Source organism: Castanea sativa, chromosome 12 (genome assembly GCF_040712315.1).
Source record: "Castanea sativa cultivar Marrone di Chiusa Pesio chromosome 12, ASM4071231v1".
Taxonomy (NCBI): domain Eukaryota; kingdom Viridiplantae; phylum Streptophyta; class Magnoliopsida; order Fagales; family Fagaceae; genus Castanea; species Castanea sativa.
Window position 1 is genome coordinate 27,504,682 of NC_134024.1, and position 70,123 is coordinate 27,574,804.

The 70,123-nt window shown below is 38.5% G+C and overlaps 2 protein-coding genes across 3 annotated transcripts; one reads left to right on the forward strand and one right to left on the reverse strand.

Annotated features, from left to right (window-relative positions):
• Positions 1-19,084: 19,084 nt before the first annotated feature.
• Positions 19,085-23,565, forward strand: LOC142618841 (glutathione S-transferase TCHQD). Its single transcript, XM_075791874.1, has 3 exons — positions 19,085-19,281; positions 21,269-21,591; positions 22,622-23,565. The coding sequence occupies exons 2-3, from the start codon at positions 21,383-21,385 to the stop codon at positions 23,214-23,216; spliced, it is 804 nt and encodes a 267-aa protein (XP_075647989.1). The 5' UTR covers positions 19,085-19,281; positions 21,269-21,382; the 3' UTR covers positions 23,217-23,565.
• Positions 23,566-25,192: 1,627 nt separating this feature from the next.
• LOC142618455 (histone-lysine N-methyltransferase ASHH2) lies at positions 25,193-55,035 on the reverse strand. 2 transcript variants are annotated; one of them, XM_075791394.1, is made up of 19 exons: positions 54,792-55,035; positions 51,376-54,647; positions 50,704-50,911; positions 47,991-48,157; positions 47,756-47,835; positions 45,454-45,585; positions 45,235-45,351; positions 44,444-44,536; positions 40,876-40,953; positions 40,297-40,353; positions 36,958-37,780; positions 36,812-36,867; positions 29,901-29,980; positions 29,467-29,549; positions 29,271-29,350; positions 28,339-28,418; positions 26,916-26,961; positions 25,658-26,759; positions 25,193-25,430 (listed from the first exon to the last, which is right to left on the reverse strand). In XM_075791394.1, exons 2-19 carry the CDS (start codon positions 54,401-54,403, stop codon positions 25,414-25,416), a joined length of 6,327 nt encoding a protein of 2,108 aa, XP_075647509.1. In that variant the 5' UTR covers positions 54,404-54,647; positions 54,792-55,035; the 3' UTR covers positions 25,193-25,413. The 2 variants fall into 2 exon arrangements, with proteins under 2 accessions (XP_075647509.1, XP_075647508.1); XM_075791393.1 differs by lacking the exon at positions 25,193-25,430 and having other exon boundaries at positions 25,432-26,759.
• Between the last annotated feature and the right edge of the window lie 15,088 nt (positions 55,036-70,123).

A 70,123-nucleotide genomic window follows, 5' to 3' on the forward strand; every position in this document is an offset into this window, starting at 1 on the left:
TGCACACAAGAAAAAGAAAAAGTGATAGAATCACTTGGAGCCATTTTCCTTCCACACTTTGGAATAAACCTTCTTTTGAGCAAACCCTTAAACCGGCGGTGAGGGGGAGGAATTGAAACTGCTCAAGTACGAAAGGAACATGAGGGCTTTGATGAGATCTCCAAGAGGAGTAAAAGAGGATGGAAGTTGATTCTGGTTTCCCGATGCGACCATACCATTGCTTTGTTGAGTGGCTAGCCACTTATAGCAATTCGGTCGAGTATGACCAGCTGCGCCACAGTGATGACAAAGATACTGCTTCTTCTCTTTGGACTTTTGAACATTACTCTTCTTAGCCCTAGGATTTTTTGTTTCTTTCTTAGCAAGCTTAGGGGGTGCTCCTAAGATAGATTTATCCTTGTCTAGGTTCTCACTAGCTATCACATTGTTAACATCATTATTCTCAGAATTGATATTGTTAGCAGGAGAAACAAACACAGTAGTACTAGAAGAAGCAATATTAGAAGAAGAAAAACCATACCCTAAATCGATTCGATCGGAGACAGATTTTTGTATGCTGAGCATCGCATCAAGCTTTGCACTTGAGGTCCCCTCCAATTGAGCTCTCACTTGGAATAGTTCTGCCTCAAGCTTCTTGGTCTTTTCAGCTAAGAAATTGTTTTAACCTCAGTGCTCCAATAGTCTGATTAGCTTTATCAAACTTTGTGGAAAGTTGTTCTCGTTCAATCTCCACATCACTAAGCTTCTTGGTGGCCAACCTATACAATTTTTCATAATTTTTCGAGACCTTGTATAACTTTACATAGGCGATGTGGATGTCATCTTGCTCATCTATTTTCTCAAACTTGGACTCCACCAATTCCTCTTCTTCATCCACATCTTCAACAATCCCTTCAGTAAGATTGACTGTAGCAGTGAAGGCATTCAGAATTCTGTCATCCTTATTGTCGGAATCATCCTTAGGTTCAGTGTCGCTCAAAGTAGCAGCAAGTGCCTTGCTTTTCCCAATAGACTTGAGATAAGTGGGGCATTCTTGTTTCATGTGACTGAACCCCTTACATCCAAAGCACTTTGTTCCTAAGGGAACAGTCTACTGACCGCTATCCTTATCATCCTTCTTCCCTTTGTCTTGGCTCTTAAACTGTGAAGAATTTGATTGCCTACGGTCCTTGTTGAAGCCCTTTGCATTGGCATTCTTCATGAACTTCTTGAATTACCGGATGATATAGGACTTCATTTTTTAATCTTCATCATCGAAAAACTCATCAGTATCGCTGCTCTTGGCCTTCAGTGCCATGCTCTTGCTCTTGCTTGACTTCTGAAGCCTAGACAAACCCAACTCAAAGGTCTGCAGATTTCCAACAAGCTCTGTCAAAGGAATTTTATCAATGTCCTTTGATTCCTCAATCGCTGTGATCTTAGCACGGAATCTCTCGGGTAAAGATCTAAGTACTTTTCACACAATCTTGGGTTCTAGAATGGTTTTCCCAAGATTGAAAGCTGAGTTTACTATGTCCTTGAGCTTGGCATAGAACTCATCAAACGACTCATCCTCCTCCATCTTGATTTCTTCAAAGCTAGTAGTGAGCCTCTGAAGCTTTGGATCCTTGACAACCTTGGTTTCTTCATAGGTTATCTGGAGAATGGTCCACGCCTCCTTTGCAGTTTTAGTAAAGGAAATCTTCTTGAACTCACCATTTGTGACCGCACTGAATAAAGCATTCAATACTCAGCTGTTAAAATTATCCGCCTTGATCTTTGCATCATCCCAATCAGCTGGCGCTTCCTTCGGCTTGGTCCAGCCTACTTCCACAGCTTGCCACACCTTCTCATCTAAGGACTGCATGAAAGCTCTCATGCGTACTTTCCAGTATGCATAATTAGTTCTATCAAATAAAGGAGGTACAATAAGAGATTTTCCTTTATCCATGAAAAACAGGGGTCAATGGATCTCACAACAAAGATTAAACCCTAGTCAGAGTGTGTTCACTCTAATACCACTAGATAGGCCAAAAATGTATTGACCCCTTGTGATAAATTAACCAATTAATTAAGTTCAATTACATGCAATGAGCATAGTAGCACAAACAAATCACCAAATAACTAAATGCAACGGAAATTAAATTGACACGGTGATTTGTTTAAGAATGGAACAAACCTACACAACAAAAACCCCACCAAGTGATTTTAAGGTCACTACTCCCGAGAATCCACTATTATCAAAACAAGCGGTTACAAGTAAAGGAATCTCAGTACCTTATACCAACCTACAGTTGAACCCTTACCCCAATACCCAATTGGACTTGTTTTGTAGTGACAATCTCTCCTTGTATTGCACGGCTCCTAGTACGTGACTAACTAATTACGCAGATCCCAATACGCGACTTCAATCACCAACTTGAAAAGGATGTTGGCTGCAAAGTTCTCCTGGTCTTCAATAGATAAAAATTGTGAAGTTTCTTGGTTACAAAACCCTATGGTGTACAAACACAGCAGCTTCTTCAAGAACTAGGGCAAACTAGGTTTCCGGTCACACTTATGGAGTTATGCTCTTGTGCAATTGTGCTCTCAGCTGTGTAACCTGAAACGGCCCTTAAAATAATCCTTATGTATGTTTAGGATTGTAAGAAAAGAAAGCTCAAACAGATAATCACGGATTGGATGAAAAACAGTCCAGAAAAAATAGATTTCATAAACCTCGACAGATACCCTAGTTGTCGAGCTGCTGTCGAGCCACAGGCTTGAACAGCTCTTTAAATCTTGATAGATGTTAGCTGTCGAGCTTTAATGAGCAGCACTTTTCATACTTGAATCTTGGACAGGCTTGCATGGCTTCAATACTTGGACTTGAACTCTTGCTCCTTGAAGTATTAAACACGCCCTAGATCTACCCAATTACAAGTAAAGTACGTTTTGTCAAAGGATTAGCCAATTACATAAAATGTTGACATATGCTCCTAACATCCAGTCACATATATCCTAACACTTATGTTATAAAAATAAATAAATAAAAAAGAAGAAGAAGATGAAGATGAAGATGATATTAGACCTCTCAAATTATTGGTTGACTGGTTAAATATCAGTTGGAAGAAAGTGCTTTAATTTTCAGAACATTAGATACGGGAGGTCCTAGTAGTGAATGTCACCGTGATTTGGTTAGTTATGGATCACAAACTCACAATATCATGTCATAAATTTATTATGTACACCACAACAAGTAGGTACATCTCTGTCTCTATGCATGTGAATTGTACAAATTTTTAGTGAAGTTTGAGGTTTGTTCCTTAAAGATAGGGAAATTTACTTGTATATGGGTTGGATATAATGGATGCCTTACAGACAATGGAGACCATATACATTTGTAGATCCCATATGTTGTGAGATATTTTTACACTTAATCTATGTACCATATACTTCTTGACAGTAAAAATATGTAGGAACAGGTGCCACTTGATACATTTGGAGATCTAAGCTGAAAACTAAAGTCTTTTATATATTTAAATATGACTTCTTAAAAATAATTTAATTATTACTTAAACTAAATTCTTTTGTTTTAGAAAAATTACTAATTAATATGAACAACATTGATTTTTTTTTTACACCATTTATAAACCAAAAAAAAATTGACAAAACTTTTCACACTTATTATTGATGCGACAAATTGATAGTGATAAGTAAAAAAGTGATCATAATATTAATAGTGGACTTAAACGAGAATTAATAAAAGTTTTTCAACTCAACGTTGTTAAAATTTTTATATATTGCTTTTTTTTCTTTTTTTTTTTAGAAGTGCTACATTCACAACATTTTCCCAACAAATCTTTGGTGTTAAGTTATTGTTAGTTCTAATTTAAATCCACCACTGAAATGGATGATCAAAACATAAGAAGAAGAAGACGACAGATCATGTCCAAAGAGGAAGGACTCTCCCTGATGGATGGATTCTAAGTAGACGGATACAAAGTGGACGGGTGGCAAAGCCACGTGGCATCCACATGGCTTAAATGGTCTATAAGAAACTTCAAATGGAAATGTCAAGTGCCCCACAATTAACCCTAATCAACAAAATCTCTATATAGAAAAGATCCCGTAAAATATGTACATTTATAAGGATCTTCCCTACAAAGAAACATCTTCTTTGCCAAGAAACAAAAGTCGATTCTACACTACTATAAAAGCCCAAAACCCTCAGAAATCAAGGTACACATAATTTACCTCAGATCTAGCACTCTAGAGTTGTGAAAGTTCTCTAACTTAACCTTCAGAGGGTATTTGGTCAGTATTACACCGGTACTCTCTGTAGGGTCTTCTTCTTTTTATTGCACGGGTCTTGTTCAAGAAGAGCGTGCAGGGACCGTGTAGCTTACTAACTATTTTCAGCATCATCAGTTGGTACCGTATGTGGGACACAAGTAAGCCATACTCCCGCTTTACAGACAAAGAGTTGCATGATACTAATTCGCTCGATGGCGACCACCAACAATAATCAAGGAGACGAACCATGCACCACCACGCTCGAAAGGCAGGTTCAGACCCTCATCGCAGCTATAGAACACTTCACCAAGCAAAACCATGACCTAGAGGAACAGCTACGCCAAAAGAACGCAAGGCTTAACACTCAAGAAGAGGACTAAGAAGGTACCAGTGCTAGCCTAAAGGCAGCAACGCCCCAAACAGACCAAAGCAACAGGATACAAGCTGTCCATCCACCATGGATACGGCTCTGCCATACATGGTTGTAGAGATGCAGATAATGAAGGAACGGATGGACTTCATGATGAAAGCTTTAAAAGGACAGGTATCGAACGACCTCAATGAACTGGTCCATCGGACGGACTCACCCTTCACCACACCCGTCACTTCATTCCCCCTTCCACCGAAGTTCTATATGCCACAAGTAGAAACCTACAACGAGTCAAGGGATCCTTTGGACCACCTAGAGTCGTTCAAAACCCTTATGCACCTGCAAGGCATGGCGAATGAGATCATGTGCTGGGCCTTTCCCACTACGCTGAAGGGCCTCATAAGGGTATGGTTCAGCAGATTGACGCCAAACTCCTTCAGTACCTTCAAGGAGTTGAGTGCCCAGTTTGCTTCGCACTTTATCGGGGGGCACGAGTATAAGAAGTCTACTACCTGCATAATGAACAAAGAGGCCCTCTCAATTAATGAAGTTGACAACAAGATACTCGTGGCTACATTTACCAATGGATTACAGAAGGGGAAGTTTTTTTTTCCCTTGTACAAAAACGACTTGAAATGATGTCGGATGTACTTTACAGGGCTACTAAGTACATGAATGCAAAAGACGCATTGCTTGCCCTAGAAGAGAAGCCCAAGAAGAGGGAAAGACAAGAAGAAGCACAACAAGACAGAGGACAGTAGACAACAAGGACTGGAGACAAATGGGAGGATAGGCACTCCAAACCCCCCACTGGAAGGTTTTCAAGTTTCACCCCACTAAATGCCCCACTCGATCAAGTCTTGATGCAGATCAAGGATGAAAGAGCCTTGACATTTCCTGGCAAGCTGAAAGGAGACCCGAGCAAGAGGTCCAGAGACAAGCACTGCGGCTTTCACCATGATCACGGTCACGATACATCCGACTGCTACAACTTGAAGTAGTAGATAGAAGCCCTTATTAGACAAGGAAAATTTTAAAGATTCATCAGCAAGGAAATAATGGACCAACCACCACAAGAGCAAGCCGCCTGGAGGGAAAATGAGCGTCCTAGGTCACCCCTAGGAGACATAAGGATGATTGTAGGAGGCACCACAACCTTCGATTCAACCAGGAAGGCACGCAAGACCTACCTTAGGATGGTTTAGAACGTCCAGCTAACGAGTTTAGTCCCAAAGATGGCACGCATTAACAACCCTATAATTGGGTTTACAGAGGAGGATGCTCGACATCTCCACCACACACACAACGATGCGCTTGTAGTTAGCATACGGGTCGGGGACTACAACACTCACCGGGTCCTTGTGGATAATGGGAGCTCTGCTGATATACTCTACTACCCAACGTTCCAGCAGATGAGGATTGAAAGAGAACAGCTGGTTCCAACTAATGCGCCACTCGTTGGATTCGGAGGAATAAGAGTATACCCCTTCAATGCAGTCACTTTGCTTGTAATAATCAGTGACTACCCTCAACAGATCACTAAGGATGTCACATTCCTGGTTGTTGATTTTTCGTCCGCTTACAACGCCATCCTGGGACGTCCTGCCCTTAATTCATTGAAGGTCGTAACTTCAACTTACCACCTGATGATCAAATTTCCCACTGAGTATGGAGTGGGAGAGGTACGAGGAGATCAAGTAGCAGCGCGTGAGTGCTATATTGCCATGCTGGAGATGAACAACCATTTACAAACCATATGCATAGAAGAACAGCGAACAGTGGCAAAGCTCGTGAAGGGGTTGGAAGAGGAGCTCCTTGATGACTTTAGGCCTAAGCGAACAACCAAGATCGGCACTCTCACTAGCCTACCAATCCGTCAGGCACTCACAACATTTCTAAAGGAGAACCAGGACGTCTTCGCCTAGAGCTATGAAGACATGCTCGGAATTGATCCTTCGGTAATAGTCCACAAGTTGAATGTATCACCCTTTTTTTCTCCCATCTGTCAGAAAAAACGGGTGTTCTTGCAAGAGCGGGACAAGGACATAGCAGAAGAGGTTCGCAAATTACAGGAAGCAGAATTCATACGAGAAGTATACTACCCCGACTGGCTGGCTAACGTGGTGATGGTCAAAAAGGCTAACGGGAAGTGGAGGATGTGCATGGACTTCACGGACTTAAACAGGGCATGCCCTAAGGATAGCTACCCACTTCCACGAATTAACATCTTGGTGGATTCGACAGCAAGACACTAGTTGCTAAGCTTCATGGACGCATTTTCTAGTTACAACCAAATCAAGCTAGACAAAGCTGATCAGGAGAAGACTTCATTCGTCACTAGCCAGGGTCTCTTCTGCTACAAAATAATGCCATTCAGACTCAAGAACACTGGCGCCACATATCAAAGGTTGATGAACAAAATGTTCACACATCAGATTGGAAGGAACGTTCAAGTCTACGTGGATGACATGTTGGTAAAAATCCAACGAGAAGATAACCATGTGGATGACCTCAAGGAAACCTTTAATACCCTTTGTTCTTACAACATGAAGTTAAATCCGAACAAATGCGCATTTGGGGTGATGGCCAGAAAATTCTTGGGGTTTATGGTATCCTAGAGAGGTATTGAGGTCAACCCGGACAAGATGCGGGCAATAACGGAGATGACACCGCCGATAAACATCAAGGAAGTACAAAGCCTCAACGGCAAAGTAGCCGCACTAAACAGGTTCATTTCAAGAGCAACGGACAAATGCTTGCCCTTCTTCCACACATTGAAGAAGTCATTTGAGTGGACGGCTGAATGTCAGCGAGCATTTGAAGACCTGAAAGCATACCTATCTTCCCTACCATTACTGAGTCCCTCCAAACCAGAGGAAGAATTATTCCTTTATATAGCTGTCTCCCCAGCGGCTGTTAGCACAGCCTTAGTTAAAGAAGAAGACAGGGTACAAAAGCCTGTATACTACACTAGCCGAGCACTCCAAGGTGCAGAAGAGAGGTACCCCTTGATGGAGAAGCTTGCCTTCATGTTAGTGACTGCGGCTCGGAGGCTCAAGCAATACTTCCAGGCCCACAGTATGGTCGTCCTGACAAACAAGCCTCTACAGAGAGCAATGAGTAGCCCTGAAGCCGCTGGACGGATGGCGCTATGGGCAATTGAGTTGAGTGAATTCGACGTTTAACATCACCCACGTACGGCCATGAAAGGGTAAGTCATCGCTAACTTCATCGCAAAATTCACCAACTGGAAGACCAGGGGGCAAGAGCACAACCTCAATGGAGAATCCACACGGACGGGTCGTCCAACAGACAGACCAACGAAGCTAGGATAGTACTTCATTCCCTAGAAGGGGACAAGATTGAATGCATGATCCGACTCGATTTCCCTACGACCAATAACAAGGCAGAGTATGAAGCCTTGAAAACAGGGCTAGATCTAGCCAAAGCAGCAGGAGCCACAAATGTGGTCATGTATTGTGACTCTTAGGAAGTCACAAGTCAAGTAAACGACGACTACGAGTGCAAGGGCGTACGGATGAAGAAGTATCTGGAGCAATCGAAGAATCGAGTGAATGACCTCCAAGATAAGTTTGTTCAAATCCCAAGGGAGGAGAACGGGCAAGCCAGCCGTCTTGCCAAGGCTGCATCAGCAAAACATATGCCCATCCCTAGTCAGGTACTGTCCTTTGTTCAAAATTCACCATTAATAGACAGCGTCAGTGTGCAAGAGATAGGTTCCAAAAGTAACTAGACTATGCCAATAACCTCCTACTTAAAGAACAGCATGCTGCCGGACAACAATGAGGCCATTAGGAAATTAAAGGTTCAAGCAGCACGGTTCGTGCTAGTGAAAGGCATCTTGTACAAAAGGGGTTTCTCCCGTCCGTACCTGAGGTGTCTTAACTCTGAGGAGGCAGACTATGTCATGAGAGAAATCCACGAAGGAATCTGCAAGAACCATTCAGGATCACGATCTTTAGTGCATAAACTGATTCGGGTGGGATAATATTGGCCTACCATGTAAAAGGATGCCCATGCATACATCAAAGCTTGCGACAAGTGTCAGAGGTTTAGCAACCTCATCAAACAACCAACAAAGGAGGTTACCCCAATGACGGCCCCATGGCCTTTCGCTCAATGGGGGTTGGATATCATGGGCTCGTTCCCAACAGCAGTTAGATAGTTGAATATCCTAATAGTCAGTATAGACTACTTCACCAAGTGGGTAAAAGCCAAAGCCCTAGTCACCATCACGAAGAAAAATGTGCGAAGCTTTGTATGGAGGAACATCATTTACAAGTACGGTATACCTAGAGTACTAGTCTCAGATAATGGGAAGCAATTCGACAAGGATTCGTTCAGGGATTTTTGCTCACAGTTAGGAATCAAGAATCACTACTCATCACCTACCTACCCTTAAGCCAGCGGACAAGTCGAGGTCACGAATCAATCCTTGCTCAAAATCGAAAAGACTCGGCTAGAGAGGGCGAAGGGAATATGGCCGGAAGAATTGCCAAGCGTTTTATGGGGTTATAGGATGATGACAAGGATGCCTACAGAATAGACTCTGTTCCGACTAGCATACAGAAGCGAGGTGGTCATTCCGACCGAGGTCGAACTCACAAGCTACAAAGTTGAAAACCATGATGAGAGTAGGAATGATGAAGTTATGCGCCTTCAGCTTGATTTGGTGGACGAAGTCAGGGCAACGGCTGAGCAGAAATTAGCGCGATACCAGGACCTCATGGCCAAGCACTACAACTCCAAAGTCAGACACATGGACTTCCAAGTTAGAGATCTCGTCTTAAGGAAGGTAACGGGTGCCACAAGAGATCTCACCCAAGGAAAGCTAAGACCTAATTGGGAAGGACCCTACAAGATCGTGTCATGGTAAAGGAAAGGCACTTTCCACCTAGAGACACTAGATGGACAAAAGTTGCATCACCCATGAAACACGGAGCACTTGAAGAAATATTACCAATAGACGACTGCACAAACAACTGCACTCCTCATTTCTAGTTTATTTTATTTTAGTTAATTTTTACTATCTGCAATACTTTTTAAGCCCGAAGGGCAGTTTTTATTCTTTAAGAACAATTTCTACATGCGTATTTATCACAATAAGAGGAGTTATTCAAATATGTCATGTGTATGTCTACAGAGATAATTAAGAAGTCCACAAGTGGATGAGTTCATCTCAGACGATGATTTGAATCTATTAAATCCACAAGTGGACGGGTTCATCCCGAGGGATGATTTAAATCTATAAATTCCATAAGTGGACGGGTTCATCCTAATGGATGATTTAAATCAATAACGTCCACAAGTGGACGGGTTCATCCCACGAGATGATTTAAATCTGTGAAGTCCACAAGTGGACGAGTTCATTCCAAGCGATGATTTGAATCTATTAAGTCCTCAAGTGGACATGTCCATCCTTAGGGATGACTTAAGTTTGTGAAGTCCACAAGTGGACGGGTTCATCCCAATGGATGATTTGAAATTATTTGCATAAGTGAACAGGTGAATTTGCAAACATATATTTTCAAATATATAATCAAAATACAAGCAACGGATATCAAAATATTATAGAGGCCCGTAAAGGACAAATGTCTACATGCAAGGCCTAGAAAACAATAGGCAACGGTTAAATTAACAAAAAATATTGTTCTCCCAAAAGATCTTTACATTCAAAAAAGGAAAATAATAATTAAATCAAAGTAAAAAATCTACTGTTGATCACAGGGTTCTCTTCGTCCATCACTTCTGCCGTCTGGTTCCCCTCAAGTGGACGAGCTTCATCTCCAACGGATTTGGCTTGATCTTCACGAGGAGCAGTCTCCTCGTCACCTTGAGGGTCGACAGTGGTGTCATCAGCAAACAACTCATCGGTGCTTTCGAAGTAGACGAGTTGGACTAGAGTCTAGGCCTGGGCATCAATTGAAATATGGGACAGGTCCAGGTCCAGGTCCGAGAAAGAGGCCTTGACTTGATACAAGCAATCGTCAAAGCCGTCAACAAAAGAGCCACTAAGCTCCTTTAGAAGGGCATTGGAGTCACAATATTCTTTTATAACATCTTCCTTAGTCTGACGGAGTTTATCCTTAGCATCATTGATCTCTCCCTCCTTGTCCTCGAGGACTTTTCTCAGCACCTCCGTCTGCTTCTCCAACTCACCCCAGAGTTGCTTCGAAGCGGCAAGCTTTTTCTCCTGGACCGCCTTCCAGGCCTTCAGCTCCCCTAGCTCCGCCTCCATTGCCTTCCCCTTCGCCCTCACACGGTCCACTAGCGTCTCAATGGGATAGGCAACGATCCATTAGCCCCTTCATAATAAGCATCCCCTGCAAAAATCAGAAACAAGGGTTAGAAAAGTAAGGAGACGACTTGACGGAAAGAAGAAAAGGATAGATGTACATATCTGTGCAATGTTAAAAAGACCTATCTCCCCTATAACCTCGGTTGCATGGTTGCTTAAGTCCTCATAGTCATCATCTTTGATGATGGACGAAAGTTGCTTAAATGCGTACCGATGGGAATATGGTATCTTTCCCTAAAGGTCTCGAAGTGTTTTACCTTGATGCTAGAGTTGATGTCATTTACAGTCCATAACAGGAGAAGGATAAACTCCCTAAGGCCATCAAGACCTATGACAGATTGAATGGGAGGATCAACGAAGTATACGTCTTCATTGTTTGAATCCCCACCTGAACCACCCTCTGATCTGACCACATCCACGTCCTTATCCTCCTCTGCGGAAGGAGAATTGGCAGATGGAACCCTTTCATCATAAGAGGTGCTGGGGTCATCCTGACCTGACTGATATGTCTCATTGTAGCCCGTTTCTTCGCAGACACACGATTGATCACTCAACGCCTCACTAGACATCTATCACCTACACGTGACATCTATCACCTACACGTAACGGATAAACCCCTAAGACTCTACAGGTCTACACAGGCGATGGGCATGCAACATTTAAAGTGAATAGCAAAAAATTTCAGCGTAAGAAGGACACTTATAGTTGAATGATGCAAAGAAAGCAACGGAGAAGGCAAGGCAAACAGTCACACCAAGCAACGAAGAAGACGTAGCTGAAAAAGCAAGTAGACGGTAGCACTCTAGCACTGAAAATTTTTGTGGAAAGTAAAAATGAAAGGGAGAAGCTACATATATATAGAGCGAACGGCACGGAAGACGAAAGGACACTTCGGTCCGAGTGATTAACCACTAAAAACATGCCACGTGCCCTTACTGCATTAATGGCTCTAGGCTAGCCTATCAATTAGAATACATTTTCTAAGGGTTAAGTTAGACCGTCAGTCCACAGGTTTTGTCCGGAAAATAAGGCGACGGACCCATAGAGTGAGGGGGCAATTGAAGAGGATAAAATTAAGGTAGACAAACTCGTTCAATAAAATCTGCCATGGGCTACAGTACCGGAATAATGGATGATCAAAACATAAGAAGAAGAAGACGAATCATGTCCAAGGAGGACGAACTCTCCCTGATGGATGGATTCCAAGTAAACGGATACAAAATGGATAGGTGGCAAAGCTATGTGACATCCACATGGCTTAAGTGGTCTACAAGAAACTTCAAATGAAAATGTCTTGTGCCCCATGATTAACCCTAATCAACAAAATCTCTATATGGAAAAGATCCCATAAAATACGTATATTTATGAGGATCTTCCCTACAAGGAAACATCTTCTTCACCAAGAAACAAAAGTCGGCTCTACACTACTATAAAAACCCAAAACCCTCAGAAATCAAGGTACGCATAATTTACCTTAGCTCTAGCAGTCTAGATTTAGAGTTGTGAAAGTTCTCTAACTTAACCTTCAAAGGGTATTTGGCCAATACCACAACGGTACTCTTTGTATAGTCTTCTTCTTTTTGTTGCGCAGGTCTTGTTCAAGTAGAGTGTACAGGGACCGTGTAGCTTACTGACGATTTTTGGCATCATCAGTGACCACCAATAATAGTCAGTAACAACCTGTCATTTAGGATTTATTATAAAAGAATTATGAAAAATGTTGTGAATGTAGCATTTTTTGCCTTTTTTTTTTTAAATATTATTTTATTTATTAACTAATATTTGTGCTTAATTAATACTATTACAAAGAAAGAAATAATATTATTTGTTAAAATTATGGGTTTTTTTTTACTTAGGGGCTTTAGTCCATTGTCTCTTTCGCTTATACCGTAGAACTGGCTCTCTGTAGGAACCGTTCTTGTGTTTAGGGTATGATTTTATTTATTACGTATAATTCTAATCTTCAGAATAGAACGTCAATGACTTAATATTAAATGGCCTTTTTTAGTTCAAAGGTAGCAATCTAGTGTTAATTATATCTGTCATTGATCAGAGATGACATTTACAGTGTAAGTCAATAACTTGCTCTGTATAAATCCTTAATGAAGTGGATATGAAAGATAATTAAACGAAGATGAAATGCTATCTACTCATCTAAAAGAAAAAACGAAGATGGAAATGGATTCAAATTTTATAACTCGAGAGTAGAGGTGTATGTTTACACATCATTTTGATGGCTTGGGCCTTGTATTTTAATTGGGCAATTGAACAGTTTTGTGGTTTGAGGGATGAAAAATGAGCCTGTTTGAGCTTGATTGTGAATCTATATGTGGGCTTTATATAGTGAGCTTGAAACATTTGTAAAAGCTAAAAGCCCGTGTTCTGGCCTTAAACATAAAAATAAGACCTAGCCTGCTATATTTGTCACAAATCCAGAGTAATTAACCTAAGTTAAGGATTATAATTTGGCTGCATTCAATACGTCCTAACCACATCCCACAAATTTAGTAGGTGCCTTGGGGGTGTTTTCCATTAGCAAGACCCAAAAACATGATAATGGTCAAAGTTCTTAAGTGTTTCGGTCGATATTAATATTTAGTAGATTCTCCTAAAATGTACTAAATAAAATATCAGGTTGTATTATGAAATTTTTGGATATTTCAGTTTTTGTATTGTGTTTTATTATATACACAATGGTTGATTTACATGGGGTTATATATTATGCTTGAATCAAGGATAATTAATATGAATTTACTTAGGATATAATAAGAGGACATAACTAAGGTACCTACATGGTAAAAAAATGAAAGAGCATATAGTATACACATTAACTCATAAAATATGTGCATATACTAGCTTTGAATTTTTCGTTCCCAACAGAAGTTGATGTAAAGATTTGAAACAAAAAGACTTACCAAAAAATAATACTCTATTCCAAGGAGCATAAATTGTAGCTGTCAATTCCTAAGGCAGGGCATGGATCCTTGGATTGTGCTGTTACTGGTGTCATCTCTAAATCAGCAATGGATTTAATTAGCAAGTAAATTTTGCTTGAATGACATGGGTGCATGGATTTAATTAGAAAGTATTTCTACCAGGCTGGTTCCTTGCTGGTAGCTAGGCTGGTAGTGTGTCTATATGAGTTTTTTCTTCGTTAGCTTTCGAAGGACGGATTTCTCCAGGGACGTTGAGTTCAGGGATGAGTTTAGAAAGTGCATGGCTTTTGTATACCTAAAGTAGGTTGCGTCAACATCGTTAAGGTTTTGTAATTTTGATTTAATAATGCTCATCATTTGCAATACTTTTTGTGTTACATTTTATATTCCTCCAATCACAGTTTGTCATGTATTATTGTTATTTTCCTTATAATATAATCAAAGTTTAAAATAAAAAAAGGTCAGACACATGACAACTTATAATTAGTGCAACATAAAGTAAAACACAAAAAATAATATAGATTAGGCCTTGAGATGCATCTTTAATATTCAATCAGAGGTGTGACAGACAAGCGAATAAAAATAAAACTATTCCAACCTACGTGTTACTTGCAAGCACACCACCATTTAGTAGAAGAAATAGGGAGGGCAGGTATAGTTGAATTTTCAACTCAGCCCTTAATTAATCATATGGTTGTGAGACAGTTTAAATGGGTTTGAAGTGGATTTAGCTTCAAATTTTTACATTTGATAAAGTTTGATAATAAAATAACTCTAATGTTAATTTTATTTAGACAAACCATGCATATATAATAAAATTAAGCGTGCATCTCAATCTCTTAGGTACTTTTTAATTTAGTTTAGAAGTATTTACAAATGCTTAAATTAGTCAAATAATATTTTGGCTAACCCGATTTGATCCAACCATACAACTTATGACAGTATAAATATGGATGGGCTTGGAGTGGGTTTCAGTTTTTCAAATATAATTACTAAATAAGATGGATTTAATATGTAATTCCTAAAATCTAATAGGGTTTAGTAAGGGTATGTACGTAAAAGGAAAAGATTTAGATACAGTACTTATATGATGTTTCTTAAGTTCCCCTCTTAAGATTTTGCCATGTAGCTTTTTTTTCATAGAATAGAAGTGTATTAATTAGTTAAGTAACCACATGGCATGAAACCCCAAAGTCATATGCTTGGCACAAAATCTCATCATAATTGGTTTAAAATTTCTATTGAGCTGGACTTTGGGTGTGTTCCAAATACTTTTTGTGAGTCCCACATTAATTAGAAGTGGAGTGGTTTTAGGACCACAATTTATGTCACAACTCACAATTTGTCACTTTCAAATAGATCTATCATTTTTTTCCACTTCTCACAATTTGTCACATTACAGTTATATAGCAAAATTGTGAAAAAAAAAAAAAAAAAAAAAAAAAAAGAGAAGAAGAAGAAGAAGATTATGATGCTAGATTTTGTCTAAGAAGTGTTCTCTTTTTTGGATATGTACAATTTTGTGGGTTCTCTTTAGTATATTTAGTTAGGACCTCGTTTTATGAATGGGTCTTATCTATATAATACCTATGTGCCTTCCCCTGATTTTATCATATTTATTTTTCTTATGGTATAGACCATTTCATTCTTGGGCTATAAGCTTGTTTGGGCCTTATAGCCATTTATTACTAATGCGGCTTTGGAAACTACCTGATTTATAAATTTGTCCAAGTCAGAGGGTAGCTTCGCTTCTCTCTCTCTCTCTCTCTCTCAGATCGTCTTGCTCTTTGAAACAAGAATAAATCTGGTTCCTCTCTTCTTTCTGTTGGCAAGGAAAGGTTGCTTGAACTTTTGTACTTGCAAGTGTAAACACGAAGTTATATGAGATTGTATAATCTTGGGAAATTGATTGGCTAAGTAACCGTTATGCACTAACTAATCACTACGGGTGACACGAAAAAACTTTTAAGGACAAAGAATATGCATGATTCTATAGCTTGATAAGATTGTTCCCAAATAAACAAAATTTGGGATACAATTTCACAAAGTTATAGAATTACGTAAATTCATTGTTTGTAATTAATTATTCTTTGTGGTTTTCAGAATATTTTTTTTCTTTTTTTTCTTTTTTTTTGGGTTAAATTTTTAGATTTATTTTTGTTAAGAAAAAATGTGTTGTCAATTAAAAAAAAAAAGTTCAATTGGACAAATCTTGAGAATTCAATCCTATAGAAACCAGTTCTATGGGGAAATTTGGGGAAAAGTTGAAAACTAAGAATTGAAGTAGGCTTAGAGGCACAAAATGATATTTTTCTTTAAGATAATATTTGCCCAACATTAACACAACCAAGATTGCTAATCAAATCATCTCTAAGACATAATTAAATAAAGATTTTTCAAGACAAGTAGCAGTCTTGGAGAATCCTATACAACTTTCTCCCTCTGGTCGGCAAAAGCTATAAAAATTTGTAAATAACGGATGTCAATTTATAAACAATAAAGAATTATTAATGAGAAGGCACTTTTAAAAGGTCACTTATATTTAGGCAAACACTCTAAACTTTGTATTGTTAGGTACCCAAACAGATTTATACATTCTAATTGTCAAGTTACAAAAAATGTCTTGTTAGTATGAGTATTTATTAATGAACTATTTTAAAAAAAGATTTAATACCATTTTTATTAAAAATATTTATAAAAAAAAAAGTAACTTTTCTTAAACTTTTTCGTTGAAAAAAAATGTGTGACGGTTCATCTCTAATCATTAACTCCTTCAATAATTATAAAATAAAAGCATCACCATATTGGGTTCCACGTCCACCCCTTCTAGCACATACATATATTATAATAAACCCTTTACGTGAGATAGATACATGTTCTGAGCATAATATAAGCCCATCGCACTTTGCTCCACAACTTTTCCACAAGTGGCCAACCATTATTTGATGGTAGCCTCAATTATCTCAGCTGTCATTTGTACTGAACTCCTCCACTTTGTTGTTTAACAAGTTGTGTGTGGTAACTTATTATTTTCAAATAGGAACATCATTTTTATTACTCAACAGCCAACACTCACTGCTCACAACTTACCATCAACATCTTGTTAAATAAATTGTGATTGTGAGTTCCAATTAACTCAACTGATAAAGTCAGTATAAAAGATCTGAGATTCAATCATCGCTTACACCAAAAACTAATTGATGTCTTAGTCTAATAATAAAGAACTATCATCACGAGCGGACGCCATAAGTGAAAAATCTCTCAAAAAAATAAATAAATAAATTGTGATTGAAATTTTCATCATCATATTATTATTATTATCTAAGAATTAAGATGACAAAGGTGGTTTTTTAAAATAAAATAAAATAAAACCATCTCATAGGAAGAGTCAGTGAGTCGAATCTGAATTCATCCATTTGGAGGAGAGTCACTAAAATTAATGAAGAAGCCTTCTCCTCATTGGCTACAATAACGCAAGTTTTTACATTTTATTATTAAGTTAGAGGTGAAAATATTATTTTAGTCCTTACATTCTAGTAACAGTCAGTTTAGTCCCTATTATTTTTAACTTATAGTTAATTTAGTTTTTAACGTTAACTCACTAACGAAAAATACTTACGTGGTAAACAGTTTTCCTTATTGGCACACACATAACTAACATAAAATCAATTAATTAAGTATTAGTTTCTCAAAAAAAAAATTAATTCAGTATTAAAAAAGCCACATAAGCATTTTAATAATAAAAGAAATCCATGTTAGGCACAAAATTTCTTAAAAGATTAATTAAAAGGAAAAAATAAATAAATAAAACGAATTTTTTAAAAGAATCCTCTCTTTCTTTTATTTTCTTTAGAATTCTTGCACTTTCTATTTTCCAAACACAATACCCAACAACACCCAACACCCAGCAACACCACAATATGAAATCAAAGTCATGGTCTAAGGGACCTAGTCCTAGAAGCGGTCTGTGACTGCTGTAATTGGTTGAATTTTATTTTTACTTCAAATCATTATCGGCATTATTTTTTTTATTGAAAAATTTAAGAATACCCTAAAAATATTGGTTTTGTTTTTAGGGAGAGAGAGAGATTCAACTTATGGTATCCGCTCTTGATGATAATTCTTTTAGTGTAGACGGAGATTAAACCCCAGATTTCTTATTCAACCATTAGAAATTTTACCAATTAAGCTAACTGAAACCTATTAAAACATTGGTTTAAGATACACTTTAAGAAACTTTTATTGGAAAATACAAGAATAATTCATTTATTTTACAGCTTTTTATATTTTTCATGAAAATGGTGTTAAAATTTTTTCTGAAATAGTTTATTAACAATTAGTCTAAAACCACTTCTAAACAAGATTTTTTTTAAGAAGGAAAACTTATTACGCATAATTTATTGCACACACATTTACCCATCTAAAATTGCACTTAAAAAAATTGAGGAGAGGTGACTTAAAATTTTAAGTAATAATTAATAAACATTGCTCTTTTCTATATGCCATTAATATATATCCATGGTGTACCAAAAAATATGAAAAATAATTAAAATAATAATTCTCAGTCTAGAAACTTTCTGTTTCGTTATTGAATTTTGAAAATTTATTAGATACTCCACGATAATTTTCTTGAATTTCAAGCAAAGTATAAGCGTAAAAATAGGGAGGGGGCATGCAGATGCGGAGACTGGAAAAAGACGTCCACGTGTCCAGGAAGACAGAGCGCGTACTTGTTACATCGTACCTAATCGAGTAGTAGTCCAACAACGTTTTTTCTTGCTACGTCCACAATATTTTTATAATATTTTTACAACAAATCATAGGTGGTTAGTTGTTATTGGTTCAAATTTGAACCTAACACTAAGATTACTTTTTTGCCCCAACAACAAATTTGAACCTAACACTAAGATTATTTTTTTGCCCCAACAATAACAACCAGTAACATCCTGCCACTTAGGATTTGTTGTAAAAATGTTATGAAAATGTTATGGACATATCATTTCTCATATATATATATATGGAAAATTATTAGTTACTCCCAGATTATTATAAATGTGTATTCTTTCCTCTTACATGAATAGTAAATCTCATCACAAATTTAAATAGTAAGACCCACTATTCATGTGAAAGAAGAAAGTACGCATTTATGGTGCTATTAATCTACCTAATAATTTTCCTATATATGTTAAGATTCTCATTGCACTTGGAAGAAGAATAGTCCCACGCATTCAATTCTCTGTCGTCGATAACCCTTTTTAGTTTATAGCTTTTAGAGTCCTCTCATAAAAGGTCTCTTTCTTTCTTTCTTTCTATATGTGCCCAGTCCACGCAATTTTCCAAAACCGCTAAGGGTGATCTCACCCCCTTTCTACAAGTTTCTAAAGTCTTCTTCTTGTCTACTTGTAAGTCTTTTCACTCTCTTTTACTCATGTCTCTAATTCAAGTTATAGACTTTCATGCTGGTTTATGTAAATTTGCTTGTTTTAGTTGTTGGGTTTCTTTCCTTTTTGTGCTTTGACTCTAGTTTTGTTGTGAACCTTTTATTTCTGGGTCTGTTTTCTTGGTTGCTTTATTGAGGACCTTAAACTGTAAATTCTTCCCAGTGAGTTTTTAAATTGTAATTTCTGGATTGGGTTGTGATTGTTAGAGTTTTCTTCATTGATCAAGCTTCCTTCTTTTTTGTGTAGCTTAACTGCGAAGTTGGAGAAGTTTGAACTGTAATTATTTTGAGTTTTTGTTTTGGTGGAAATTTGCTTCTTGAAATTGAATTGAAATTTAGAAAGCAGAACTTGAACGATTCTTAATCTTATTGCAATTGGGCAATTACTGGTTAATCGTTCCTGATCAATGCAGACTCGTTATCTGCCCCCCAGTCCTTGTTCATTATTAATTTACAGGGTCTTAACTATGTATGTTTTAAGATTCTAAAGCAGCTTTGCAATTATAAGCAAACCATGATAAATGAAAACCTTCATACTCTATAATCTTTTTATTATTATTTTTTTTCTTATTAGCCAATCTGTCCCTCTTTGATATCACAAAAAAGATAGAAGAAAAAAGTCTAATTAGCAAAGCCCTTTTCATTGTTTATTGGTAATTTTTCTATAATTGATATTAGTCATGAAATTGTTTCTTTGAGGCAAGAATGTCAATTTTTCTCTTTCGGGGAAGGGCTTGCTAGTCTCTTAAAGCACAGAAAGGCAGCTCGCAGAATCTTCTGTCACTGTACGGAGATTCTAGCCTTTTGCCCCCTATTGGACAAAATATTTGGCAATATGCCCCTGTTTCAATACGCCCCTATATAGTTTGGAAATAGGGGCATATTGCCAAATATTTTGCCCAATAGGGGCAAAAGGCTAGAATCCCCAATGTTATTGTCCATTTGTTTTATCATCATAACTGATTCTCAGCTTCAAATTTTGTTTAAAGAAGTATTAATATATGCTAAGCATTGATGCTTCCACACTGTCTGGTTCTTTAATAGAAGCATATCCAATGACATTATTAAAAAGTTGTCAATTTAGATGAAGATGATGTGCCCTACTTGTTCTATTTATCCCTCTCATTCCCCTGCCCTTCATTCTCTCTCTCTCTCTCTCTCTCTCTCTCTCTCTCTCATATGCGTGAATGCGCACACACAATATTCTCCACTTCAAATCTAATCTTGTGGGTAGAGCAAAATTTATTAACACTGTTCACTACTTCTGATTCCTCTGTTCTCCCCCCCTCTTTCCTTTTTTTTAGCAATGTATTTTTTTAAAAGAATATATTATTGAAAGGTCTGCTTTAAATGAAAGATGCAGTGAGCAGAACTATATTTAAAAGTCACTCTTAACTTGTCTAAAACAAAGAAAATTAAGGCAGTAGGCTTCTTATTTGTAAGATTTATTTTACTTGAGAATGTAATTCCGCTAAGTTGTTGAATTTCGAAGCACTAGAATTTCTTAGGTTGTTCTTTAAAAGAAAGATACAATGTGCAAATCTTTCTTACAAAAACATTCTTTTGCATAAATTAATGGAAACTGTGGCAGTAGTCTGCTTAAATGTAAACTTTATATTGCGTAGGAATATTGTAGCAATATGTTGTTGAAATTCTTAGGGTTTGACACTGATATGATGCCTTCACTAAAGCATTAAATGTAGAATTAAAAACCAATGGGGTTGTCATTTTTGGTCATCATCTCTGTTGCTACTATGGAGATTTACTCATCACTACATTTTGTATTACAATATTGATTAAACACATACCTATGCACATGAGCGAGTGTGTGTGTGTGTGTGTGTGTGTGTGTGTGTGTGTGGTCATGTATGTGTTGTAACCAATCTTTTATCCACTTTCTTGGAGAAAATAAGACGCTAACTGACCTCCCTGTTACCATTCATTTGCAGACCTTTGCATACCCTTGGTTCTTGAATTCCTGTGTTTGATATCCAAAGTTGACACGAAAGAGCTCAACTTTTCACTCTGCCTATAACATCCTACAAGCTCATGCTTATCAAATAATGCAGCTATATCATCACCCATACTCTCTCGACAGCCAAAAGGTGAGACTTGCTTTGGAAGAGAAAGGCATTGATTACACATCATACCATGTCAATCCTGTAACAGGCAAGAACATGGACTCCTCATTCTTCAGGATGAATCCAAGTGGAAAACTCCCCGTTTTCAAGAATGGTGCTCATATCATTTTCAACACAATAGAGATTATCCAGTATGTCTTTATTCTTCACTCACCATTTTGCGGTCACTTTATATATTGGAAAATACAGGATGTGTTTGGAAGCATTTCAAAATTTGAATCTCATCATAACATTTAAATTTCCTTATACAGAAGAATCTATAATGTTGTTCAAAAGGATAGAAACATTTAGATGAATGGTCACGGGTTTGGATCCTCTCATGTTAGTCCGTAGCATGATGAAGTAGTATTTGTTTTATCACACCACAAAATTAAATTAAGCAAAGCTGTGAATAAAAATGCACCAACAGACCCTCGAACTTAAAAATCATTAGAACAGAGTTTTCTAGAACTTAACAATTGGGTTTGTTTGTAAATGCTGTTTATCATCTCTTCCTGCTCTCTCTCTCTCTCTTGGCAATTCAAAATTGTCTTATTCCTTATCCATTTCTCTCTCTAAAATATATATACCATAAAGCCTCGCCCAGATACTGTCAGGCCATAGAATTCACTCATACTCTCAAAACTGTCCTGCTCTCCTTGTCTCTCCACCTGAACCTGCAGATTGTGTCTTGTTTTATTCTATCTGAGGTTTTGTCTTGGCTTCATTCACTCTCAAAACCCATGGGGATGGTGGTTGCCAAAACTCCATATCCTTGTTACATGTCGTCTTCTTCAACACTTGACAACAGAATAATCCAATAGTCAATTGTCCATCATGGTGGGGTTCCCAGATGAGCCACATTACCAGCTATGTTGACTTCAATTCTGGTGGGGAAATCTTTTTTTCACCCAAAACAATGACATATTTGATCATCTTGAGTGAAACGCTTTGTTGGGAAAATGTTGAACAACTTTTTTTTTTTGCTTAGGATTTATCTTTGCATTTTGGTAATCAACGTGCTTGCTATTACTTTCAAATTTCTCCCTTTCTCCTTCTCTCCCTTGTCTCCCACTCGTCCTATTTTGGGAGTGTGGAAGGCATCCATATTTGAGATTGTCTTGAATTATATCTTTACTGAAGACTATAGGAAAGATAATAATGTGAAATAAAAATTTTCAGGTATTTAGAAAGAATCGCAGCTGTCTCGTCAGGTGGTGACAATATCTCCTTTAGTGGCAGAGAAGTGGTTGCATGGATGCAGAAGATACAAGAGTGGAACCCTAAGTTCTTCACACTTTCCCACATCCCAGATAAGTACCGCTTCTATGTTTCCAAATTCATAAGGCAGGTGCTGATTGCTCGGATGGCTGAATGTCCTGATCTAGCAGGAGCTTACCATCATAAGCTAAGAGAAGCATATGAGACAGAGGAAAAGTTGAAGAACAAGAATGTTTTGCAAGGGAACAGGGAGCATTTAATTAGACTTCTTGACGAAGTTGAAACACAGCTGAATGAAGCACAATATTTAGCAGGGGAAGAGTTTAGCATGGCAGATGTAATGCTCATCCCAGTGCTGGCTCGCTTAGTACTCTTGGATTTGAAAGATGAGTACATAAATAGCAGGCCAAACATTGCTGAGTACTGGGTTTTGGTGCAGCAGAGGCCTAGTTATAAGAAGGTGATTGGGAGGTACTTTGATGGCTGGAGAAGGTACAAAACACTGGTAAAAACTTGGTGCTTCGTTCGTATTAGAAGTGTGCTAAGAAGATATTGATGAAATATATATATACATATATATATATATATATATATAGCTCAGGGTTGACAGAATATTGAGAGAAAAATCTGATTTTTATGTTGTATTCGAGGTTGTTCATTTAATGGGGGAAAATAAGCAATTCTTGTTTTTGGTTTCTTCTTATTTTGGGGGTCACCAGAAAAGAAAAAAAAAAAGGTGGGAGGAACTGGTTGGCTGAAAGATAAACTTTTATTTGGATTATTTGGTTAGATAAGCAAAAAGAGATGCATTTTGAGTTTTGGGTCTTGCTAATGCAGTTTTGATGGCTAACCTTGGACTGTTAAAGAATACTATTATTAATATTGGGTATATGATTTTCACCTTATATTGATTAGCATGGTCATTTGACTCATTTCTCACTAAAGTTATTCAATCAAATCGGCAACATGAAGCAAATATGTGTGATGCAGAGTTTATGAGCATTTGGGACTGTAAACATTATACGAGCATGAGTGCGGAAATAAACAGTGTTGCTAACCCATACTAAAAGGTAGATCTTCAAAAATTATATATATAAATCTCTCCAATCCCTAAGATGAATTAAATTGAAAACAATATAACACAAATCGTATGTACTAATGAAATTATATGTTGAAAAAAATTATAATAATAAACAGTTTGTAGATTATGTATCTTACGCTCCATTTGTTTTGATTTGATGTAAAATATTCTCAGGTTAGACAATTACAAAAGATGTAATTGATTGAAAGTGAACTCTAATGGCTGTCACAGTATCACTATATTTTTAAAATAAATAACTGGGATATTCATGTTTAAGTAATTGAGTCTCATTTGGGTAACAACATTGAGTGATTGGTCATACTCTTATTACTTAAATCAATTTTTTATGTATCAATCATAACATGTTATATCAATAGTTAATGAAAATTATCACTTAAATCAATTTTTTATGTTAATCATAACATGTTACATTAATAGTTAAAGCAAATTATAAAAATTTCATTATTCTCTTTGAACATGTTAAAAGTTTTAAGCTATCACAAAAGAGGTGGTATTATGTGTAACTATTGTATGCGATATCTCTCATGGAATTGGTCCTAAGTTGGTCCTAGACTTGGGGATTCACCTCATGTGAGAGGACATAGCTTGCAACATATTACACAAAATAATAAGCCCTCACACAGAGACTCATAAAATAATAAATTTAATCCTCACCAATCCAAATACCAACACAAACTTCATGATGCTACTTTGGCTGTCAGCTACATTTTGGCCTTCGACATTGGAATCTAATGACTTTGGATGTCCATACATGCATACGCATAAACATTCACGATCACATATAAAATATGCTTAGAATTTACCCCATACTAAAAAACATCTGAAATGGTAGCAACCATATTGCGACTTTAATCTCATTTAGATAGACAAGTACTGTAGTGTATCAAAGAGTATTATAGCATAATGTGAAATTAAGATCCCATCTTGCACTATCCCGTCATTCCCAAATGATCATCATCGCGCATTTTTAGTTTCTGCTTTACATAACAATATCCCATCTGTCATTTTCTATGATTTTGTAGAGGAAAGAAAATCCTAGTTGATACTGCTGAAGTACTGTTTTGCATGAGGTGCTTGTGCCATAAAGTAACTTGCTAGTTGTCTCATTAGACAACAAACTCTTGGAAAAGGAGATCTGCATCACTCTCCTTCCAAAAGTAAGAGAATTGATATTATTATTACCTGATACACAGTTCTAACGGATGGGGCATGTATTCGTGTATCCATGGTTTATGCCTCAAGGGAGACTCCAAAGGGCTTTATATTGGTGAGGTTCCACATTATCAAAAAAGAATAGCATAAATAAATCTGTTAGAAACAAGATATTGAGAGGTGGGAATGTTGGGGAACAATGTCTTCCAAGATAATAGAATGGAAGAATAATTAAAACAATTCCACCTTCAATCATGTACATCAAAATGGGGAAAAAATGAAGAAAAAGCATAACTTAATTGATGGCACCAAAGAATCGATTATATGTCTCTTATTCCACAGATCTTTTAACACATTCATAAGCCTTTTAATTTCTATGAGAATGATACATAGACAAGAATGACTACCTCTTTGAGGCGACTGATGGCTCAATATTTCTTGAGAGCACATTGCCAAATTAGGAGTAACTCTTTCCCCTGAGTATGGTATAAGAACTTGACTAAGAGAACTGGAAATCTGAAATTGAATGAAATTTTCATTAGTTATAATCTGGGAAACAAAGAATGTAGAAGAAATCCAGTAGCTCTTCAGAGTTTGTCCTATAAATCAGTGATGGTCTTGATGCTGGGAATGCTGATAAAAAAAATTTCCAGCTTTTTCCACTCTACAGCCTACATCCTCTGAGAAATATGAATTTTTCGGCTCATTTTCTACATTCTCTATTCCTATGCTGCATGTCTCACCTCTTGAGTTGTCTCCCATGTGTTCCCAACCATTCCTCTTCCGAATCCATGGGGGCCCTAATTTTGTATTATTCCATTTCTGCTGCCTGAAATACTTCCTTCCCAAGTCATATGAGGAATCCCTTGCTCGCTTAAATGTCTGTTGACTATTTGCACATGGAGTGGTTTCATCTGCATAAGAGGCAGGGCAGTTGCTGTCCCTACGTCCTTCTTCCGCAGGTTGATTAATTGTCAAAGGATTAAGAGAATGCAAAGGTGCATGGTCTTTGTGATCCCGGGGAAATTGAGGCAATGGAGGAAAAGGATAGAAAGGCATGCCAGGAGCATTAACCCAACACTCTGCACTTTCTTCCTGGGGTGTGCCAAAGTTCTGTACAATTGACAATGGAATTCCATAAGAGACAGGCAAGCGAGAAATGAATTTCTCCTGTGGCTGCCCAATAATTGCATCATCAGGACACTTGGTATGGCAAACATTTTGTTGATGGAGATCAATAACAGTTGAAGAAGCATTCAATGTACCCAGAGCTTGGGGAGATGAAAACCCAGGTGGAACATCCTCAGGGATGTTCTGCCTTTCATTGTCAGCTCTAGTAGTGTCATCATGGTGACACTGATTTTGAACACAACCAGGGCAATTCCTGTTCTTTCTGCTTACGCTGTCTATAGGATCCACTGACACTTCAACACCCCCTTGTGATGGCCTGGATTCACATTGCTGCAGCAATGTAGACTCAATCTTCTGTTCCTTCCGCTCAGAAGATCTTGAATCTGGGTTTGTCTCCGCTGGCTGATCCCATCTGCTTTTACGTTTACGAGGTTTTGTCTCCTTAGCTGGGCAACTACCAACACAAGGAGAAAAACAACCCTCCTGGAGACCAGTATCACCTGAGGTTGTTGCAACCATTGCTTGCTTCACACAATCAATTGCTTCTGTAGGTCTTACATGCTGATCATGCCAATACCCAGGTTGTGCTGAAGACCTATTGCAGTTTGAACCCCTGCGACTCTCCATCCTACCATCATCCCTGTCCAAGTAGCTAAGTTTTCTGACAGGTCTAGGAATCCACTTATCTCGGAAGTTCCTTGCAATTTGATGAACCTGTATGTGCACATCACACCAATTAATACTCAAATCTGACCCAAGAGCAGACAATTAGACATTGATGCATCAACCCCCCAAAAAATTTCAAACAATAAAATGACAAACATCAAAAATAAGCGAATTCAAAAGACTATGTACAAGTTTGCCAAATACCTGTTTGTCATCGTGCTCCGTAAATGACAGTATTGATGCCCTAAAGCTGCACAGAAACATGTCTCAGGGACAAAAGAGCTACATGCCTAAGATAACAATTTAATTGACTTGACTAGTTTAAAAATAAAAATAAAAACTCATTGGTTTGAGTTTGCATCGCAAATTTATAGCCAACCACAAGAATTTGCTGCCTCAGGACCAAGAGATAAAAGGTAACAGAGGTAATAACGATGTCCTCCTCAAGTTTTTACCCATTTTGAAAAAACATTTTAAATATGGTGAACCAAATGGCCTCTTCATGGTAAACATGAAATGTTTTAATCTTTCCCTTAACCTCAAGATTTGGCGGGCAAACTTAGAAAAAGACAATTTCAAGTAAAAGCAAACCCCACTCTAATTACACTGATTCATATCATACTTATCAAAAAAAAAATTACACTGATTCATATCAGCATCATAGTGATTCAAACAATGATTCCATATGAAGCTAAACAGGAAATAACAATATCGTTTCTAAAGAGGACTTTGACACTACCTCATACCTTACAGGAAAATATTTATATCTTGCAATCACTAAAACATACCTTTTGGGACCAAGGCTTTATTCTTGTGGTTGGTGGGGGCAGGATTTGGGGTACGTTTAGCATAAACTTGTGAAGTATACTATTATGTCAAAAGTTCTGTACTTTCCAAACGTATTTCTTTACAACCAAGAATAATCTAGCACAGAATCCATCAACATACAATTGGGGACAGCCAAGGGCCAACCTCAATAGTCTGGTCTAAACTGTTTCAGAGTGGTAACTTTCTTTGACAAAATTTGTTTTTGAACTTATAGCCTTTCCAAAAGTCTCTTGACCTTTCATGTATAAATATGTCCAGTGGGCTACCAGTATTTTTTAGATAACTACCATTGTGAAAAGCCTATATAGATGACTAAAGTTTAAAATATTTCTCAAATTCAGGCTAATCCCTTGGAGGATCACAAAAGCAATATCCTCTTGCCCATACTTTTTCCATACTTTCCCATTTATATTTCAGTTCTAAAAAATTCCTGCATAAAAACCCTCCTCCCAAAAGGAATTATTAAAATAAAAAATAAAAAAGCAAATAACATTTTATACCTTATATTTTAAGGGTAGTTTCAAATTGAGGGTGTGTTTGGTTCACTTTAATGGTGATTACATTCTGATAGGAATAAGTATTACAAATTTACAAGGAATGAAGAGAAAAATATATTTTTACACTCTTTGTGATAATTGCTTAGCATTCTGTTATGTATATATTGGAAGAAAAAATTATATAATTAAATTAAAAGAGCTCACAACTAGTTTAACCCAACAACAAACATATGACAAGGTATTAATCCAACAGGCATAATAATCTAGAAACAGTAAGGCCAAATTAGATAATATCTTCTAACCTCTCCATTCCAGGACAAGGAGGACCTCCATTAATATGTTCTGGTGTTAGTATCTCCCTCATTGCCAAATACTCTAAGACCTGCAGAAAAAGAAAGTGAGTATGCTGTTCCCCTTTGATATTACTGAAGACAAATTTCTATTTATTAATTTTTATTTAAGCCCAGCCATGGTCTTCCATAATAATGTGCTCAAAAACACACCCCCTCACATGGAGAAAAAGAGTGCAAAAATTCTGTTCCCTTTCTTTTGGTAGTACAGCAGCAGATTAGATATAATACGACATATCTAATCCCAGCATCCTACATTCAGTTTGATCAATAAAAAAGACAACTTTATCATCATTCTTTCCAATATCATGGTGTCTTTCTCTCTTCTTTCCTACCACGTGAGAACTGATAATAGAAGGGTAAATACCCCACAATAAGTGCATTTCCTTAAAACTTGTGTATCTTTCAAAGGGGACACTTGTTTGTAAATATTGGATATATATCAAATTTTCAGAATAGGACTGATTTGAACTTCTTTTGGCAGTATAGTGTAGCCTAACCTTTACTTTTCACTATCAGCTTATCTAAACATAAGTATTTGACAACCAATTTGTCATGCAAAAGATCATGTGTTACTCTCATTCTACAATCCATAAGAGGACCTAAATCAATTGGGCTATGCAGGGTTCCAAAACAGCTTTTTCTTAAATTAACAAAAAAGTTATTAATAAAATAAATAGATAACTAGTCTATCCATATACAGAGGAGATTATATGAAAGATGTAACTGATGCTTTCCACTCCTTGGGTTGCTGGTCATCTACTGGGATTTTTGGGTTTAATACTGATATTTTACCAACAAATCCAATGAATCTGAGTGTAGTACTCTTTTTTTTTTGTGAAAGGAAGTGTGTGCAAGTTGTTTATTTCAAGAATAGTCTGCACCTTAAGAAGCTTCCGGAGGATAGGAATCTTTTTGAAGTCCCTTCTGTACTGCTTCATTATGTTGTGCAGCATCCGCAAACCTGAAAGTCAAAGCAACAGAAATGGTTTGAAGAAATACAGGTATAACTACATAATTTTAATTTTTACAAATTTGGGAAACAAATTGTAAGCATGCAACAAAGCTAAGAATACCTACCATTTTTGTTAATTATATCAATCAATACTGCTCGTGATTTTGTTTTCAGAAGTGCATCTAGGATCATTGAAAGATCTCGATTGCTGTGAAAAAAAATGACAGAAAAGCGCTTGAATATAAAATTGTCAAATAAACACTAAACATACAAGACAAAAACCCAATAAACCATTAGTAAGTGTGCATTTGGATTAGGATGGAAAGTTAAAATTATTTTACTATTCAGCTTATTTTTTGTACTATTCATGGGTCCCACTGCACTTTTTGGTACTATTCATGAGCCCTACTGTACTATTTCAACTAACTTTTACCTTTATCTACAGTACTTTCAGCAATAAGTTTTCAGTTTCAGCAAAATAAACTGTATCCAAACATACCCTAAATGACCTTAATTACAACATAAGACACCTAAATGAAAAGAACTATCTATGAGATACCTCTGAATTGCTTCACCATTGCCACTATCACCTGATGCTGCAGTGAGAAGCAGAAGCTTCAAGTAGCCTTTCGGGGCATCCTGTGAGAAAAGAATGTGGCTTAAAAAATGGAGTAACAAAAGCTAGACGTGCAGAAAAGAGGTACAAGTTGCAAAATATATTTTAGTAAAAAATTTCATTGAAAAAGGAAAAGAGAATGCCACATAAATAAAGGCAAACAGATCAAAGAATACATGTCACTAGGAAATCAATAAAGTCTACAAAAGACATCAAAGGGGCGTTAGAGTCAGAATTAATATTGTACTGGGTAATATTGTACTGGGTTGTACTATTGTGCCGTATGGGTGGTACCTTCTAGAAAAGTCTAGAATATTTCAATGATGAGGTGTCCTAGTGAGTTGTCCCTACCCACTGGCACTATTAGAATATTATCCATCTGAAACCAATTCTCCATATATAAGTAGTAAATTGACTGAGGCAGAATGTGAAACTCCAAAGATAGGGGGAAAGAAGCATTTTGGATTAGAGGGCTTCAAAGGGATAGATTGAGGATTTAAGTCTTGTCGTTCAAGGAAAGTCTGAGAACCACTCCATGTCTCTAATCGGCAACAGTAACTACCTTCAGGCGACTTAAATAAAGCTTAGGGCAATCCAACACAAGTTACTATTGGATTAAGAGATGTAAGGAAGTTGGTGACTTCAATGGCTGGCGTTCATTTTGTACAATCACGGAGGGCTATCAAACTTCAATATCTTCACACCCACAAGATCAATAGTCGGCTAATGCAATTGGAGGAGCAAGGATTTAAAGCATCTTCATGATCAAATTTATAGCCACTGTCCATATTATTTCAACTGGTACGATAATTTGTGAGGAGATAATGATACTTTTGTGAGGATAACAAAAAAAACTAATTCAATGGGAGATGTAGACAAGTTGCTATCTTCGGAGGAAGAAGTTTCTAGTCCTATGTTCGTGGAACATGCCATTAGAGATGAGAGACCAGAATTTTAAATATTCTGAGCACAGACCATCAAAATCAAGTCATGAAGAAGCTCAAGGGTTTAGGAAAATTCCTGTGTGCATCCTATGAGGGTTTTGAAATGATGTTACTTGCTAATTACTGGCTATTGAGGGTAATTTCCTTCAAAAGGAGTCCCAAGCCAGTGTCTTCAGGGTCAGAGTTGAAGAATCTGTAATGCTCAGTCAATTATGGGCCAATAGGTTCAAAAAGGAGTAGCAACAGAGGTGATAAGGCATTGCGCTTGATTACATGAATCAGAAAATTTTATCTTGAAACATGAGGGGTTTAGACAATAAGGGAAATAAGTTGAGACTCAAGACTTATTCAAGCTATGGAAGGCAGACATCATTTGTTTGAAGGAAATTATATAGAAACTCATTACAAGAGCTTTGTTAAGGAGCATGCGGTGCTATAAACATGTATATTGGCTAGGCTCAGCAGGGGCGTCTGGAGGAAAGCAGATTATGGAAAATTGAAGAAGTGGAACCTTGCGTGTCATACATTTTCAAAATGTCACCCCAACAAGTTTGAAAGGGCCTTTTTTGGAGTTTATGTGCCAAATTGTGATAGTGACAGGAAGAAGTTGTGGGATTAATTGTCAGGTGCTGGTGGGAGGTGCCTTGGTGCGTAGGTCAGGACTTCCATGTCATTTATTACTAAATATTCATATGGAGGGGGTAGTTTTACTTGGGAGTAATAATTAGGCGAACCAATCATTCTCTAGAATTGAAATTCTTTTAACATACAAGTTTGAAAATTTTTATTGAAGTGAATAGAAAAAAATTCTATTGATATTCTTATCATTGCCAATTTTAGAGGATTATTTCCAAATATGGTCCAGCAGAGGCTTCCTCTTTTGCATTCAGATCATTTCCCCATTTTGTTGGTTCTTCAAGACCTTTGAAGTGGAAGAAGCCCATTAAGATTCAAAAGCTTACAGTTAAGATCTAAAATTTCATGGAGAAGGTTAAGAAGTGGGAATCATAATATTTCCAAGGCTCCCTGAGCATGTATTGGCTAAGAAACTAAAGAGCTAAAAGCTTTGAAAATGGACTAGAAGAAATGGAACAAGAAGCTGGGTAAGGTGGGCTAGATGAAAAATCAGTTATTAAAAGAGATTCACAAGCTGGATGCAATGGAGGAAAGTAGACCTTTGTCAGTTGAAAAAATAAGAGGCTCACTCTTTTGAAGGAGATTAGTTGGAGACAAAAATCAAGAGCCTTTGGGATACTTATGGTGAGTTTGACATCAGCTTTTAGCTTTTATGTACAAATTTTTAAAATCTCACTTTTTCCCACCTTTTCTCACTTTTTCAAATTTTTTCAAGGTAAAATTATGCTTTAGCACACTTTCAACAAAAGGTTTTCAGTAAAAAGCTAAATAAGCTATTCCCAAACGAACACTTAGTTCTTTCATCGTCTAGCCAAAACACATTGAAGAAACAATACCATAGGCAACATGTCTATAGATGGGGAAGTGACAGCTGATCAAGAAGTCATAAAAGTCAATTGTACAGTTTACAAACAGATTTATGCTAAAGATGGCGTTCAACAAACTATACTGGATGGATTTCAGTTTTCAGCCATAAATGAAGATGAAGCCAATTGGATGGAAAGACCTTTTAAAGAACAAGACGAGGTGTTCAACAAGGTGAAACATGTATGGAGATAAAGTTCTAGGCCTAGATGACTACGCAAGGTCATGTCTTTAGTCTTATTAGAGCATAATCAAAGATGACATCAAACAAGTGTTTCATGACTTTCACAAGAGGGATAGAGTGATTTTAGAGGTGAAGCGGTTGGCTTCGTTGGAGGAAATATCATTGAGACAGAATTCTAGAGTTTTATGGCTCAAGGAGGGAGATAATAACTCAGTTTTTTCATCGGATGGCTAATTCCCATAGGAGAAATAATTATTTGGGTAATTTAGAGGTGGATGGTGTGGTATATGAAAATAAAGCTAAGGTGGTTGCTCAAGTAGTGGGCTTTTATCAAAACTTATACAAGGAGACAGAAACATGGCGACCAGCGGTGGATGATTTGAATTTTGATACTATTGGGGAAGTGGAGAATGGTCTGCTTGAACAGAGATTCAAAAAGGAAGAAATTTTACAGGTTGTGCGTGATATGGACAGGGGACAGAGCCCCAAGACCTAATGGATTTACGATGGCCTTTTTCCATCATTGTTGGAGGGTTGTGGAGAGTGATATTTTAGCATTCTTTGATGAATTTTATGATTATGGTAAATTTGAGAAGTCCTTGAATGCTTTGTTTATTGCTCTTATTCCTAAGAAACATAAAACCTCCAACATTAGAGATTTTAGACCAATAAGTCTACTGAGTAGTGTCTATAAAATCTTGGCTAAGGTCTTGGCATACCGATTGAGAGGGGTGCTAGATGGCCTCATTTCTGAATCTCAGAATGCATTTGTGGGGGGTCATCAGATTTTGGATTCAATTTTGGTTGCAAATGAGTGTGTTGATAGTCGTATTCGTAGTAAGATACCTAGGGTAATCTGTAAATTGGATATAGAAAAAGCCTACGATCATGTAAATTGGGAGGCCTCGCTTTACTTGTTGGAAAGGATGGGTTTTGGAGTTATATGGCAACAATGGATCCATACTTGTATCTCTACTGTCCAGTTTTCAGTTTTACTTAATGGCTCTCTAGCTGGTTTCTTTGTTAATTTGAGAGGTTTAAGGCAAGGAGATCCTTTAAGTCCTATGCTATTCCTTCTGGTGATGGAAGTATTTTCTAGGATGCTTAGACGTATGGAGGAGGCTGGTATTATTAGGGGGTTTTAAGGTGCGTGGTGTGGGAGGTGATGATCTCACTTGTTATTTGCAGATGATACCATTTTGTTCTGTGACCCTAGTGTTGAATAGTTTTTCTTCATATTAGGATGTTACTAACTTGTTTTACAGCAGTTACAGTGCTAAAGATTAATGTAAGTAAAAGTGAGATAGTCCTGGTTGGTGAGGTGAATAATTTAGACGAGTTAGCAGAAGTTTTGGGCAGCAAGATTGGGGTTCTACCTATGACATATCTCGGTATGCCTTTGGGAGCTTCCTACAAGTCGTCCTCTATATGGAATCTGATTTTGGAGAAGTTGGAAAAACACTTGGCTAGGCAGAAAAAAACATATCTTTCTAAGGGGGGTCGCTTGACTTTGCTTAAAAGAGGACGCTTTCGAGTATTCCCACCTATTTCTTATCTCTGTTCACTATTTTCTCCTAGGGTGGCTAATGGGATTGAGAAGGTACAGAGGGATTTACTCTGGGGTGGTTTGGTAGATGAGCATAAACTTTATTTGGTAGGGTGGGATAAGGTGTGTTGTCCTTTTGTTGATGGTGGGTTGGGGATTAGAAAATTTACTACCTTTAATAAAGCTCTTTTGGGTAAGTGGTTGTGGCGTTATGGGATTGAGGTGACAAGATTATGGAGGCGTGTTATCGCATTGAAATTTGGGGAGGAATTGGGGGGGGAGGGGGGGTCTTCAAAGTCACGTAGGGTGTGGTCTATGGCGGGGCATTCGGAAAGGTTGGGAGATTTTTAGTAAGTTTCTTTCCTTTGAGATTGGTTTGGGGAGTAGAATTTGATTTTGACATGATCATTGGTGTGGAGATCAATCATTGAAGGGAACTTTCCCAAAGCTATTTGAACTTGCAACTTATAGGGAGGCATCTGTGGCAGATATGATGGTGAGTTACACTTTGGAGGAAGGATGGAATCCGACGTGGTTCTAATGAATGGGAGATGGAGTCGGTGGGGGCCTTTACTCATACATTGGAGTCACTAGGTCCTCCTATTGAGGGTGGAGATAAGATGAGGTGGTGTTTGGGGTCGAAAGGGGTTTTTGATGTAAAATCCTTTTATGGTGCATTGAGGGGATCAAGCTCTATTACTTTTCCTTGGAAGAGTATTTGGGGTGTGAAGGCTCCACGTCATGTGTTGTTTTTTGTTTGGTCAGCTGCATGGGGGAGGTTTCTCACAACGGTCCATTTCATTATGGATTGGTGTTGCCTATGTAAATGTAATGGGGAGAGTGTGGATCATTTGCTTCTACACTGTGGTGAGGTTTTCGGTTATGGAGCTTTGCCCTTAGATCTTTTGACGTTTCTTAAGTTCTACCTAAAACGGTTATTGACTTGCTAGCCGGTTGGAGGAATTGGTTGGGCAAACATTCTTCATATGTTTGGAATTTGGTACCACATTGTGTGATGTGGATTATTTGGAGGGAAAGAAATAATCGCATATTTGAAGATTCAGTGCTTTATGGGGATATGCTCTTAAGAGTTGTTTGCACTTTGTTTGATTGGTCTCGTGCGTGGGGTTTTACTTCTTCCAAATCCATTCCGCTGTTTTTAGATCACTTTTTTCTTGTACATAAGTTGTTTTGTTTTCCTTTGTTGCTTGTAAATATTTCCTTCATTTACTTCATCTCTTTGATGGAGTAGCTTCTTTTTAATACAAATTTCTCTTACCTATCACCAAAAAAAAAAAGCAACATAAATTTGTAAAAAGCTTGAATACTACTTTTAATGCACTCATCCCAAAAAGTTTGAATACTACTTTCAACACACTCATCCCAAAAAGACCTAGGCCTTTGGAGGTAAAGGATTTCAAACCTACAGCCTAGTCGGTGAGATCTATAAGATTCTGATGCAAGTACTAGCCAATAGGTTGAGGATAGTGCTTCAAAACATTTAATTAGTCTCAAAATGCATTTGTTAAAGTAAGGCTAATTCTAGTTAATTTTTCTGAGGGTGCTAGGTAAGTTAGATGCAGAGAAAGCGGTGTTAATGGGATTTCCCTATTTACGCGTTAAGTAAGTGCGGTTTTATTGAGAAATGGAGAAGGTGGGCCTATTCCTTCATCAAAGAACACAAAGCCCAAGCTTGTTCTTTGAAGAGAGGATAGGGTAAAGTGTTTCCGTACAGAAATAAATGGGAGAGAATGGGGTACTTTCTCTTGGTTTATTAGCTACAACGTGGGGGATGGTAATATTCATTTTGATGTTCACTTTGCCAGAGTGGCACAAGATTGGGAATTGGAGCATGTAGCTTCCTTCACATATATGGTATATTCCTCTAATGTATGAGAAAATGGAAAGGATAAATTGTGTTGGAATTGATCAAAATGTAGAGTGGTTGAAGTCAAATCTTTATAAAGTTTCTAAACTCCAAAGAGAGCCATCTTTCCCTTGGAAGAGTATTTGAAAACCCAAGGTTCCATCTAGAGTGGTATTTTTTTTCTTCAGATAGCAGCTATGGAAAGAATTCTCACCATAGATAATCTCAAGATGTGACAAGCTAGTGAGATTGATTGGTGTTGTTTCTGTAATAAGAGCAGAGAAACTACCGGTCACTTGCCATTCATTGTGATTTTGCTAGAGAAGTCTGGTAGTTGGTTTTCAGCCTATTTGGAATTCAATGGATTATGCCTCGTGGTGTGACTGACTTCCCAGCTACCTGGCAAGGCTTTGGTTGATATCGTAGTATAGGCATTTGGAATGTGATTCCTCATTACCTTATGTGGTCAGATTTATGAAGGAATGAAAGATCAGCTTTAGAACTTAAGCCCACATTCCTTAGATCCTTATGTAAGTGAATATTAGCTTCAGCACTGCTTCCATTTATAACTCAGCTAAGATGCTTGATCTTTGTAATTTTCATTAGTAGTTGTTAGTGCATCACTTGTATACTTCCTGTGTACCTGGGTTGCGCCTCTACTTATTAAAAAAAAAGTACCAGGGTTGCACCTCTGCGATCTAATGAATTATTTACTTATCAAAAAGAAAAGTAATCTAAAAAATGAAACAGTTTAGATAAGCAAATACCAGAAACCACATAGAATTCTTCTGCTAATTTAGTTGGTAACATTACCTTTCGCTTGCTAATCCCCCCATCGGTATCCAGTAACTCATTAAGTTTCTCTTCAACTGCAAGAATAGAAGTGCATAAATCATTAATACAGCATCCCTTATGAACTACTCTAGTTGTCAAGACAACCAAAAATGAACACTCCGAACCTGCTTCAGAACGGCCATTTGAAGAACCTTCCAGTAATTTTTTTGATTTAATAGACAGCACCTGAGATTTGTTTGTCGTCACCTGAACTTGGTTAGTATTCAGGGGACTACTTCTCACTTTTTCCTTTTTGACAGAACTAGATGAACGAGAACCTTTCATCAGAGAATGTGATTTTACAGAAACCCTCTTGTCTTCAACAGTCTCAAATTTGGACTTCCTATTAGCATCAACACCATGACCTAACGATTTGCTAAGCATAGTTGGAGACGTTATCTCTAATCTATCACCATTGAATGAGGTTTTGTGCACAGTCTCCTCTTCTATGGAAGTCTCTTGCAGAACAGCAGGCATATGTTTGCATGTTACATCTTCTGTTTGATGGGACAGTTCTACTGGTTGAACAAGAGATGGTGAATTTCCCTTGGAGTCCTCCACCAATTCCAGTGAGCTGAGTAGTTGGGAATTAGCAGATTGGTTCATAGGCTCCTCTTTCTCAATGGTACTCTTCAATTGCTCAACAGCAGCTGTGGCTTCATCTAATCCATTTCTATCTTTTAATATACCCTTAGCAATTTTAATTTCAGCACTATCAGAGGGAATTGCCCTAGGCATCATATAGTCCAAACCATTTCTACCTTTACCACCTTCACGAACCATAACAGGTTCAGGAAATTCTTCATCTGAATCACCTTGAACAATTACTTCAGTATTAAGCAAATCGCCACCTATATAACCCCGACATTGAGATGCACCACAATAACATTTCTTGGCAGCAGCCCCAAACACCCTGACATAGTTGTAATCAAATGTCAACTCTTCACCCTGACCAAAAAGAAGAAAAAAAAAATGAAGCTTAATATAGGATAACAGTAATGAATGCAAAAAACAAAGAGAAAAAATGGTTAGGAAGCAACAATGTCTCCAGAGGTGAAATTATGCACTTAGGCATTAAGATCTCCAGATTACAAACCCATAAACGCTCTCAACTCTATCTGTTTGTTCTACATGGCATTGTCAATTATTCTCTTGAAAGAGATCCTATTATGTTGCTTTCTACTGTTTATTGACCAAAGCGGAAGAGCCTTGGCGCTTATGTACAATTTTTAAGTCTTAACAAAACCGATTCCATTAAATACTCAATTTGATTATCTCATTTGATAGGATGAGGAATTCCTTTCTTTGTTGGATAATTCATTGCTACTGCTTCAAGATAACTGCTGCTCGTTTTTCTTAGACCTACTCATGATGCCCCATCATAGATGAGAGCCTAAGCCTAAGAAAATCACATCTAGACCATGCAAGATGCTATTTCAGTCCAAGAATAAGTGTACTTGGTAGTTTATTATGTTCGTAGTAATTGTGGTTTAGTTTTGATGTGGGGGTCTAGCATCCTTCTAATTTAGCTACTATCTTACTAAATATGGGGAACGTTGGGGAGGGTGGATCAGAGAGCAACCTTGGGATCCTCCTAGGGTTAGTTTGTAACAGAGCATCAGTGGGGGTTGGGAGCCTTTTTTCAAGTTCTTATAGTGATGTACAAGATGGCTCTCAAGTAAGATTTTGGACAAACAGTTGATATGGTGACCATTCTCTTCAAAATTTGTTCCCCGACCTGTTCACCTAATGGCCTAGGCAAAGGACAAGAAGGCCTCAAAGGTCTCGTATTAGCCAAGACTCATGAGGGTGAGGTCCAACACCAAAATCCTTGCTTCGCCAGGTACTTCCATGATTGGGAACTGGAATCCATAGCTCCTTTTTGTTTAGCTACTCTATGCTAAATTGCCTATATCCACGGGTAAAGACCGAGTTATATGGATGCCATATTCAGAAGGCATGCTTTAGATTTGATCATTCTATAATAGGTTCTAAAGGTATTCACTTCCCTCGGAAGAGCATTTAGATAGTCATGGCCCTCAAAAGGTTTCATTCTCTGTGTGGACTATGGCTTTAGGGAAATCTTGATAACTGATAGCCTCTGACAAATGATGATAAAGAGACCTTGATATACTGCATTAGGGAAAATAACATGTGCTATGAAATTACTTCATTTTTTTTTTTTTTGATAAATAATGAAATTTCTTCATATATAATCCTGAAATCATTCATCATGCCTATTGATTAGTCTTTGCCCCTTGTTTTAACCAATAATAGAAGCGCAATGTGTTAGTCTTCTTCCACTAAGATAATTATGAACACTCACATGCCCCCTATGACGTGTGCACAAGCAAGCACACACAAAATCACACCACACGTGGGAGTGTATACTATATACCCACCAACCTACCCCCCCCCCCAACTCACCCACACACGCATATATTATCAAAGTAATAATTTTAAAAAAGAATTCTTGAGGATCAAGAGTAAAATATTTATGAATTGAGTTATGGAAATAAAGAGGCATCTGTGGCCTATTTTCTTGAACGGTTGGGGATAGAGGAACGGAGAAGTTGGGATGTTCATTTTATTCGGAGACCAAATGATTGGGAAATGGGTGGTGTGGATGATTTTCTCCGCACCTTGGGTTCAAATCTACCTCCCACTGATCATGGAGATCGCATGCAATGGAAGTTGACAAAGAATGGGGATTTTGATATCCGATAGTTTTATAATAAGTTAAGAAGACCTTTGCCCATTATTTTTCCTTGAAAAGATGTGTGGAAGGTTAAGGCTCCTCGACGTGTCTCATTCTTTGTGTGAACTGCTGTATGAGATAAGATCCTTACATGGGATAATTTGAGGGGTAGAGGGATGGTTTTTGTTAACTGGTGCATTATTTGCCGTTGTAATGGGGAGACGATGGATCATCTGCTACTTCATTGTGGTAAGGCTTATAGGTTGTGGAGTTTGGTGTTTAGATCTTTTGGGATTTCTTGGGTCTTGCCAAGAACGGTTGCAGATACTCTCTTTGGGTGGGGGAATTGGCTTGGAAAACATTCGTCTAGCATTTGGAATTTAGTTCCTTTGTGCTTAATGTGGTGCATTTGGAGGGAGCGAAATTGGAGGACATTTGAGGATATGGAAAGTACGGATAATCAGCTATTGGCCTCTTTTAGTAGCTCTCTGTTTGACTAGTCTAAGGCTTGGAGACTCACCTCTAGTGACTCTATCCCTATGTTCCTTAGCACTCTCCTTTGTAATTAGTATCTTTTCTTTCCTTTTTCTTTCTTCATCTTTTCTCTCTGTAATTTTCTCTCTGCCTTATGTTTTTCTGCATAATGTAGTGTTCTTGAATATATATCCTTTTTACTTATCAAAATAAATAAATAAATAAATTATATTGATGTGGACTACAACCAAAAAACAAGCCTGAAGATAATTAATGCAAGGAGCAAGTGTACCTTCTTAATATTCCTTAATGCAAATAGTCCAATACAAATTTCCCCATTGACAATCCACTGCTCAAAAAATATAAGATATAAGTAATTCATAAGAGAAGCAAGAAAAGATAATAATCATGAATAGTGAGTTCTCTGGGGATTATAGCTCAAGCAACTGCACATATGAAATGAGGTTAAGAGGTAAATTCCAAAACAATGGGAAAGCCTTTTTTTTTTTTTTTGGAAGAATAAGATATATATTCAAAGCAAAACAGTATTACGAATGATCACTTATACAGATAAGCAGCATACAGCTACAGATCAATATTCTTACATATAAAAGGAAACACTGATTAAAAAAAAACATATATAAGGAAACAAAACAAGCACTAAATCAATTGGAAAGTCTCTACTCTTACATACACAAACATGGTAATGGAGTAAACAAAAAGAATATTACACTTCATATATGCAAATCTCATCAATTACTAAATTCAGGTCTCTTAATTTAATGTATATGAAAATTTAATGCAGCAACATCTGACAAGTATTAATAGCAGAAATTTTCTTTAAGACTACATCGGAATACAATAAATTCACCTTTTCAGTACGGCAATTAGGATCACAACTATGGTTAATGAAACGGCCCAAATTTCCTTTTGCACATGCATCTATTACCTGAAACAATGGAAGATGTGAATGACCGATAATCAAGATAGAGTGAGACAATAGAACTAAAAATTCTATTTGAACGACAATGAGGACCAAAGGAAGAACAATTAAATTTGACAATACAGCCTATAACATGAAGCCAATCATACAAAGATCAAAGGAGAATGCTTTTAAACAAGTTCCCATTTAGCTCTATGCCCTAAATTGGCTTAATTTTTCATTTGTTGGTTTGTTTTTGTGCAATTTTACGCTCTATTTGTTTCGAATGGAAAACTTTAAGGCTGCGTTTGTTTCGGCAGTAAAAAGTTTCCGGAAAAAGTTTTACACCACTGGGCGTGTTTGGGTTGCCCCGGAAAATTCAGTCAAACGGAAAATGATTTCCGTTGACTGTAAATCATGCCCCAAAACCCTGTAAAATATTTTACACTTGTATTTTACCTTCAATTGATTTTCACCCTAGGAAAATAGAAGAGAGAGAGAAACAGCAAGAGCTCCGATCGCACATCCAAGTACCGGAGAGTCGCACCCCAGCATCAGCGAGATCGTCGCACCCCAGCACCGCCTAGATTGTCACCACCCAAGACCGATCCACCCAAAACCGATCTCGTTCTCGACCCAAAGCTCATCGGCGCCGCCGTTCTCGCCATCGTTCTCGACCGCCAATGTATCTCTCTTTCCCTCAATCTGTCACTCTTTCTCCCTCAATCTATCACCAATCTACCCTTTTTCTCTCTACCCATATCGAGCAAACCACCGCAAGACGAGCGACCCACCGTGCAATCTTGCCTCCACCACACGATCTTGCCTCCGCCATGCCGAGATCGAACCTAGTCACCTCTCTCTCTCTTCCTTCTCTCAATTTGACCAGATTTGATGAATTTTTTTTTGTTGGGTTTTGTTTCTTTTGTGTTTATCTATTGAGAAATGATATTATATATTTATTTAGAAGCTGAGAAAATGTGAACAATGAGTAGAAAATGTATTTTCTATGGTATTTTCAAGAACACAACCAAACTCTAAAAAATATTTTCCAAAGTATTTTTTAAAATACCACCAAACACCTAAAAATATTTTCTTTTCCGAAAAATATTCACCTGAAAATATTTTGCACTTGGAAAACGTTTTACATTCAACCAAACACAGCATAAGTAAAGATAGTTTTCTGTGTTTTACAATGTTTGGTAGCATCAGAAAAAATGAGTTAAAAGAAAACTATATTTGGTAAACAAAAAAAGTATGGCTTTAATTTTAGAGATTGCTTTCCATTAAAAGTTTTTGAAAAATAACTCTATCTCACAACAAACTAAATAAGGGAAGTTAGGAGATTGTTTTTCAACTCATTTAAGGTTGCTACCAAACATAGGAAAATGAGATAATTTTATAGAAAATTCTTTTTGAAAGATGACTCATTTTCTAAAAAACATTATCGCCAAAACAAACAAAGTGTTAAATGAAATTGCATTCCAGTCCACCCTCCTTGAACCTCCTTTTTTGGTCTTTCTTCGGTCAATCTGCTGTGATTAGGCAGAGAGCACTTTGCAGTGGTTATTTTTCGATTATGACATGTTTTTTCTTATTGACACCTCCATGCGGTTGATTTTATCTCCCCCTCGCACACCGACAAAGCCAACCACACCAATCTGAAAAACCAAGCTCGGTGCAACTTGGCACCCCTCCCCCCTCCATTGGGGCAGCAGATCAGTTCCCAATGTTGGGAAACTGACTAGGTGGGTAGAAGTTACAGAGACTTACCAATTTGGTAATTCAGTGAAAAACCGCACTTCACAAATTACAATTTTTTTAAACTTCACTTATTTCAAAGTGCTTTTTCAAACGGACGAAATTTTCATCCAAATTGGTTTGGAGGAATCTCCTCTAACGCATTATGTGGCAACTCATAAAATCATCGACGTATATTATTTAAACAAATCACATGACTTATTAAATAAGTCATGTGACCAAAAGTATACATAGATGATTTTATCAATCGCCAGATAGTGGGTTAGAGGAATTTTTCCCCAAACCAGATTGGATGTAAACTATTTCCTTTTCAAAAAGCTAAAAAATAAGTTGTACCAAATGGACATCAGGTTAGTGCTGAAAGAAAACCTCCACAAAAACCAACAGCACAGACCACTGAACATCCCTATTCCAACTGACCTCATCAATCCCAACACCCAACCTGCCACTCATAAAAAATGGCCAAGAAGCATCTAACAAATCCAATTAACAACCACCATCATCTACCATCTTAGACACCAACAGAGTTTCTGATGAAGATAAGGAAGAGCTCAAGGAAAAAGAAGGATAAATATACAAAGATTCAACAATTGTGGTCTAGTTCTTATGTCAGACCTTCTTAGCACCTTTGATTGGTCATTTTAGTTAATAGTATTAAGTCTTTTAGGTTGAGAAGCTGCTGAATCAGTTTTATTTAAGTTCTATTAGAATAAGGGCAATTTGGTAATTTCAAGGAATCTGGAATGGGCTGTCTTTGGCGGTACCAAAGGCCCATGAGTCTTTTTTTATGTTTATGTATTATTAAGTCTTTTATTTAATTATTATTAGTATTCTTATTCATTCTAAGAATATTTAGAGTCCAAATCCTACTAGGAAAAGAATAACTATAGCCTCTATATAAAAGACTCTTTTGTGGTCATGTTATGGTAGAATATTGTGATTGATTAATAAAATTCAGCAACTTATTTAAGCTTTGTTTGTGTGATGCAAACTTCTCCGAGATGTGATGCCAAAGAACCCTAGGTGTGATGCTTAGGAAGACCTAGGTGTGATTGCCTAGCTTTTTATTTTTATTTCCTGTTTATCCCCTGTTTCAGCCCCTAACAGCCGTCAACATTCATTTGTTTCTAACCTAAACTCTTAAACATCAATCCTTATTCAAGAATTCGTCAAGAAACCTAGTATAGTGCTGAATTTCTTAACGGTCATGCATCAGTTTCCCACATGAACAACCCCGTATTAAACATTGTAACAACCTGAGATCCTAAGAAGAAAATAACAAGACAACTTATAAGATCAAGCTGAGAAATCCGAAACTATTGTCCAACAATCAATGGCCTAAAAATCATAACACAGAATGCATTTCTCAATACTTGCTAACGTTAAATGCCTATAAATAATCTCTTGTTTTTGTAAGTCTAACTTTTCGTTGATGAAAAGTAAACTGGAAAAAGACAAACAAGATTGCTACCCTGAGAAATTGAATGTCTAATTTTGGGGGGCAGGAATGGGGAGCAGAAAAACACTTGGACATCACATAGAACAACAGATACACATAAATCCAGAAGTTTCCAAAATATATAAGTCTATAGAACTTAAGGTCATGAAACTACCCTCATTGAGAACTAAAACCAGAGAAGCTTTTCCAAACGATAAAGCATTTAAAACCACAAGATGCTACTATAAATTTTTTATTAAATAAGAAGTCACTGAAGTTTGGGGGAAAAGCGAATTAAAAGGAATATCCAAACCTTACCTCACTGCCATTCAATGTCATGAAATAGAAATGTCTATGGCCCTTCAAAGCGTACTCTTTTTGTCTTGCCTCATAAGCTTGCATGTTAAGCACCTTGAGGATCCATATATTAAAATTATTGTCAGAGAAAGTCACGTTACAGATACACTACACCTCCACACACATCAAAGCACTTAAGTAGATATAACTGGGTCAAGGGAATGTTCCTGTTAAGAGTTTATTCTTATATACCACTGAGAGATTTACTAAATTAGCGAAATAAGAAAGTTCAGCTATTTGTCACCCTTCATTGATGGAAAAGATAATGAAACTTATGTTGCCAGCCAATTCAGCTAAGCTTGTCCAATTAAATCAGGCTTGATTACATGAATTCTTCTTTGCAAGTCAGTTATCAGTTTGGTATGTGCAGGGAAACCATGCAGTTAAAAGTAAAGAGGCTTGCCATGAAATCCTTGGTCTCCTTTGTGTGTGCGAGTGTGTGTCGCGGGTGGGTGTGTGTGTGTGTGTGTGTGTGACAGAGTGAGAGAGAGAGAGGGAATTCACATGGAAAGCAATCTAACCTTGCTGCACTGCCAACATATGAAATGGTTTTTGTTAATTTTGGAAGAAATATAGCACAACCATGATTTTAAATTTAAAAATTAGCAGAAAGAAACAAGGCATTGTATTTCCTAATTCAACCAACAGCATCCGAACTTTCCACTAGGCAGAGAAACCTATGGACTCATCATAACAATAAAAGACAAGAAGAAGAAAAAGAAGAAAGAGAAAGAGAGGAGTTCTTATGTTACCTCTCCAACATATTCAATAAGAAACTTCCCTTCGGATATATCCTCAAGCAACTTTAGCCCGTAACCTTTCTTCCCACATCGAAACCACTCCAGGTTGGCATACTTCTGTTTCTGAAACTGAAAGCGAAGATTTGGACTAAAACAATGCCCTTAAAACAAATAATTAAATTCACTAAAAGAAACAGGTAAACACATAGCAGCAATGAAAAGCTGAAATACCTGTTGATTAGAACAAAAGTCCCCACATGGGCAGGCGCCTTGGACACATTCAATACTAAGCATCCGGTTCAGGCATCCTTCTCCACAACCCAACTGGCCTTTTGAAGGTGGCTTGCAATTGCAAACCATTATCTGATGAGAAATTTGTAAAATACACAATGTTAGAAAGGATGAACTGATCTACAAAGCCTCAGCTTGCAACAGCCTTTTGCACATAGCAAATACAATTGATAAAAAAGCAAAAACTTATGGAAAATCGAATGCTAGTTTATTAATCATATCAAGAGCAAACATCCAAGTGCTAAACAAAAAGAGAAAAAAGTGAAAAGAAACAGGAAAAAAAGGTTAATGATGTAGTCAGGACAGCCAAAAACTCAACTAATAAACACTGAAAATAATACTCACCTATGGAATCACACACTGTAATTACCAATCCTTCATTCGAGAATAACTACAGTACTGTCAAAGTTAGAGACTGGAAGACTGGACCTCCAATATTAGAACTAGTAATGTCATTTATTTTACACAAATGACACATTGAAACATCAATAGTAGATACCGGAAACAAAAGAATGCACCAAAACTGGAAAATGGATGAGATACCATGGTACTCAAGAAAACATGGGGTAAGACACCACTACAGCCAGAAGCAGAAGTGCTTGACTGCTGGAAGATAGAGTACCCCATCAATGTTCAAGAAACATAAAATAAGCTAAATATCAACATCAATGAGAGGCAAAAATCATGAAAGTAAGGAATCTTCACACATACACAAACACACACGTGTGTGTATATATATATATATATATATATATATATGAAAAGGAGAAACTGGAATCTAATATTCAACACAAAAGAAGAAAAAACAGATACTGAATGCCACATCAGTAATTGAAGATGAAACCCAACCAATATTGGAAATTAATTATTTCACAGAGCAAGAGAGAGAGAGAGAGAGAGACATTGATAATAATCACATTGGATACAATATGTGTTACCTGAAAAAAAGATACATCATTCATATTGCATACAAATTTAATTGATCATGTGAAAATAGCAATTGTAAAGTACAGTACAGTACAGTAATTAAGATCTGTCTGCCACTGAGCTATGGCTCAAATGGGATTTCCTCCTACTACAATATTGTGCCAAGGGTGAGGTTATGGGTTCAAAACCCACTCTAGATGTGTCACTTACCCAAAAAAAAAAAAAATTCAAGATCTGTATAGTACCACTTCCACTGAATGGGTTTAAAATTAGTCCATGCAATTCCTATGCACCCTCCTCTTTCTTTTTTTATTTATTATTGGTAAGTTATATACACACGCCCATTGGGTCTTGATCCCACAACCTCACCCTCCATCTAACACTTGTAAGTGGAAGAGTTGCCAGTTGAACTAGAGCTTGTTGGCTATTCTTTTTTTTTTTGATAAGTAATAAAGAAATTTATTGAAAAAAGAGAGAGTCACCCAAGAGCTTGTTGGCTATTCTACATTAAAAACAAGCAAAATTTGCTTTGGCATGCTAGTCAGCATCATAGTTATTGTACACATGTAAATGAGCTACAACTCTCACTAGCATGTATACAAAAACTATGATGCTTCTTTATAATTTGAACTTTAAACATTGCCAAGCAGAGTATAAAATGTTCAGGCCCAATCCAGGACCTATCAGATACAGATCCAACATGGCCACCAGTCACCTTCAAGTGTATTTTTGCTTCTCAACATAATACACAGCGCCTTTCCATGCATGTGCCCCTCCATGCATGTATCAAAGGCGCCATAAGAGAGAACAGAGAGAACATATGGTTTCAAAGTGTGTTAAACAAAGTGAAGGGGGGAAATTTCGAGAGAGAATGAGGAGGAAAAGCAAATTGGGTAGAATCAATTAAAAAAAGAAGTTACGCTAATTTCATTCTAATTTATCCAATAGATAAATTACAAATATGATTTTTTTTAATGTGTTTTTCATTTCTCTAGTTAAAATGGGTGCAACATGGGAGTCTTCAGTGCAAAACCAGATTGAAAAATAGTAGAGGGATTGCTTTGTTGATAGTATAGATTATGTTACTCAACATGCAGCACAAATCCTTTTCATTATTAGTACAAGAGCAGATAATTTTTTTTTTAAATGATAAGTAAATAAATTCATTAATAAAATGGGTGCAATCCCAATACACAGGCTATGTAGAGGCACAGAAAAGACAAGTTAAAAAAGCTTCAAAGCCTAGTGAAAAGAATACGCAAGGTAGCCAAATAAAGAATAGCACAATATTTGAAATTATCTGTCAATTACATACCTCATCGATAGTCTGACTTCTACGCTTACGATGCAGAAACTCATTAGTAGAAATGCATTTAAAAGTTGAATCTTGGTAACCTGCAGCGCATTCAAAACAAACAAACAAACAAACAAAAAGTGTCAGAATTCAAATGACCTTACAAGAAAAGGATGACTTAAGGCCCCAAGCTCAGGCTGGCTTCAAGCTTGCAAACGACCTTACAGGTCTGCTATCTGTAGCAAAGATCACATACCTGTTGAACGCCTACAATCCAATCCCTTAAAATTTAAACGGGCACCACAAGCATCTTCTTCACCAGAGGCATCAGATATATCCAACTCCACATTAATCTCTGCATTTGACTTCTCTTGGGGTATTGAGCAAGCAGCAAAGGCTTTATCCAAGTTGTCCTTACAGGTCCTTTGAAAATGAAAAACACAAGCAAAATCAAATGCAAGACATTAAATGAAAGTTTCGGGTAAAAAAAAATATGACAGCATACATATTAGCTATGTATACCTTCATAATAGAAAGTTTAAAACAAGTTGAAATAATGGACTATATATTATACCAAGTACCAAAAATAGAAATTAAAAACACACAATGTATTGAAACCACATACGGTTCCATGTACCAAACTACAGTGAATGACAATATCTTCACAACAGAATCAAAAGTACCAAAACAGCAATGAGATATGGAACTTCTGCAAAAGGGTGAACTCCAACACGGCAAAGAGGGAAACTCTCTACATATGTTTGGGTGAAAAAATTGTTAATTACAAATAAATTTACAAATTATGGGATTCATATTCCAATCATTCACAAATTTCATTGTTTGGATGTAAAGTACATAGAAAATATTAAATTCTAGGTATTGTTAATTTTTTCTTTTTTTTTCCTTTATGTTCTTTAATTTTTTTTTTAAGTATGGTATTCTCAGGTTGAAAAAAATTGTTCTTCTATTATTCTTTTATGGTATTCTTTTAATTGCATGGAAAGTGAAAACCAAGTCAGTCACAGTTTCTCGTTGGTTCTTCATTCTTCTGACCTTGACACAATTTCTAGTAATCCTGATTAAGAACTGTGAATTCTAGCACCCAGTAATTATATTCTCAAACACTCACATAAATATTTAGGAATCCTCAAGGTAGTCAAAGGCGCCGAGGCCTTGTATCGCCCAAGGCGTGAGGCAACAAAAAGGCGCTAGCCCGAGTAAAGCGTGGTGCCAAATTCTTAATAAATATATTATGCATATAGAACTTAAATCATATGTAGCTGGTGTATTATAATATTATAATGAAGTGTTTTCCAATGTGAAGCATGAAGAAATTAGGTCTATAAAATTATTTCAAAATAGGATTATCATGGTTTAGGCTCTATTAGTTAATTCTAACAATTCGTTTTAATACAAGCTTCTATATAACAATAAGTTTTACAAAAAAAATTTGTAAATTAATTTAACTAACAATAGGTTTTATAACATGCCATATGAAATTAATAATCTAATGTAGGTTTCACAACAAACTTCTATTAAAAAAAATTATTTAAAAAAATAAATAATATAACTTGAGGTTCTTGCCTTAGCACCTTTTTCATGGCTTAAGGCGATCGCCTTGCTCGCCTAGGCTCTAAAGGCGCCTCACCCAGGCACCTAGGCAAGCGCTTGGCTTACCTTTGACTACACTGGGAATCCTCTTGCTCCTTCTTGCCAAGGAGTATAAAAAATTATAATTTATAAATTAATTTATCATATGGGTGGCGAAATGGAGAGTCTACTTCTTCAAGTGTCTGGAATCTTGTTCCTTTACGTCTATTGTGGACTATATGAAGGGAAAGAACAAAGTGACATTCCATATTGCATTGTTTTGGGAACAGAGACTAGTGGCATAAAGGCCAGAGTCAATGACCAAAACAACAAAGATTATATTATGAATACAGCCATGGAGCCAGTGGAGATTGAAGGAGTAGTTGAGGAGGAGGACACACCAATCTTGCAGCCATGTTATTAATGAGCAGAGGCTTCTTACACCTTGAGGATGCAATTTTCTTGTAGAAAGTGTGGAGCCTTTTTTGAAAAGAAAAAAAGAATAATTTTATTAAAAGAAGACTACTTCATGCAGAGAGGGCAGGAAGTAGCAGGAAGTAGCCAAAGAATACAAAGGACAAAGACTAAGAACAATGGAATAGAATCTAGTCATGAAACCCCAAGCACAAGACCAATCAAACAAGATGCATAAAAAGGCGATCATAAGCTGCTCCCCCACACTCTCCATACCCTCAAACGTATGTCTATTTCATTCCCTCCATATGATCCACATCAAACATAATGGACATATTTCTTGGAAATTGGAAAAGATGCCTATTGAGGTGGAATTTGTACAAATTCCAGCTAGAAGTTTCAAGGATTGTCTTCCATTACACGACACTCAGAATTTACAGCTAATAGAATTTAAAATGTTGGCTTAACCCCTAATTTAACCCTAAGGGCCACAAATCAGTAGCCAGTTCACAATGTAGAAGAAAATGATCTACCGATTCACCAAAAATCATACACATGCAATATCGATTCAAAACAATTATTCCCCTTCTCCTAAGATTGCAAATTGTCAATATTTCACCTTGTCCATCCAAACAATGCCACCAATTTTCGTGTGCTTATCATCTTAATGACAATTCATGTGAAGCTTTTATTAAATTTTATTAAAAAATGACTTTTTTTCTTAAAAAGTGGTCTTCTGTCAGTTAAAATTGACAGAAATGGGACAGAGGATCAATTTGGTCAACATTAAACCTCGGGGGTCTAAAAACAAAATTGATGAGTGTTTGCAACTAACCTAAACATCAAGGTGTCTTATTGCATTTTGGCCTTAATTTAAAGCCAAAAACATAAATACTGAGTATCTTAAGGTTTCTATAGTACTATAACCTTAAAATTGATATATTGAGATATAAAAGATGAAGTACCATGTGCAATTTGTTTTTTCAATAAAATCTGCAAGCACAGCTGGTATACGCCGCCATTTATGACAATCATCACACAGCACCCAGGCCTTTCTTGGGGGCAAAAGCTGCTCCTCTAGACCATCTCGCACCATTTCCATGTCAGATTTGTTAGTGACTGCAGTATCATCACCAGTGTTGGCTTTTCCAATGCCATCAACTTTCTGACTTCCTACAGCATCAAGTCATGTTAAATTAGAAGCAGACTATGAATTCCCTTAGCTAAAAACAAGTAGCCAGAAGGGAAAAGTTAAAGAAGTCTCTAACCGAGAACACAGACACATACATAGCGACAAGAGAATTACAGAAATAGATATGAAAAATATAGATAGATCGAGAGAGAGTATATATTTTTTATTGTTAAGTTATAAAGCACATAATGGGTCTTGAACCCACAAACTCACTCTCCATCCCATTATTATGGAAGGAGAAAGTGCCATTTGAGCTAGATCTCGTGTGTGTGTGTGTGTGTGTATGAAGAGAAGTATACAAGAGATACAGCAATAATTATGTATGAAAGTTACCCCACACAATATACGTGTGTGTGTGTGTGTGTGTGTGTGTGTGTGTGTGTGTGTGTGTGTGTGTGTGTGTGTGTGTGTGTTGTGTGTGCATGCGCCTTAGGCAAACTATTACCACTTTCTGGCTGAGTTTCCACTTTGCACGCAATCTGATTACAAGCATCCTTATCCTTGACTTTGCAATTATTAACAGACTTCCGTTGCTTCTCCCTCTGTCTTTGTACATTCCCTCTTTTGCTTGCTGATTTAGAGGCTTTGGACCCATTACTTATATCTTGTCTGCACCCATTTTTCTTTGATGGTTTAGTTTCATTCATACTAACTGGACCCTGGGATCCATCTTCCAGAACAGAATTACGTGAACGAGGAAGCCTATCCTTCTTTCCCCTCTTACTGCTGGTACGACGTCTTCTAGCAGCAACATCTTTGGAGGTAGTCAAAACGGCATCATGCAAATCTGCTTGATGTCTTGCGTCAACTTGGACATCTGGAATTAAATTGATCACTTCCGAATCAGGTGAAGTTCCAGGATCTGTACACTTACTATCAATTTCCCCTCCCAATGCTCCAACCACTACATGTGAGGGAACCTCAGGATAATTGTCTGCATCTCCAGCTGTCTTATCTAATATGTTGGTATTCTCAGAGCCCGAAGTTGCAAGTTGTCCATCCATAATAAAACCATCTGGCAATGTTTTTTCCTTCTCTGGGAGCTTGCTGAAACACTGGAGGTGCAATCCTGTCTCATCTTCCCTCGATTTAGGTTCTACACCATTAGCTAACTTTGATAGTTCTAAACCAGTTCCAGAATGCATCTCAGTCTGATCATCACTGTTAGTAGCATCGGCAGATGCTAACGTATTAACAACCTCTGGAACCATATTGCTCAGACAACTTTCACCAGCTACTTTCCCCACTTTAACTTTCAAACGAATAAGACCGGTTGAAGCACAACGATTTCCCCTTGACCCTCCTGAGTTTCCACTTCCCCGAATCTTTTTCTGCTTTCCGCTTCCTTGGCCACGCCTTGCTTTTCCCAATCCTTGATTATGAAATTGATTGACCCCATCAAGCATGTTGCCCTGTTCAAGAAATTGCGTAATATGCCCCAACAATCCCCACATAGAAGAACGAGCTGGTTTTGACAGACAGCTTCTTTTCCTTCTTCCAACCTTCAAAACAATTCCAATACTTTCATGTGGGTGTGGTACATTGGCTGCATTCTTGCATTTCTTCGCAGCCCTTTTTCTATGAGTTTTCTGTCTTGATTTATTTCTCTGGCTATTCCTTCGAGAAGAAGAGGACGCAATTTCAGGACATTTTGTTTCAGAAACACAACCAACTCTGACATTATCTTTTCCTTCATTATCTGTATGTCCAGAACTTTCCACCACACTACTAGAATTAATAGAACCAATAGCATCCTGATCTGGGGTATCCTTAGAAGTACTATGATTGACAATACCAAAGGGTTGACCCGATTGAGGAGAAACCGATTTCTCAAAATTACAGTTATGAAGTATTTTGGTATCACCTTCCTCAGACTTGCATGAATTTTCTTCTAAAGGTAATATATGGGTGTCAAATTCAACACTTACAACAGTAATAATATCACCTTTATCTTGCACAACATTTGAAACCCTTTCTACACATAGACCAACAACACCCTCACCATCCTTCTGCTCATTCTGTTTTGCACAGATACTCAGAGATTCAGCCTTGTGCAAATTCTCTGAGTCACTTTGGCAACCCCATGAAGTTAATGCCTGGGTGCACGTATCAATATCGTTTTTTGTTTCAAGAATCTCTGTAAATGTTTCTTCAGAGAGATCACTGACAGTCTTTTCAACCTTCTGATCACTGTGCCAGTCACCATTACTCACCAAGTCACCTGAAGGAAAAAGGGGTTTGCAAAAGGCAGTTTCTGTCTCTGCTGAAGAATCTCTTTTCCCATCCATAACCTCCAAAGAAAGACCACCAACGCTCTTAGTGTCCTCCTGCTCGTTTTGCTGGGTATGATTATCAGGCAAACCAGTCTTCAGTACTAAATCTGAAGGCATCTCACAACCCTGTGAAGAAGATATTAGGTTATGAATTTCAGTCTCCACCCCATCTAAAACACCACTCTGCTCATTCTGTTTTGCACAGATACTCGGTGATTCAGCCTTATGCAAATTCTCCAAGTCACTTTGGCAACCCCATGAAGTTGATGCTTGGGTGCACGTATCAACATCGTTATTTGTTTCAGGAATCTCTGTAACCGTTTCTGCAGAGAGATCACTGACATTCTTTTCATCCTTCTGATCACTGTGCCAATCACCGTTACTCACCAAGTCACCTGATGGTAAAATTGGGTTGCAAAAAATAGTTTCTGTCTCTGCTGAAGAAGCTCTTTTCCCATACATAACCTCCAAAGAAAGACCACCTACACTCTTAGTGTCCTCCTGCTCGTTCTGCTGAGTATGATTATTAGGCAAACCAGTCTTCAGTATTAAATCCGAAGGCATTTCACAACCCAGTGAAGAAGATATTAGGCTATGAATATCAGTCTCCGCCCCATCTAAAACACCACTCTGATCAGTTTTAACCCCAGTGACCCTTTCTGCAGATGAACTGCTGACACACTTATCATCCATCTCATCCATTTGAACACAGTTCCTCTGTAAATCAGTCAGAGGTGAAGATTCCAATGGCTTTTCATAATCACCCTCACCTTGAGACCCTTCCTTCTCCAAGCACAATCCGCCATTTTCCAAACTACAAACATCACCCAGACACAGAATCTCATCCAAACAGTCCCCACTGATCCCACATTCATTTCCCGGCACTTTCTCCAGCATCAAATCACCCACATTCTCTCCCTCACCCACTAAATCATCTTTATTAACACACAACACCTTCATACCCTCCTCTGTAACCTCAACAGAGCTCACACGAAAAGTATCATCAACCTCAGACGAACCCAGAAACCCATCCGGAGCATTTGCGAGCTCCACATTAGACTCAAACACTCTGCAAGTTGCCTCCAAACACGCCTGCTCCTCAAAACCCGATTGCACCGAAACTTCGAAGCTCAAATTCTGCTCAATAACTGATAAAGGTTCCTCAATTACATCCAAGTTCACATCTTCATACGAACCCATCTCAAAATTCAACCAAATCTATCCAAAAAAAAAAAACCTAACGCAAACTCATTACGCCACTAAAAAATTCAATCAAATATTAGTATCTCACTAAAACTAAATTATAACTGAGACCCAACACAATGCAAGCCCCGAATCAAAACCCTAACCTCGTTATCACCCACAAACCCTCTCCAAATTCAAACTCAACCACGAACACCAGTACCTTGAGCCGTTAGAATTTCTAGCCGCACAGAAAAAAACCCTAGAAACCACAAAAACCAAACAAACCCTAACATTAGAAAATTCACCATAATGCAGATAAACACAAAAACACACACAAAGATAAACATAAAAAACAAAAACAATTACAGAATCAGAGAAAAAAAAAAAAAAAGCAAAAACATACCTGTGGGTGGAAGAGATTGAAAAACCAAAAAAAAAATGTGAAAATTCTTGTGGTTAATAATTGTAACAATTTGCTTTTGCTATACTCGTTTTTTTTTTGTGTTTTATTATTTTATTTTTTTTAGAGAGAGAAACGAAAAATTGGTGTGTGTGAGAGAGAGAGAGAGAGAGAGTGAGTGGTGTCGTCAACCATACAAAACGGTTGTTTGTGAGAGAGAAACAAAGAGAAGAGGAGGCTAAAGCACGGAGCGTGTTAGATTTTATATATGTACGTATATACCAAACTATCAAAGTTTTCTGTTGCCGATTTTTAAAGAGGACCGTTTTAGCCTTGTACCACTTTTGCAATCTACGTAGGACACGTGTCCTAACAAGGGCATCCTCGTCACTTAAATATGAAGAGATGATTATGAACTATCTTATCATTGTTTTGGGGCTTTTTTTTAATGCACTTTTTTTTCACTTTTTTTTTTACTGGGTGGGGGGGTTGTTGAGGGTCAAAATTGGTTGATGGGTTTGGGAAAAAGACATGAACATATGTGGTAGTATGCTAACGTTAATTTGAGGATTATACGGTATATTTGTACAAAAAGGTTGAAAAAAATTTTGTGTATGTCTGTATAAACATGGACTAAATAGAGGTGTTATATATATGCTAGAATTGTTGACTTGTGAAATTACATATATAGGCAACCTCGACAAGTCAAATAGCCGGCGCACGCAATCTCTATTGTGATTCGAGTTTGTAGAAACGGAACTAGTCAAAAATAAAAATATTCTCAACAAAAAAAAAAGTCAAAAATAATACTAATAAAATTCCTATATTTTATCCTTTTTTCTTAAATTTATTTCATGTGAATTTCTTTCCTTCTAGGGTTTACATTTTGCTTTTTCTTTTTTCTTTTTTCTTTTTTCTTTTTGTACCACGTGGATCAAACTCATTATGGGTTGAAGAATTTTTAGAAGCAGTGGTTTTGAATGTTTAGATACGTTTTAACGGCTTATTTAACTAACTAATGAATACTGCTGATGTCAATGTTTGGGACATTGATTTAACTGGTTAGCCACGTATGATGATAGGTACAGTAGTCAAGTATCGTCTACTCTGTTGTTAGTTCATCACTCTGCTGCGCATCGCACACTACGTGTCAACTTGTGCCCTTATTGTCAACTGCAGACCTTAAATGTCCTCTTTTGGCTCATAAAATAAACCAACCATCCAACCCCACTCTATTATGTTACCTTTTATAGAGTTTAATCACTCCAATGCAAAGCCAAGCGTCCAAAGGGGGTAGCTCAGCAACAAAAAGATCAATCCCAATAAAAGATTTCTTTCCTCCTCCTGTAAGCAAGCATTACCATAAAAGCCTCCAAAATACCATAACTCTCAACAAAACATAAGCACCCTCAAAGAAGGAAGAGAAAGATTTCGAGAACACTTCAAGCAGTAACTCAATTAGTCAATATTTTTCATCTATTTTTCCCACCCATATTTGATTATCTATGCTTCAAAGTTCCTTATTATAGAAGGTTGAAAGGACTTATGACACTTCTCTCCTAAATATTATCTTAGGCCCTAATTGGTTGGAGTGAAAAAAAAGGAGGAGTGAAAAAAAAGGAGAAAAAAGTAAAGATAAAAATATTATAAAAAAAAAGTGAAAAATAATAATAAAACGCCTATATTATATCGTTTTTCTATAATTTATTTCATGTGAATTGCTTTCCTTCTGGGATTTACATTTTGCTTTTTCTTTTTCCTTTTCTTTTTTTCCTTTTTGTACCACGTGGATTAAGCTCATGATGGGTGGAGGAATTTTTAGAATTAGTGGTTTGGAATGTTCAGATACATTTTAACGGCCCGTTTAACTAACTAATGAACATTGATGATGTCACTGTTTGGGACATTGATTTAACTGGTTAGCCACGTGTAATGATAGGTACAGTAGTCAAGGGTCATCTACTTTGTTGTCAGTCCATCACTTTGTTGTGCATCGCACATTACGTGTCAACTTGTGCCCTTATTGTCAATTGTAGACCTTAAGTGTCCTCTTTTGGCTCATAACTAAACCAACCGTCCAACCCCACTCTATTATGTTACCTTTTATTAAGTTTAATCACTTCAATGCAAAGCCAAGCGTCCAAAGGGGGTAGCTCAGCAACAAAAAGATCAATCCCAATAAAAGATTTCTTTCCTCCTCCTGTAAGCAAGCATTACCATAAAAGCCTCCAAAATACCATAACTCTCAACAAAACATAAGCACCCTCAAAGAAGGAAGAGAAAGATTTCGAAGAACACTCCAAGCAGTAACTCAATTAGTCAATATTTTTCATCTATTTTTCCCACCCATATTTGATTATCTATGCTTCAAAGTTCCTTATTATAGAAGGTTGAAAGGACTTATGACACTTCTCTCCTAAAGATTATCTTAGGCCCTAATTGGTTGGAGTGAAAATAAGGAGGATAGAAAATGAAGAATAAAAAAGTATAGATAAAATGGTAGAGCAGTGTTATTTTCTCCTCGGGCCCACTAAAACTCAATCTCCCCAAAATGGAGAGAAAATATGAGTGGAAATGTGGAGCAAAAGCTCTCACTAGTTTGAACCAAAACACCCACGAGCCAATGTTCGCCTTTTAGAATGTTTATAATTTTTTTTGCATCTATTTTATGATGTTTTAGTTTTTTTTTTTTTTTTTCATTAGTTTTGGCTTCTTTATTTTTTAGAAAACAATTCGGGGTTCTTTGAATTTCTTGTACTATTTTTATTTATTTTTTTAATACAAATATAACGTGTTTTTTTTTTAATAGGGACATGATTGTAAATTTATACGAACTACTTTTGTATCCTTTCATTTTTCTTCCCAACCAAACAAAATAGTTTTCTATTTCTCCACTTTTCCTCCCCTAAACCAAACAATGTAAGGGAAAAATTAAAATCTCTCCTATGCCTCCAATTTTCTCTCATTCCCTATTTTCTATCCCCCAACCAAACAAAACCTTAATCATCCACATGAGTTTTTTGTTAATTCTTTAGGGGCACATTAACCATTTTCTTGATGTTACTCTTCATTTCATTAAAGAATACTAGAGTTGGATGAGCTCTCATTTATGGCTAAGTACTACATTTAACTTTTGTGACATACACTATCTCCATACCATTCTCACATTTTCTCATTTTTAAAGATATTATGGAAATTACTATGTATACATGCACTAGGTTATTATAGGGAGGAATCCCATGAGGGTGGTCTCAAGATGCTGATAAGAGGTTTCGAACCCAGAATCTCATGGATATTATAAATCCTTAGGAACCACTTAGCCAACCCCTTAAGGTTTTTCCCAAGTTAGTAAAGTGTTCTTTTTATGTTTTTATTTTTAATTTGTGGTTGATAATAAAACCAAAAAGAAATTGAATTAAAATATAGCTATGTTTCAAGAATCAAAACAAGACTTGGTCATGATTTAAGGCATTCTTCTCCATAACAAATTTTTATAATTTTGCAGGGAAGCATCTCAATTTTATTGAATCTGTCTTATTATTAGCAATAATAACCTTGACACACATAGAAACTGACTTAGTTTGAATTGTTGGTGACAGGTTTACAACTAGGAGTGTGGTTGCATTGGTACTTGACTAGTCAAATGCTGATGTGGTATAGGCTGAGTCATGGGTCTGGGTTTTGTTAGGACTTTTCTGGATGTGGTGTTCTATTAGTGGTAGTGAAGTGAGGATCTTGGGTTGGTGACATTAATGGTTTTGTTGTGGAGGTTTGGTGGTTGCTTGGGTTTTTGTGTATGAATTCTTTAATGGGTTTGAACTCGGTGATGATTGGTGCTGTTGGGTTGGACTTATAATGGTCTATTTGTGGTACTGGATTTTGGTTAGTGTGTTTGATTTTTTTGGAGTTCCTTGGTTTGATTTTTTTTTTTTAGTTTGATTTGAATTTATAGTTTGAATAATTTGTTTGGGTATTTTTTTTTCCCATCATTCCATGTGTGAAAATCTAGGAAAATCTTTGCATGTGTAAATTTTTGAGTTGCCTGAATTTTCAAATATGGCTTTTTTAAGGTTTTAATATCATTTTGATCCTTAACATTTTAAATGTATCGGTTTAGCCACTAAGATTTTAGTATTGTGTCAAAATAATCATTTTTTTATGAAAAAAAAAATCATTGATAATGGAAAATTAACATGGCCAAAATAATATTTTTTGCAACTCGGTCGCCATGTGTTTTTAATTTTTAATTTAAAAATGAAAAACTAAACTAAAATCACAAACCCAGCCCATTTGGGATTAAAATCCCTAGAAAGACCCGATTGAGATTAGGAAGAGGTAGAAGCTGTATAGCCATTTGGATATGTGTGTTTCATCTCAACCATGATATCTTGGAAAACCGACTTGAAAAAATGCAATTATGCAAGGAATAAGTGATTCTTCAAACATTTCCTTAGGTTTGTGATTCTAGTTTAGTTAAGTTTTTTGTTTTAATTTTTAAATTAAAATATATATATATATATGTATATATATATATATAATTTTAGTGTCACCATTAGCCATATTAGATTTTCTCATATCACTTAACTGTCAGGACTATTTTGATGTGACAATGACATGTTAGAGACTAAATTGACACATTTTGAAACGTTAGAGATCATGTTGACATATAGGACAAACATTAGGAGTCAAAAGGATAATTAAACCTTTTTTTTAATAACTAATTTTTTTTTGAGGGGGATTAATAACTATTTTTTATTATCTAAAAGAAAATTTAGTAATTTTTAATATTTGAATACTTTTTAATAGTTAATGGGAGTTATGTACGGAAGGATTAATGATGACAGCAAATATAAACTTCGAATATAAAATAAAACTTAAAGACTAAGATAACAATTGAACAAATTTGAAGTGTGTAATTTGTATATTTTGTCTTTATTGTAATATCTAGCTTTCAATTCAAGCCTCACTTTCACATGTGGCTGTTATGGTATCATGCTGCATTTACAAAATCAAATTTCTAGGACTCAATCCATGTTTATGGTATCGAAATTTCTATTGGTGTGCATAAACCACACAACGTTTCTTCTTTCATTCCTAACAATATAATACACAATACTTTAACGAAATATGACATGATATTTTCATATAAAAAAATGTTGACACCTCTCTTTCTCTTTCCCTCTAAAAGCTTCTGTGAGCAATGCATTCTCTCGTGCTTTTGATACTTGATATTATAATTTATAAGGTCAACCTTTCGTTTTTAGTTTTTAGTTTTTTTTTTTTTAAAGCAAGGCCAACCTTTACTTATGCTGTTTATTTAATTTGTTGATTATAATTCTATTTTGTTCCTGAAGGGGATAAAAATAGTAAATGGATGGACAGAGATGACGGGTCGACACCATGAGTGACCCAGCTATGACGGTTGGGTGTTGCTGAATATCCGTCCTGTATAAATTAATTATGGCTGCCACGTGGCATGTCGTTTGATACATTTCGGATAAGCCCTTCGTTTTTATCCCCACGCAAACGTGTATATTTGGACTTCGCGACGCACGTCTTCGGGAAGACTCCTATATGGAAAGGAACTTGAGAAGCGAAGTTGTATCCTTAAAGAAAGCGTAATTCTACTCAATATAAATACCCCGTAAAACCCTAGGTATGAAGGTACGGCATAATATTCTTAACTCTAGCACTCTGTCAAGAGGTTAAAGGAACAAGATTCTAACTTGACCTTCGGAGGGTATTCGGCCGACACCACACCGGTGCTCTCTTCTAGGTTCTTCGTTTTACTTTTGAGTGTTGCTTTCGTTTGAGGAGTGCTTAGAACTCACTGGTGATATTTTCGGCATCATCGCTGGCGCCGTCTCGTGGGAAAGAGGAAGAAAATCTTCTCGATTATTTTTAGCCTCGCTCATCCCCGAGACAAAGAGTTGCATGGCACTCACCCGATCGATGGCGACGAACAACAATCAAGGCGACGAACCACGTGCCACCGCTTTGGAAAGGCGAGGTCCAAACGCTTGCGGCGGCGGCTGAGCGCCTCACTAAGCAAAATCATGATTTGGAAGAACACTTGCGGCAAATCCGCAAATCAAAGTGCACCACGGAAGATCAAGAGGGCGCTAGCCCCGAAGGAAGGAACGTGGAAAGACTCGAGGGGCGCAACGCTCCGACTAGACCCGAGCGACAAGAAACCAATCCACCACTTGCTTTAGAAACAAGGTCCGACCCACATAGCCACCGAGATGCAGGAGATGAGGGAACGTATGGATGCCATGATGAACGCCCTTAAGGGAAGTGGTATCCGGCAAGAGACGACCTAGTCCATAGAACGGATTCACCATTCACGCCGTTGGTGAATTCATACCCCGTCCCTTCGAAGTTTAAAATGCCCTACGTGGAAAACTATGACGGATCCAAGGACCCGTTGGATCACCCGGAGTCTTTCGAACTCTAATGCATCTTCGGGGGTGTACCTGGACGAGATCATGTGCGGGGCTTTCCTCACCACCTTGAAAGTGGCCTGCGAGGGATTGGTACAAGACAGTTGACGCCTAATTCCATCGGCACTTTTAAGAGAATTAGGTGCCGGCTTCGTGTCACACTTCATTGGAAGTCATCGGCACAAGAGGTCTATTGCATGTATATTGGGAATTAAACAACGAGAGGGTGAGACTTTAAGGTCTTATATAGCCCGCTTTAATAAGGAATCCCTCTCGATGACGACGAGGCCGACGACAAGACACTTGTGGCGCATTCACAAACGGGTTACAAGAGGGTAAGTTCTTATTTTCCCTATGTAAGAATGACCCAAAGACTATGTCCGATGTCTATTACGGGGCGACGAAGTATATGAACGCGGAGGATGCCTCGCGCGAAGACTACAAACCAAAGAAAAGGGAGAGAGAGGAAGATATGAAACCGGATATAATCCGACGAAAAGCTGGCTAGAACCAGAGAGATCGACGAGAAGACCTGAGACCCAAACCGCCTTCGTGGAGGTTCACAAGTTTCACCCCCCTCACAGCCTCCAATTGACCAAGTACTAATGCAAATCAAAGATGAAGGAAGCTTGACATTCCCGGGTAAGTTGAAGGGAGATCCGAACAAGAGGTCGAGAGATAGATATTGCCGCTTTCACGGGACCACGGCCATGATACGACGGATTGTTTTGATTTGAAACAACAGATTAAAGCCCTTATAAGGCAAGGAAGGTTGCAAAGGTTCGTGAGGAAGGAAAGAACCGATCATCCTCGCAGCGAGAATCCTAGACGAGGAAAACGAGCGTCCCGGACCACCGGTACGTACATACGGATGATAATGGGGGGCAACGCTTCGCAGGATCGTCCAAGAAGGCCGAGAAAGACTTATTTACGGACGGTACCAAGTTGTCCAATCGACGGGACCTTCATTAGAAAAAATACGGCGAAACGGCTCCGAGCATCGAGTTTTTTTGAAGACGAGGCCCGGCGCCTTCACCACCCCCGTGACGACGCGCTTGTGGTTAGCATCCGTGTAGGGGATTTCAACGTCCACCGAGTTCTAGTAGACAACGGGAGCTCGAGACACATCCTTTACTATCCCGCGTTCCAACAGATGGGGATTGCAAAGGAGCGCCTTGATCCGGCACGCGCGCCCCTCGTCGGCTTTGGGGAACCCGAGTCCATCCTTTAGGATCCGTCACATTGGAGGTGACGGTAGAGACTACCCACGACAAATAACTAAAAATGTCTCCTTTCTAGTGGTGGATTGTTCTTCAAAGATACAACGCCATACTCGGACGACCTACACTCAACGCATGGAAAGCCATCACTTCAACCTACCATCCGATGATCAAGTTTCCCACCGAACATGGGGTTGGAGAACTACGCGGAAATCAAGTAACCGCGAGGGAATGCTACGTGGCCATGATGGAGATGGATGACCCCGTACGTACAACGAGCATCGAAGAACGAGAGAATAATGGCGAGAACCCGTGGAGACATTGGAAGAAGTCCAACTAGATGATTCAAGGCCGATCGAACCACCGGTGATAGGAACTCGGTCGACCAACCGATTCGACATGCGCTTTTAACGTTCCTCAAAGAGAACCAAGATGTGTTCGCATGGAGCCATGACGACATGCCGGGAATAGATCCAAATTCGTCATAGTTCATAAATTGAATGTATCACCCTCCTTCCCCCCGGTCCGACAAAAGAAACGCGTGTTTGCCCCGAGCGAGATCGGGCCGCAGCAGAGGAAGTGCGGAAGCTACGAGAAGCGAACTTCATACGAGAGGTGTACTACCCATCGGCCGGCGAACGTGGTAATGGTCAAAAAGTCAAATGGGAAGTGGAGAATGTGCGTTGATTTCACGGATCCGAACAAAGCATGCCCTAAAGACATTACCGCTCCCACGGATTGACGCCTTAGTCGACTCAACCGCAAAACATGAGTTGTTGAGCTTCATGGACGCCTTCTCGGGTACAATCCGCATTAAGTTGGAGAAGACAACATCAAGAGAAGACATCATTCGTGACGAGTCAAGGGGCTTTTTTGCTATAAGGTGATGCCATTCGGGCTCGAGAATGCAGGAGCCACATACCAAAGATTAATGAACAAGATGTTCGAGCACCGCATTGGCCGAAACGTCCAAGTCTACGTAGATGACATGTTGGTAAAAAGCGTAAAAGCGTCGGATCATCCGAGGGACCTCCAGAGACTTTCGACACTCTTCGAACGTACAAAATGAAGCCGAACCCAAGCAAATGCACATTCGGAGTAACCGCTGGAAAGTTCTTAGGGTTCATGGTGTCCCGGGGCATCGAGGTCAACCCCGAGAAAGTAAAAGCAATAATGGATCTAGCTCCTCCAAGGACGAGTGAAGGAAGTGCAAAGCTCGACGACAGGGAAGATAGCGACCTTGAATAGGTTTGTATCAAGAGCAACGGTACAAGTGTCTCCCTTTCTTTAGGACGCTAAGGAGATCTTTTGAATGGACGGACGAATGCCAAAGAGCATTTGAAGAGTTGAAGGCATATCTCCGTGCCCCACCGTTGCTAAGCCCGTCTACGCCGGGGGAGGAATTATTCCGTATGCCGGCCTCTCGTCGACGACGGTAAGTGCGGCTCTCATTAGAGAAGAAAGGAAGGGGACGAAGCCCGTCTACTTTGTAAGCCGGCGCTACGAGGCGCAGAGGAAAGGTACCCACGGATGGAAAAACTCGCCTTCGCGCTTGTAACCGCAGCCCGAAAACCGAAACCGTATTTTCAAGCACACGCAATAATAGTCACGACGGATCAACCATCATGGAGAGCAATGAACAATCCCGAAGCCGCCGGACGGATGGCCTCAGGCAATCGAGCCGAGCGAGTACGATATCCAATACCGGCCACGAACAATGTGAAAGGACAAATATTGGCGGACTTTATTGCGGAGTTCACTACACACGAGGAGCAAGGGGCGAGAGGAGCCCACATGGAGAATTCACAATGCGGACGGATCCTCCAATAAGCATGCGGGGAGGAGCCTGAGTTGTACTCCATACCCCAAGGAGATAAGATTGAATGTATGATCCGTGAGTTCCTACTACGAATAATGAAGCGGAGTATGAGGCCCCGATGGCGGGATTGGAGCTTGCAATAGCGGCCGGGGCCGTGAAGGCAAAGGGTATACTCCGATTCCCAAATCGTAGCTAGCCAAGTTAATGGGAGTTATGATTGCAGGAGTGAACGAATGAGAAAGTACCTCGGAGAAGTGAAGGGTCGAACTAATGACCTCCAATTCACAATAACTCAAATCCCGAGAGAAGAGAACCAAGAAGCGGATCGACTTGCAAAGGCCGCTTCGGCCGAACCTATGGTTATCCCGTAACAGGTATTATCCTTTGTCCAATATTCGTCGTTGCTAGATAACGTTCAAAGTGCGAGGAGTTAATCACCGAAGACGATTGGACGATTCCAATTGTGACATACCTCAAGGACGGAAGCTTCCAGACGGGAAGGAAGAAGCTAGGAACCGAAGGTTAGAGCGCCCGATTCATACTAATCAAAGGCATCCTCTACAAAAGAGGATTCTCCCGACCATATCTAAGATGCCTAGGCCATGACGAAGGATTATGTAATGAGGGAAGTTCATGAAGGGATTTGTGGAAACCACTCGGGATCGAGGTCTCGGTACACAAGCTACTCGTAGCCGGGTATTATTGGCCGACAATGCGTAAGGATGCCCATATTTACGTGAGAGCTCGCGATAAGTGTCAACGGTTCGGCAATCTTATTAGGAACCAACGGAGGAACTCACACCTACGATGACGGCCGTTCGCACGATGGGGATTGGACATCACGTGGTCCATTTCCAATGGCCGCAAGACAACCGAAGTTCCCGGTAGTAGGAATCGACTACTTCACCAAATGGGTGGAAGCAGAAGCTCTTGCTACAATCACGGAGAAAATATTCGCAACTTTGTATGGAGAAATATTATCCGCCGATATGGGATCCCGAGAGTACTCGTGTCGGACAATGGGAAGCAATTCGACAACGATGCGTTCCGAGACTTTTGTTCTCGGCCTAGGAATCAAGAATCACTATTCGTCACCCGCTCATCCACAAGCTAATGGACAAGTTGAAGTCACGAACCGGTCCTTGTTAAAGATCATCAAGACCCGGCTCGAGGGGCAAAGGGCATATGGCCGGACGAGTTACCAAGTGTCTTATGGGGCGTACGTAACGACGCAAGAACGCCAACGGGAGAAACACCGTTTCGATTGGCGTTTGGTGCCGAAGCCCTCATACCGGCGAAGTAGGTTTGACGAGCTACCGCGTGGAAAGCTATGACGAGAATGAGAATGCCGAAGCATTACGTCTGTGAGCTTGACCTTGTTGACGAAGTCGGGGCAACGGCGGCTCAAAGACGGCGCGGTACCGTGGACATGATGGCAAAACACTACAATTCTAAGGTTCGGCACCGGGACTTCAAAGTCGGAGATCTAGTGTTACGAAAAGTGCTTGGCGCTACGAAAGATGCATCCCCGGGGAAAGCCGGGTCCCAACCGGGAAGGCCCGTACCGAATCATTTCATGGCATCAGAAGGGAACGTACTACTTGGAGACATTAGACGGAAAGAAGTTGAGCCATCCCCGGAACACGGAGCACCCGAAGAAGTACTACCAATAGTGCCAGCCACAACACCTAGGTCGCCTTACTTTTCGCCTTAGTTTCTGCAGTTGTAGTTTTTACTCTTTAGACAGCCTTTTCTTTTTCATGAACAATTTGGTTTATTGAACTTATGGGAGGAATTTTTTAAATAAATGCATGCCGATGAAAACCTACAAGTCCACATAGTGGACGGATCACCCAAAGGGTGAAGAACCTACAAGTCCACATATGGACGGATCACCCAAAGTGGTGAAGAGCCTACAAGTCCACAAAGTGGACGGATCACCCAAAGGGTGAGAAACCTACAAGTCCACAAAGTGGACGAATCACCCAAAGGGTGAGAAACCTACAAGTCCACAAAATGGACGGATCACCCACGGGGTGAGAAATTTACGAGTCCACAACCGGACGGATCACCCAAAGGGTGAAAAACCTAAAGTTCACAAAGTTGACGGATCACCCACAGGTGAGAAACCTACACGTCCACAAAGTGGACGGATCACCCAAAGAGAAAGAAATCTAGTTCGAAAAATGAACGGTTAGCAAAAATACATTTGAAAGGCCATTCATCAAGTGGACGAGTTAAGCGAACGACGGATAAACGAGCAAGCAACATGCAATAAAAGATTCGATAAATCAAAGTTAAAATTACAAATGACGGATTAAACAAAGTTCTCTTACAACGGTAAAAACTTTTACAAAAAGCAAGTGTCCTATTCATCCTTAGGAGGAGAGTTCTCGACCATTGGACCGTCATTTGAGCAGCTAAGAGGTGGAACTTCGCCTTCGTCGGGGAGCAACACGGCAAATACTTCTTCGTACTTTACGAACGGACGGATTGGCAAGCGTTTGCCCTTGGGCGTCAAATGGATATATGGGATACGTCCGGGTGTCGTGGTACGATGACTTCACCCGACGGATGGCGTCATCGAACCCGTCGGCAAAGGAGCTCCCGGCCTCCGTCGAAGGAGTTCGAATCCCTATTCTAGAATGGCCATCTCCTTCGCATTGTGAAGCTTGGATGTTGTCTCCGTCACCGCTTCTCCTTGTCCTTCAATATCTCACGAAGATGCCCGTTCTCCTTTTCCACCTCCTCTCGACTCCGCTCCGAGCATTTGAGCTTTCGTCCATATTGATCTTGTAGGTCTTCAACTCGTGCAGCTTCATCCTCCATCGTCTTGCCTTTTCTTTCTCGGACGGTCCATAGATGTCTCGTGATTGAGACAACGGCCAAGAAGCCCTTTCATCATCACCATGGCACGAAAGCAAAGTACAATGTCATGACGGATGTGAAGAAAACTTAGCAACAATACTAGACGGATTCAAGATTACTCGTGCAAGGGTGAAAAGACCCGTCTCACCCATCGCCTCCGTTGAATGGTTGCCAAGGTCCGCATAGTCGTCACCGTCGCCATAGACGACATCTTCTCCGTGGCGTAGCTAGAATCCTCCCAGGAAGAGGACGGGTGGTTTCTCTTCCGGGCCTTTCATAAAGCCCTTTCCTTTTCCATGCTTCGACAACCGTCTTCTCCGCCTCAAGGCCACGACGGGTTCGCAGGTCTTTTGCTTCTTGGGAGGACGGTCCGTTTTTTCAACTTGAATCCGTTTTGACGGTACGGGAGGGACCGTCCCCTTTGTTTGACCTCCTCTTGTTTTTTCTTCGCCGCCCGTTGCTTAATGAATGCTTTCCTCTCGGCGGCGTCCATCTCCGTAAATCAAAGACGGATGAGAAGGGAAAAATAAAAGTAAAATAAGAGAAAAATTAAAGACGGGTATAATGTTGATGGACTTACGTTTTCGAATTCCCGTTATCGTATTGACGGGCAGCGGATGAAGGTTCCGGTCCGTCACAATACCGTTGAAGCGTGTCGAGTGTGACGAGTTGAGCCCAAGTCCTCTCTTGCAATTTTGTTTTGTTGAAGATTTTCTCCGTAAAAATTCCACTCGCTCCAAATCAACTTGTGGACGGTCCCGCGCCGCAATAAAGGACGGTTAGGCCTAAAAGAAAAAATGAAAACAAACTTCAAAGATCGGAATGACGGAAGCAAAAGGGATACACATACCCGACGGAGGCATTATGCCCCATGTTGTGTCGACGGGCATATTAGTTACATCTCCTCGGATGACACATCCATTCGTCCCTTCTAAAAAGAAGTAACGGCTCTTCCAGCCTCCGTTCGAGTCCGGAGTGTCACCGACGAGCCTCAATAAAGGACTTCTAGCCGCGAAGCTATACATCCCCTTGGACTTAACAATTTCGTCGGACAAGAACAATGGAAAAATTCTTCCACCGTCAACCTTCGGAACCGTCGGACATTGCCCCGTACAAAACCTCAACCCCAATGAACACTCTCCAGGGCATTGGGGGAGATTTGGGTGACGACGAGACCAAGGTATTGAAGAAGTCGACGGTGAAGAGAACTTAATGGAAACCCGAGCCCCGCCTTTAAAGCTTGCTCGTAGATCCCAACACCGTCTACTCCCTTGTAGTAGCATTTCTCGGATTTTCGGGGAAGACGCGAGACGGATGTTATCCGTATTTGATACTTGGTCCTAAGTGAGTTGAGTTGGGATTCAGTCATGGACGACCTAAAATCATTTACCGTCCAGAGAGGCAGCATGACGAATTCCCTAAGGCCATCTGGGCCAATTATTGACTGGACGGGGGGATCAACGCCGTCCAAGCTACTACTGGACGACTCTGAACTCTCTGTCTCTATACCACCGTCAAGGGAAGAAGAGGTACTTGACGAATTCCTCTCTTCACTTGAAGTGTCAGGATCTCTTGGACCTGACGGAAACTTTTCATCGTAGCCCGCCCCCTCGCGGGCAAACGACTGATTACTGGACGCACTAGACATTACCTACATTTATGACGGTATAACCTAAGATACCGACGGTTCTAAAGAAAGTACATATACTTAAAATAGTGAAATTCAGAGAAAGACGGAGAAAGGTTTGTAACACATACCGGATTGAGACGGTTTCAGACGAGTAGCGACGGACGGATCTGCTGAAATGGCAGGAAGACACGATTGTTATGACGGTTGTGCTCTGCTCGCAAGTTTTTGATATGAGGATAAAATGAGGAGAGAAAATCGGCTTTTTATAGAACGGTAGGCACGGAATACGAAGCGACGCCTCGTTTTGGGGAAATAGCCAATCCACGAGGGCCACGTGCTCTTCGTCAGAAATACAGGCCACGTGTCGTCCGTCATGGTATGCCAAGGCCGTCCCCATTTAATACATTGCTTTTAGTCATTCCATGGATCCGTCAGAATATAAGGACGGATCCAAGGACTCGAGGGGGCAACCGAAGGGGATAAAAATAGTAAATGGATGGACGAGAGATGACGGGTCGACACCATGAGTGACCCCTATGACGGTTGGGTGTTCTGAATATCCGTCCCGTATAAATTAATTATGGCCGCACGTGGCATGTCGTTTGATACATTTCGGATAAGCCTTTGCTTTATCCCCACGCAAACGTGTATATTTGGACTTCTTGCGACGCACGTTTGGGAAGACTCCTATATGGAAAGGAACTTGAGAAGGAAGTTGTATCCTTAAAGAAAGGTAATTCTACTCAATATAAATACCCCAGAAACCCTAGGTATGAAGGTACGCATAATATTCTTAACTCTAGCACTCTAGGGTTAAAGGAACAAGATTCTAACTTGACCTTCGGAGGGTATTCGGCCGACACCACACCGGTGCTCTCTTCTAGGTTCTTCGTTTTACTTTTGCAGGTGTTGCTTTCGTTTGAGGAGTGCTTAGAACTCACTGGTGATATTTTCGGCATCATCAGTTCCATTTTTCACACGAAGTAGAGTTCTCTGACTCTCTTTATACATAGCTTTTTTTTTGGACATTAGGGGAGGAGGGGGTATTGCAGTAATGTTCCCTGGTTTTTCTGGATTTACCCTCAAAGATTAGAATGATTCCTTTTGAATGGTTCGAAGAAACGACGCCAGGGAGGTTAGAGATAAATATGAAAGGCATATTTGCCGCCGTTAGTGTAAAAAATACGCACCAAGGTAAATGGATTCCGAGTCTTGCCAACGTATATATACTTGAATCAAACGCATAGGAAATCACATTGTCATCATATTAAACATAATTCAATCCCCATAAAAAAAATAATAATAATTCAATCATTTTATTTCAAAATAAATAAATAAATACGTCTTAACGACTC

Bases quoted from the DNA above. Each gene is read 5' to 3' on its own strand.
- LOC142618455 (XM_075791393.1), bottom strand. From the start codon at position 54,403: ATGGGTTCGTATGAAGATGTGAACTTGGATGTAATTGAGGAACCTTTA. The intron at 48,158-50,703 runs GTACTTCATCTT...TCATTTTCAAAG, and splicing joins GAAAAAACAAATTGCACATG to GACCTGTAAGGACAACTTGG. The intron at 29,981-36,811 runs GTAATGTTACCA...CTTTTCTCACAG, and splicing joins GGGGGATTAGCAAGCGAAAG to GATGCCCCGAAAGGCTACTT.
- LOC142618841 (XM_075791874.1), top strand. From the start codon at position 21,383: ATGCAGCTATATCATCACCCATACTCTCTCGACAGCCAAAAGGTGAGA. The intron at 21,592-22,621 runs GTATGTCTTTAT...AAAAATTTTCAG, and splicing joins AACACAATAGAGATTATCCA to GTATTTAGAAAGAATCGCAG.